Consider the following 72,089-nt stretch of genomic DNA (forward strand, 5'->3'; position numbering starts at 1 on the left):
CCCCTGCATATTATTATTAACCCCTAATCTGCCGCTCCGTAAACCGCCGCTACTTACATTATCCCTATGTACCCCTAATCTGCTGCCCCTAACACCGCCAACCCCTATATTATATTTATTAACCCCTAATCTGCCCCCCACAACGTCGCCTCCACCTGCCTACACTTATTAACCCCTAATCTGCCGAGCGGACCGCACCGCTATTATAATAAAGTTATTAACCCCTAATCCGCCTCACTAACCCTATAATAAATAGTATTAACCCCTAATCTGCCCTCCCTAACATCGCCGACACCTAACTTCAAACATTAACCCCTAATCTGCCGACTGGAGCTCACCGCTATTCTAATAAATGTATTAACCCCTAAAGCTAAGTCTAACCCTAACACTAACACCCCCCTAAGTTAAATATAATTTAAATCTAACGAAATTAATTAACTCTTATTAAATAAATTATTCCTATTTAAAGCTAAATACTTACCTGTAAAATAAATCCTAATATAGCTACAATATAAATTATAATTATATTATAGCTATTTTAGGATTTATATTTATTTTGCAGGTAACTTTGTATTTATTTTAACCAGGTACAATAGCTATTAAATAGTTAAGAACTATTTAATAGCTAAAATAGTTAAAATAATTACAAATTTACCTGTAAAATAAATCCTAACCTAAGTTACAATTAAACCTAACACTACACTATCAATAAACAAATTAAATAAAATACCTACAATTACCTACAATTAAACCTAACACTACACTATGAATAAATTAATTAAATACAATATCTACAAATAAATACAATTAAATAAACTAACTAAAGTACAAAAAATAAAAAAGAATTAAGTTACAAAAAATAAAAAAATATTTACAAACATTAGAAAAATATTACAACAATTTTAAACTAATTACACCTACTCTAAGCCCCCTAATAAAATAACAAAGCCCCCCAAAATAAAAAAATGCCCTACCCTATTCTAAATTACAAAAGTTCAAAGCTCTTTTACCTTACCAGCCCTGAACAGGGCCCTTTGCAGGGCATGCCCCAAGAAACTCAGCTCTTTTGCCTGTAAAAAAACACATACAATACCCCCCCCAACATTACAACCCACCACCCACATAACCCTAATCTAACCCAAACCCCCCTTAAATAAACCTAACACTAAGCCCCTGAAGATCTTCCTACCTTGTCTTCACCTCACCGGGTATCACACCGATCCGTCCTGGCTCCGATATCTTCATCCAACCCAAGCGGGGGCTAGACATCCATCATCCGACGGCTGAAGAAGTCCAGAAGAGGGTCCAAAGTCTACATCCTATCCGGGAAGAAGAGTAGATCCGGACCGGCAACCATCTTCTTCAAAGCGGCATCTTCTATCTTCATCCGATGAGGACCGGCTCCATCGTGAAGACCTCCAGCGCGGACCCATCTTCTTCCGACGACGTCCAACTGAAGAATGACGGTTCCTTTAAGGGACGTCATCCAAGATGGCGTCCCTCGAATTCCGATTGGCTGATAGGATTCTATCAGCCAATCGGAATTAAGGTAGGAAAATTCTGATTGGCTGATGGAATCAGCCAATCAGAATCAAGTTCAATCCGATTGGCTGATCCAATCAGCCAATCAGATTGAGCTCGCATTCTATTGGCTGTTCCGATCAACGTCCCTTAAAAGAACCGTCATTCTGCAGTTGGACATCGCCGGAAGAAGATGGGTCCGCGGTGGAGGTCTTCAGGATGGAGCCGGTCATCATCGGATGAAGATAGAAGATGCCGCTTGGATCAAGATGGTTGCCGGTCCGGATCGCCTCTTCTTCCCGGATAGGATGAAGACTTTGGAGCCTCTTCTGGACCTCTTCAGGCACCGGATGATGGATCGCCAACCCCCGCTTGGGTTGGATGAAGATTTTGGAGCCAGGACGGATCGGTGATACCTGGTGAGGTGAAGACAAGGTAGGATGATCTTCAGGGGCTTAGTGTTAGGTTTATTTAAGGGGGGTTTGGGTTAGATTAGGGGTATGTGGGTGGTGGGTTGTAATGTTGGGGGGGGTATTGTATGGGTTTTTTTTACAGGCAAAAGAGCTGAACTTCTTGGGGCATGCCCCGCAAAGGGCCCTGTTCAGGGCTGGTAAGGTAAAAGAGCTTTTAACTTTCGTAATTTAGAATAGGGTAGGGCATTTTTTATTTTGGGGGGCTTTGTTGTTTTATTAGGGGGCTTAGAGTAGGTGTAATTAGTTTAAAATTGTTGTAATATTTTTCTTATGTTTGTAGATATTTTATTTTTTATTTTTTATACTTTAGCAAGTTTATTTATTTGTATTTATTTGTTGGAATTGTATTTAATTAATTTATTGATAGTGTAGTGTTAGGTTAATTGTAGGTAATTGTAGGTATTTTATTTAATTAATTTATTGATAGTATAGTGTTAGTTTTAATTGTAACTTAGGTTAGGATTTATTTTACAGGTAAATTTGTAATTATTTTAACTATTTTAGCTATTAAATAGTTCTTAACTATTTAATAGCTATTGTACCTGGTTAAAATAAATACAAAGTTACCTGTAAAATAAATATTAATCCTAAAATAGCTATAATTTAATTATAATTTATATTGTAGCTATATTAGGATTTATTTTACAGGTAAGTATTTAGCTTTAAATAGGAATAATTTATTTAATAAGAGTTAATTTATTTTGTTAGATTTAAATTATATTTAATTTAGGGGGGTGTTAGTGTTAGGGTTAGATTTAGCTTTAGGGGTTAATCCATTTATTAGAATAGCGGTGAGCTCCGGTCGGCAGATTAGGGGTTAATAATTGAAGTTAGGTGTCGGCGATGTTAGGGAGGGCAGATTAGGGGTTAATACTATTTATGATAGGGTTAGTGAGGCGGATTAGGGGTTAATAACTTTATTATAGTAGCGCTCAGGTCCGGTCGGCAGATTAGGGGTTAATAAGTGTAGGCAGGTGGAGGCGACGTTGTGGGGGGCAGATTAGGGGTTAATAAATATAATATAGGGGTCGGCGATGTTAGGGAACCAGATTAGGGGTACATAGGGATAATGTAAGTAGCGGCGGTTTACGGAGCGGCAGATTAGGGGTTAAAAATAATATGCAGGGGTCAACGATAGCGGGGGCGGCAGATTAGGGGTTAATAAGTGTAAGGTTAGGGGTGTTTAGACTCGGGGTACATGTTAGAGTGTTAAGTGCAGACGTAGGAAGGGTTTACCGCATAGCAAACAATGGGGCTGCGTTAGGAGCTGAACACGGCTTTTTTGCAGGTGTTAGGTTTTTTTTCAGCTCAAACAGCCCCATTGTTTCCTATGGGAGAATCGTGCACGAGCACGTTTTTGAGGCTGGCCGCGTCCGTAAGCAACTCTGGTATCGAGAGTTGAAGCTGCGTTAAAAATGCTCTACGCTCCTTTTTTGGAGCCTAACGCAGCCTTTATGTGGACTCTCGATACCAGAGTTATTTTTATGGTGCGGCCAGAAAAAAGCCGGCGTTAGTTTTTCGGGTCGTTACCAACAAAACTCCAAATCTAGGCCAGAATATTTTAAGCCTGCAAATTACATAACAAATTACCTCGGTTACATAATATTATTAGCGCTTCTTATGTCTCCATAAATCTATATATAATAAGAAATCATCAGTTTGACAAATGACTTATTTGATGGATTAATCTATGGGTGCATATGGGTTTTTTGTTTTTAAGGCTTAAGTAGCTATATTATGCATAATTCACAGAGTCCGATATCGAACCAATGACAAAGCGTGCGGTATTGCTCCAATCAGATGGAGACTTTCCTATGGACGCGAATTACGCATGATAATCCACCAATGTCAAGGCGTGCGGCACTACTCCAATCGGAAGGATATTTTCCTATGGGCGTGAACCAAGCCCGCAACCGATTGGAGGATACGAAGGTGGAGTCTGGGAAAGGTCCCGGATTGGCTACTAACCGGTGTTCTGGAGAGATATTAAGCTCCGAACATCGGAGCCTCGGCTTACTATTTTAGGCATTGAATGTGAAACATTGATAAAGGCTTTCTAATAGCCGAAACGCGTTTGTACAGCACGTTCTTTACCGGCTCATCCTATCACTCCAGCCACCTGATGCCGACGCTTCCAGTTATCGTCCAGGAAACAGAGGAGTGTTAGGAGGGCCCTCTTTGCTTTTATTATTGTTAAATAGGTGGTTGTGGGTAGTATAATTTATCCACTAGGGATGTTTATCCTGGTTTTAACTTATGACTAATAAAGTATGAATGGTTTTACTTTATATTATATCTCCTATTAGAGTGAGAGTGAGTGCTATAGTAACCCCTTAATTTCCTGTCCTTTTGTTTGCATTTATTAAGTAACAGTTTAAACTAGATGACTTAACTTTTCACAAGGTCAACTTCACAAGGTGACGGCCAATGGAGTCCCTAATATAAATACCCCAGACAGGAGAGAGGGTGGGCCAAGGATGCCCTGGGAGGAGCCTAAGGAGACTCCACCCTGACCAGGGGCTACAGACCCACGAGAGGCATGTAGGCCAGCAGGCCTCCAGGGTGTGAAACCCCTAGGTCATGACCTAGGGACATCACCATACCCATTAGCTTGACCTTCAGCCCCTTAAGGACGCTGCACCCAAAAATTCAGGCCTCTACCTCCTGCTGCTTAAGGCCACCAACGAAGATGAGCCATACAGCATGCCAACCTTTGGGGAGACAAAGTTACAGGCCGGGGGCTTACGAAGACCAGTTCAACTAATCAGATAACTGCCTCAGCAAACTACCAGCTAACCTAATGGAGCCATTCACTCCAGGGAAGCCACCGTCAGCATGTGAAACAACAAAAACACAAGGGAAGGGAGAAAAATTGCCAACCACAGATAAATCAAAAAAGAGACATTGTTGCCACTACACACTTATACCCAAGCATACCTGTAGGGATCAGGCCCTTCATTCGCTCCTAAGTGCTGGGCGGACATGACGTATGCTGTCGGCATTTAACATTGTCAGCAGCATCAATTTTAACCACGTTTATTATGACACAAAAGCCACAACGTTTCGGGGGATTACCCCTTAATCATGTGGATACAGAGTAGCACTAAATCACATCCTTATATACATACACAGGTGTAATCAGGGAACAATTAGCAAACAGCTGATATATTTAACCTTTTCATTTACATTACACCCTCTACTGGTGATTCCCTATTTTTGCATCATTCTTTTTCAATTCTTTAACAAATGACACATAAAGAACAAAGTGCAAAATACCTCTTAAAAATAGTATTTAAAAATCATAGAAAGCAGCCTATAAGCCCTGTGAGTGTAAAACAAATTACAGTTTGACCTCTCATTTGAAAGGGGAGGACAACTGTAATCTAACATGATGTATGTATAGAACATTAATTACAATGCCTGTATCTCTATATAGCATTAACTAATTAGTGATGTTGACGCAATGAGCCAATCTACAAATTCCATTTAATTCTAAAGAAAAACTGTTTAGTTGCGACATCCCTGGCACAGGTTAATCTAATTATATTTGTAATTGTACATTACTTAATTCATTTCATTAACAAGAAGAATTCCTAGCGGAAACGTGCACACAGAAGAAGAACAGTTGTTTCAAATAAACAAGCAGGATCTCTTTTCAATCATTTGTATTTGCACATCGCTAAACATTGTGTACATTCACACAAATACAAAACACAGAAGTTATAAGAGAAAGAGAATACAGCATCTGGTGACAGCTGTATGATGTCAGTGACAGAGGTACATTTATAAAGGCCAGCTGTGTGAGGTCATTGGGGAAAAGCACTTTAAAGTGATAGCAGAAGATACCCACTAGTGTAACAGCAGTGAGCTGAAGGTGAAAAGATGCAAATGGGTTTTATTTTTTTAGATTTTTGAGTCATTCTTAAAAGATCATTATAGTAAAATATGACATGCTCTCAGTTATTAGTGCATGTCATTTTAAGACTATTGAACAAACACTACGCAAAGGGGTTAAACACACAGTAGAAATACTGTTCGAGATTCGCCTAGCTCTGCTGGTCCCGATCAGAAAATGCTGCTGATCCAATCAGCAGTGCTAGTTCAACATCTGAGTCTGGTTTCAGCTTATGACCAGCAGTGCTCTGTCAGTTTACTACGATTTATTTAACCCCTTTGTTAAACACGCAGAAGTCTAGGATCTATTAAAACTGCAAGCTCTAATAGAAAGGAGCATGCATTTTTGACAATAATGGCTCTTTAAATTATTTATATCATTATATAACGTCATTTGGATTTTACAAAAATATAATAGTTCTGTCCAAAATTGGCAAATTTCTAATCATATTACAAAAATGTTTTAATTGACATTAGTGTTATATCTCTAGAAATTAGTATTTGTAAGAAATTAAAGAAACCTTAGTGAGAAATATTCTGTGCATATTAAGCCATGGTTTAAACTTTTAAACAAGTTTTACATTTAAAAAAAAAAAAAACAACGACAAAAACACCTTTCGTAGGTTGAAGCAACGCTGAGATTGGCGGCAGGCAATGCAATAGTCACTGGCATTTGCGAGACTCATGGGTATACTGAGATGCTAATTGGGTGAGCACTCTTCCTATAGGAAGATCCATGATACTCTCCCCTCTTTATCATTTGACACATTAGTTGGCAACTTGGCATGCTACTCGTCTTCTTCATGAAAATCGTGCGGAATAACCTACATACTGTGTACTGTTCCTTATTACCTGCATAATATGTCTGTGCTGGCCATTATCTGTTTACTGCGTCCTGATGACCATTACCTGATTACTGTGTCCAGGATAGTTGCCAACTGTCCCAATTTCCTGAACAATCCTGTTTGTTGTCTTCTTGTCTCTACCTTTTAAGTCTGTCCTTTGTACAATTTAGTTTGTATTTAGTTTAAAGGGCCATAAAAGTTGAAAAATGACTATTGACACTACAGCACTGTGCTCTGCGAGTCCCAAACAGCACTTCTACTGTGGGCTAGATTACAAGTGGAGCGGTATTTTGTGTTTTAGAAATTCATGGCCAGATTACGAGTGGTGCACTAACAGTTACGCACAAGCAAAAAGGGTTTTATTTATTTGCACGCGTTGGGGGCGGGGGGAAATGCTTGTATTACAAGTTTAAAATAAATGCTTGAGTGCAATTGAAGTTAATGTGTGTCAGGATATTGCGTCCTCAGAGCTCTGGTTAACTGTTTTTTTTTTTTTTTTAACTTTCTCTTTTATTGAGGTTTAGTACATTAAGTGATACGTAGACAATAAGGCATTTGATGTACATTTACAAAAAAACATTAAATCAAAGACTTGGCAATTACATTCTTGGTACAAATCAATTAAGTCGGTTACATCATAGAAATAAGAAAATCAAGTTAACATACTAATTTGAATAAGCAATAACTCGTATCACCGTACTGCTTTGATTGCACTTGTTAATGCACTTGATTAATGTTAAACCTCCTTTTTTTTGTTTTCCCTTCCTTCTCCCTTTTCCCTCCCCCCCCCCTTGTTGCCCCAATCCCATGGGTTGAATTAACCAAAAATTAATAGAGAAGGAAAAAAAAAAAAGGGGGGGGGGGAATAAGATTAGATTGTATGTTTAATCGATACCTCCCCGTCTCCCCCCTCCATTCCGACCATCTACCATAGATTGAGCAGCACCAGTTCTGAGTTCCTAAATGGAAAAATTATCATTTATATTTCATTGATTGGGTAGCCTTTGATAAAGGCTGACCATTTCAGAAATAATTTTTTTATGTCACCATCATTGTCAATATTGGTGTCTCTCTGCTCAATCATGCATTGTTTCTTCAAACAGTTTTTTACCTCTGAAATTGAGGGGGTCTTTGAACCCTTCCAATACTTAAGAATCAGATATCTGGCAGCTAAAATTGTGAGGATAGTTAATTTTTCCTGAGGTTGTTGCCGTGCTCCCAGTTGAACACAAAAAATAATCTGTGTCAGGGTGAGGACCAGAGGAGCAGCCTCCAAGTTTTTATTGAGCCAAAATTCAACTCTGTACCAAAATTGGCGTATTTTTGGGCAGTTCCATAACATGTGCACCAGGTCTGCTGCAACAAGGGAGCACTTTGGACAAACAATAAATTCTGAGTTATGTATTTTATGACCTAGGGCTGGGGTAAAGTATGTTCTATGTAAAATTTTGAGATGCGCTTCCCTCCACGTAGCGGAAAGAGTGGCCCAAGAAACCCTATCAATTGACTTCTGTACACTATTTAAATCTATCGATTCTGAGGGGATTAACCTGGACCAGGTCTTTGCTAGATGTTCTAGTAGGGGAGTTCCTTTATTAGAATTAAGGAGTGCATAGCAAGGAGTAATTGACATGCGTCTGGCTTTGATCAGAATCAACCACTTCTCCAATTTACCTAAGGTCCAGGACCATTCTGTATTCCTGATAATCTTTGAACCATAATGTCTAAGCTGCAGATATGCAAAAAACTCCTTGTGTGATAGGTTAAATTCATTTTTCAAGTGTTCAAATGTTTTTATAACATCTGAATCCTTTTCAAAGAGTTGCCGGACTTTTACCAGTCCGAGGTGGGACCATGTATCAAATATGGCCATTTCCAAGCCGGGTTGAAATCCAGGATTTCCTTTTATTGGTAAGTATTGGGAGACACTGCAGTCAATTCTTAGGGCAGCCCTGATTTTCCACCAGGCTTTGATCGGGTTCAAGATGCTTTTAAGCTTCTTGATTTCAGGAGGTAATAGTTTGGGTATGCAGTGAACCAGGCCAGCTGGGAGAAATGGGTGACAAATATTGGCTTCTAATGATATATTTGTAACATAATTTTTAGAGAGAATCCAATCTGTCACAGTTCGTGCAAGAAAAGCCATGTTGTATTGCCTGATATCTGGCAGGGCTAGGCCCCCATGTTCTTTTGCCAAAGTTAGTTTTGTTAAAGAGATTCTCGCCTTCTTCCCCTGCCAAAGAAATTTCCCAACTGCCCTGTTGAGCAGCCTGATATCCTTTCCATATATTATTAGTGGGGTGTTTTGTAATATATATAAAAGTTTCAGGAGGAGAATCATTTTGTAAAGGGCTATTCTCCCAGATAGTGAGATGGGTAGACTTTGCCAGGATTTCAGTCTCTCACAAATCATTGTCAATATGGGTGTTATGTTAAATTTATAAAGATCAGTAAATCTTACTGGTATGATGATTCCCAAATATTTAAATGATTCGGAGACCTCTTTAAACGAGCTGTCTTTAATTGAATCACTGGTCTTTCTTAGCCAGAATAATTCAGACTTAGAGGTGTTAACAATATACCCAGAAAATGAACCAAATCTGGTTAACTGTTTTGCAAAACAAAAAAGTGTCACAAAACATATCAAAAATACATTATAAAGTACAGTTACACTCATAATAACACTATCTAATAAAACATTTAAAAAATAAATGCACAAAAAAAGTTATAAGGGCTCAAAGATAGGAGGTCTCAGGTGTTAGCCGATCTCTCTTAAACTCACCTTACTTTTGTACTCATGAACTTTACCTATTCCTAAACACTCTCTCTCTCCTCTGCAGCTCATCTCAAAAGCAGTCTCACTACTGCAAATCTGTATCTCATCTCATGTCACTCTCCCTCTTGCTTATACTTACTGCTGGTGACATCTCCCCTAATCCTGGTCCCCAACCACTGACAAACCGTGCACATCCATGTGTACCATCCCATAGACTCAGAAAACAAATCTCTGCACACCTTACTCACATTCCTCTTGCATCTAAAGCCACTACCCCTTTCACTTGTGCACTCTGGAACTCTCACTCTGTTTGCAACAAGCTCACTTCTATACATGACCTCTTCATCTCCCGCTCCCTCAACCTTCTGGCCCTAACAGAAACCTGGCTCTCTCCCCTAGACACAGCATCCACTGCTGCTCTGTCACATGGGGGTCTCCACTTCAGCCACACTCCTAGGTCTGGTAATAGACAAGAAGGTGGTGTAGGTATTTTACTTTCCTCTCGTTGCACCTCTCAACAAATACATCCTATCTCTTCCCTCACTTTTCCCTCATTCGAAACCCACATGATTCGCTTATTCTCCCCTCTCTCTGTACGTGTTGCAGTCATATACCGACCCCCTGGCTCCTCAACTCAATTTCTAAATCACTTGGCTGCCTGGCTACCCTATTTCCTTTCCTCAGACACCCCTGCCCTCATTCTTGGTGACTTCAACATCCCCCTTAACAATCCCACTGCCTCATCTGCTAAACAACTTCTGCAACTCACTTCCTCTGTCACAATGGAGTGATTCTCCCACTCACAAAGACGGTCACTCTCTTGGCCTGATCTTTAGCTATCGATGCACTCTCTCAAACTTCTCAAACTCTCCTTTTCCTCTTTCTGACCACCATCTCCTTACTTGCAACATATCATCCCTTCCTACAACTCTCCCACCTTCTACTCCTCACACCAAACTTCACAGAAGCATTATGTCTTTAGATCACCAACAACTTGCTAATTGCCTTAAACCGCTCCTCTCATCCTTCTCCTCCTTTTCCTGCCCTGAACAATCTATCTGCCACTATAATTCCACCCTTATATCCGTCCTTGACAATCTCGCCCCTCTTACCACTGCTCGGAAATCACACACTCATCCCCAGCCCTGGCATACTCCTCTGACACGGTACCTACACAGATGTTCCCGTACTGCTGAACGGCATTGGAGAAAATCACGGAGTTCAGCTGATTTTCTTCATTACAAATTCATCTTGAACTCCTACTACTCTGCCCTTAATCTCCACAAGCAACACTACTTCTCTACTCTTATCTCTAATCTTTCTTCAAACCCAAAACGTCTGTTCTCCACTTTCAATAGTCTCCTCCACCCTCCCCCACTTCCTAATACAACTTCTCTGTCAGCTCAAGACTTTGCCAGTCACTTCATTAACAAAATTGACTCCATCAGACATGAAATCAGCTCTCAACATAATTCCATTCTCTCCCCCCCTCAAATGCTCTCACTCAACCACAACCCTCTTAACTTTAAACTTAGTTCATTCTCCCCTGTTACTGAGGAAGAAGTTTCGGCACTTATACTGCGCTCTCACCTCACTACCTGTCCCCTTGACCCTATCCCCTCACAGCTACTCCCCTCCCTCTCTGCTACCCTTACCCCTATACTAACACACATTTTCAACCTCTCCCTCAGCACTGGTACATTTCCCTCATCGACGAAACATGCACTGGTCACACCTATCCTCAAAAAACCTTCCCTTGATCCTACCTCCCCATCCAACTACCGCCCTATTTCCCTCCTCCTTCTTGATTCAAAGCTTCTCGAAAAACTAGTATATGCACGCCTATCCCATTTCCTTACGTTAAACTCCCTTCTTGACCCGCTGCTATCTGGATTTTGTCCCTATCACTCCACAGAGACAGCTATTGTTAAGGTCACCAACGACCTACTTACAAATCAAAAGGCCACTTCTCTCTGCTTATCCTCCTTGATCTGTCCGCAGCCTTTGATACTGTCGACCACCCTCTTTTGCTCCAAACCCTCCAATCCTTCGGCATCTGTGACACAGCCCTTTCGTGGCTCTCTTCCTACCTATCAAACCGTACCTTCAGTGTAGCCTTCTCTGGGGCCTCCTCTGCCCCGTCACCACTTTGTGTCGGAGTACCGCAAGGCTCTGTCCTCGGTCCCCTTCTCTTCTCAATCTATACGTCATCACTAGGTTCCCTAATTAAGTCCCACGGTTTCCAATATCATTTGTATGCCGATGACACCCAAATCTACTTCTCTGCACCAGACCTATCTCCTTCCTTGCTAACCCGTGTCACTAACTGTCTTTCTCACATCTCTTCCTGGATGTCCTCTCACTACCTCAAGCTAAATCTCTCCAAAACTGAGCTCCTCATTTTCCCCCTTCTTCCAAAATCTTCACCCCCAATATCTCTATAACTGTCGACAACTCCATCATTACCCCTACCCCGCATGCCCGATGTCTCGGGGTCACATTTGACTCAGATCTTTCCTTCACTCCTCACATTCAGTCCTTGGCTAAAGCCTGCCGCTTCCACCTTAAAAACGTCTCTAAAATTAGACACTTCCTTACACAAGACACAACTAAGATTTTAATCCACTCTCTCATTCTTTCCCGCCTTGATTACTGCAACTCTGTCCTCTCTGGTCTCCCCACCTGCCACCTAGCTCCTTTACAATCCATAATGAATGCCTCTGCCAGACTCATCTTCCTTACACGTCGCTCTTCATCTGCTGCACCTCTCTGCCAATCCCTTCACTGGCTTCCTCTTGCCTCTAGGATAAAAACACAAAAACTCTCAGCTCTGATGAAGTGCCCAATAGGGCAGGAAACGCGTCAGCGGTAGTCAGGTCTGTGTACTGTGCCTTTGTCTTTTTATTCACGGAGTCTTAATAAAGGTGAAGTTTTAACACGTATTTCATCAGCCTTACTGTTTTTTCGATTATTGGGCTCTATTTTGTCTCACTCAGAGGTGTTGAAAATTATTTGTCTACATATATATATATATATATATATATATATATATATATATATATACAAAACACGGGTGGGGTCAGCACCTATGACCCTGTAACATGCACAGCCTTGAGTGCAAACCAGCACTCTCAGGAAGCTGCACTGTCACCAGAGTCACAGGCAGTTAACCCCAGACAGGCCTGGGTGCAAGGCCCAAACTGGGAAAATTACAAAAAAATAATACATTAATATAGCACACAAAAAAGTCCAGAACTCACTCACAAGCTCTCAACTAAGATAAAAAGCAGCAATGGAAGAGTTAGTTATCGCATCTGGCCAAATGGGAAAAGCCCAGGTACTTCGTCAAGGTCTCTTCCAAAAACCTGGGTCCCTAAACAGCCACACAATGCAGGCTCACAATCAAACAACTGTGAAAAAATGGAGGGTGCACAGGCTTATGTAATCTCCCCAAACATATACAAAACACGGGTGGGGTCAGCACTCTCTCAGGCCGGACCGGGTACACATCCTATGACCCTGTAACATGCACAGCCCTGGGTGCAAAACAGCACTCTCAGGAAGCTGCACTGTCACGAGAGTCACAGGCAGTTAACCCCAGGCAGGCCTGGGTGCAAGGCCCAAACTGGGAAAATTACAAAAAAATAATACATTAATATAGCACACAAAAAAAGTCCAGCACTCACTTACAAGCTCTCAACTAAGATAAAAAGCAGCAATGGAAGAGTTAGTTACTGCATCTGGCCAAATAGGAAAAGCCCAGGTACCTCCTCAAGGTCTCTGCCAAAAACCTGCAATGGAAGCTAATGTATGTCAGGATATTGCGTCCTCAGAGCTCTGGTTAACTGTTTTGCAAAACAAAAAAGTGTCACAAACATATCAAGAATACATTATAAAGTAGTTACACTCATAATAACACTATCTAATAAAACATTTAAAAAATAAATGCACAAAAAAGTTATAGGGACTCAAAGATAGGAGTTCTCAGGTGTTGGAAAGCAAAAGGACAGACAAAGGACTTTAACATAGAGATACATACATATACATGTCTAAATATGTTTATGTATGCATATTATATATATAATGTTTAAATGTGTGTACAGATATTTTTCATGTATTTGTATGTGTATATGTTATGGGTAAAGTCAGATATTGGGTAATCCTAGTATTACCCTGGTAAAACGGACATTACCCAAGCTGCTGTAGGTAAAGCCCGATGTAAGATCATAAATACCCTCAGAGTGCATACGTTTCGAGTTACCGCATCAAGCATATATACGATGCACTATAATTCCCCCATCTTCACTATCTTTTTTGCCTCTGCCTATGGGTGGATGACAAAGGATCGGCGGGGCACCCCCCTTCAACCCCCCCCCCAGGCGAAAGCAGTACATTGGGGCGTATTGGGTAATCCTAGGATTACCCGGGTAAAATGGACATTACCCAAGTGGCTGTAGGCAAAACACGATGTAAGATCATAAATTCCCTCAGAGTGCATGTACTTCGAGTCACTGCATCAAACATATATAGGCACAATGTACAATAATTACCCCACCTTCACTATCCCCCTTCAACCTCCCAGGTGGAGGCAGTACATCGGCATTTACCCACAGCCACTTGGGTAATGTCCGTTTTACCTGGGTAATCCTAGGATTACAAGATATCTGACTTTACCCGTAACATATATATATGTATTTACAAACATAGAGGTGTATACACATATAAACACATACATATTTAATATGTATACATATATAGACATGCACTGGAGCCCTTTACAGTCAAGTAGATGTAAATATGTAAAAGCATATTTATGCAATATTCATATTTAATAAAGTGTTATACTGTGTATTAACTGTAAATATTATACTTTGTATTTACTGTAAATATTTCACATTCCAATGTTCTGCACATAACAGAATATGCTCTAAGTATTTAGAAATAGATATTCCCATATATATCTGTATATATCTATACCTATTTATAATCATCTATATAATGTATACATTTGGTATAGATATATATTGTACAAAAATACCAGCAGATATTTGTAGAAATATGTATTTAGGAATAAATAGAACATATTCTGCTATGGGAAGAACATTGGAAGGAAATATTAATATTTTCATGTCGGGTTAGTGCACTTGAGAATATGCGATTGGGTTTGCGCGCAAGTAAAGGGTTAGTTTTCCCCCTACTTTTTTTGCTCCGTTGACTTCCATGGGAAATACATTTAATGCACAATTTCCTAACTTTGTCTTTTTGTGCGCATTGGGTTAGTGCGCAAGTGAAAACTTTTTACTTTCAACTTGTAATATGAGCGCACAAAAAGTTTACTTCTAGCGGAGTAAGCGCACGAGCGGGAGCGTTAAATATGGCTCCACTTGTAATCTGGCCCTTAGTTGGGAGTGAGACTGTTGAGTGATTTATAGGTTAGGGTTAATACTTTAAATTGTATTCTGGAGTGTATGGGGAGTCAGTGTAGACTGGCAGAGCGGAGCAGCTGATGTAGGTTGGCGAATTAGGTGGATGAATCTAGCTGAAGCGTTTATAATAGATTGGAGACGGGAGAGGCGGTGTCTGGGAAGGCCATTTAGAAGTTAAAATCAGCATCTATATGCACTAGGGTACATTGTGGTGTCCTGCTATACATATTTTGAATTTAACCCTTGCTTACTGTGCCCTGCTGACCATTACCTGCATGGTGTGCCTTGCACTGGTCATTATCTGCTTACTGTGGCCTGCTTACCATTACCTGCATAGTGTGTCTTGTACCGGCCATGATCTGCTTACTGTGCCCTGCTGACCATGACCTGCTGGCCATTACCTGCATATCTTGTTTTATACTGGTCATGATCTGGTTACTGTGTCCTGCTGACCATTACCTGCATAGTGTGTCTTGTACTGGCAACATTCTGCTTCTTATGCCCTGCTGACCATTACCTGCATAGTGTGTCTTTTACTGGTCATGATCTGCTTATTGTGCCCTGTTGACCATCACCTGCACTGTGTGTCTTGTACTGGTAATGATCTGCTTACTGTGTCCTGCTGAACATTACCTGCATAGTGTGTCTTTTACTGGTCATGATCTGCTTACTGTGCCATATTGACCATCGCCTGCATAGTATGCCTTGTGCTTACCGTGTTCTGTTTTATACTCTCTACAGTTAAAGGGACAGTTCACTGTAAAATTGTTTTCCCCTGAATGTGTTCCTTATGACCTGTTATATCAGGTGCAGTGTACAAAATGTATGAGAAAATGCTTCTTTTTGCAAACAAAATAACTGGATTTGCTCTTTGAAACCACAGCCTATCAATTGGCTTGCAGACAGATCAGATCTTGTTATCTTATCACTCAAATTCTTCCCTTTCTTATCTCTGTCTCTGTACAATAATTGAAAATTAACATTTTAGAGCTTTATCTCTTCCTCCTCCCACTGTGAGTGTAATTTCTTCTGCTGTCTGTGTTTTCATATTTTTTCAATAGCATATACCTAGGTATAGAAACTTTCAGTATAGGTGGGGACACTACATGCTAAAACGGCTATTTCAAATGCCAATATAAAGGCTAAGGAGCTATTTGTAAACAATTAATACACTCCAGCAGGTAAAATGAATCATTGGGAACAAATTAAAGGAGAGAAAGTTTTTGGGTCCCTTTAACCTTTATTTGCTTTGCTTTGCTTCTATTCTGTGTCCTGACTGCCTTTTTGCATTGTGAGTCTTGCTGGATAACCTGTAAATTATTTTTAATAACTGTCAGCCTTACTTTCCTTGACTTATTTTGGACTATGACTTTATCCACCTTTGCAGCTGCCTCATGTCTGCCCTGGCTTTGTGAAAGTCCTGCTATCCTTTGACTTATTGGCTTTTCTACACATAATGCCGGTATTACACAGATACTTGTGTATACCTCTGTTACCCTAATAAAGCATTCACTACTTTTGACCTATCAGTTCATTCTTTTGCTACCTGAAATTTTGAGTATTATTAAAAGGGCAATAAACATTTTGAGATTGGAATGTTTTATTACTGTATATGCAATACTTTTGCAGCATACTTTCATTATTTATTTTGCTCCATTTTCCTGTAATTTAATTCTGAAAATGATGGACATTCCAATTTAGACTCCAGATTTAACACTTCTATATTCCACACAGCTACTGTTTGAGCACTCAAGTGAGCCATTTAAAACTGTCCCTAACCGGCCTCAGCAGAGAAGGAAATCTAAGTTACAATATGACTGTTTAAACAGTTCTTAAATTACATCTCCATATTACTCTCGTGCTAATTTTTGCTTCTCATACATCATTCTATCTTGCCTTTATTAAGGCCTATATTTAGAGTTGGGCGGTAGCCGTAAAAACCAGCGTTAGAGGCTCCTAACGCTGGTTTTTACCGCCCTCTGGTATTTGGAGTCAGTCATTAAAGGGTCTAACGCTCACTTTCCAGCCGCGACTTTTCCATACCGCAGATCCCCTTACGTCAATTGCGTATCCTATCTTTTCAATGGGATCTTTCTAACTCCGGTATTTAGAGTCTTGGCTGAAGTGAGCATTAGAAATCTAACGACAAAACTCCAGCCGCAGAAAAAAGTCAGTAGTTAACAGTTTTATGGGCTAACGCCGGTTTATAAAGCTCTTAACTACTGTGCTCTAAAGTACACTAACACCCATAAACTACCTATATACCCCTAAACCGAGGTCCCCCCACACCGCCGCCACTCGATTACATTTTTTAACCCCTAATCTGCCGACCGCCACCTACGTTATACTTATGTACCCCTAATCTGCTGCCCCTAACACCGCTGACCCCTATATTATATTTATTAACCCCTAACCTGCCCCCACAACGTCGCCGCCAGCTACCTACAATAATTAACCCCTAATCTGCCGACCGCAAAGTGCCGCTACTTACGTTATCCTTATGTACCCCTAATCTGCTGCTCCTAACACCGCCGACCCCTATATTATATTTGTTAACCCCTAACCTGCCCCCCACAACGTCGCCTCCACCTGCCTACACTTATTAACCCCTAATCTGCCGAGCGGATCTCACCGTTACTATAATAAAGTTATTAACCCCTAATCCCCCTCACTCCCGCCTCAATAACCCTATAATAAATAGTATTAACCCCTAATCTGCCCTCCCTAACATCGCCGACACCTAACTTCAATTATTAACCCCTAATCTGCCGACCGAATCTCGCCGCTACTGTAATAAATGGATTAACCCCGAAAGCTAAGTCTAACCCTAACACCCCCCTAAATTAAATATAATTTAAATCTAACTAAATAAATTAACCCTTATTAAATAAATTATTCCTATTTAAAGCTAAATACTTACCTGTAAAATAAACCCTAATATATCTACAATATAAATTATAATTATATTATAGCTATTTTAGGATTTATATTTATTTTACAGGTAACTTTGTATTTATTTTAACCAGGTACAATAGCTATTAAATAGTTAAGAACTATTTAATAGCTAAAATAGTTAAAATAATTACAAAATTACCTGTAAAATAAATCCTAACATAAGTTACAATTAAACCTAACACTATACTATCAATAAATTAATTAAATACAATATCTACAAATAAATACAATGAAATAAACTAACTAAAGTACAAAAAATAAAAAAGAACTAAGTTACAAAAAATAAAAAAATATTTACAAACATCAGAAAAATATTACAACAATTTTAAACTAATTACACCTACTCTAAGCCCCCTAATAAAATAACAAAGACCCCCCAAAATAAAAAAATGCCCTACCCTATTCTAAATTACAAAAGTTCAAAGCTCTTTTACCTTACCAGCCCTGAAAAGGGCCCTTTGCGGGGCATGCCCCAAATAATTCAGCTCTTTTGCCTGTAAAAAAAACACATACAATACCCCCCCAACATTACAACCCACCACCCACATACCCCTAATCTAACCCAAACCCCCCTTAAATAAACCTAACACTAAGCCCCTGAAGATCTTCCTACCTTATCTTCACCATACCAGGTTCACCGATCGATCCAGAAGAGCTCCTCCGATGTCTTGATCCAAGCCCAAGCGGGGGGCTGAAGATGTCCATGATTCGGCTGAAGTCTTCATCCAAGCGGGAGCTGAAGAGATCCATGATCCGGCTGAAGTCTTCATCCAAGCGGGAGCTGAAGAGGTCCATGATCCGGCTGAAGTCTTCTATCAACGGCATCTTCAATCTTCTTTCTTCCAGATCCATGTTCATCCCGCCGACGCGGAACATCCATCTTCACTGACGACTTCCCGACGAATGACGGTTCCTTTAAGGGACGTCATCCAAGATGGCGTCCCTCGAATTCCGATTGGCTGATAGGATTCTATCAGCCAATCGGAATTAAGGTAGGAAAATTCTGATTGGCTGATGGAATCAGCCAATCAGAATCAAGTTCAATCCGATTGGCTGATCCGATCAGCCAATCAGATTGAGCTCGCATTCTATTGGCTGATCGGAACAGCCAATAGAATGCAAGCTCAATCTGATTGGCTGATTGAATCAGCCAATCGGATTGAACTTGATTCTGATTGGCTGATTCCATCAGCCAATCAGAATTTTCCTACCTTAATTCCGATTGGCTGATAGAATCCTATCAGCCAATCGGAATTCGAGGGACGCCATCTTGGATGACGTCCCTTAAAGGAACCGTCATTCATCTGGAAGTCGTCGGTGAAGATGGATGTTCCGCGTCGGCGGGATGAACATGGATCCGGAAGAAAGAAGATTGAAGATGCCGTTGATAGAAGACTTCAGCCGGATCATGGACCTCTTCAGCTCCCGCTTGGATGAAGACTTCAGCCGGATCATGGACCTCTTCAGCTCCCGCTTGGATGAAGACTTCATCCGGATCATGGACATCTTCAGCCCCCCGCTTGGGCTTGGATCAAGACATCGGAGGAGCTCTTCTGGATCGATCGGTGAACCTGGTATGGTGAAGATAAGGTAGGAAGATCTTCAGGGGCTTAGTGTTAGGTTTATTTAAGGGGGGTTTGGGTTAGATTAGGGGTATGTGGGTGGTGGGTTGTAATGTTGGGGGGGGTATTGTATGTGTTTTTTTTACAGGCAAAAGAGCTGAATTCTTTGGGGCATGCCCCGCAAAGGGCCCTGTTCAGGGCTGGTAAGGTAAAAGAGCTTTGAACTTTTTTAATTTAGAATAGGGTAGGGCATTTTTTTATTTTGGGGGGCTTTGTTATTTTATTAGGGGGCTTAGAGTAGGTGTAATTAGTTTAAAATTGTTGTAATATTTTTCTAATGTTTGTAAATATTTTTTATTTTTTATTTTTTGTGCTTTAGTTAGTTTATTTCATTGTATTTATTTGTAGGAATTGTATTTTATGTATTTATTGATAGTGTAGTGTTAGGTTTAATTGTAGATAATTGTAGGTATTTTATTTAATTAATTTATTGATAGTGTAGTCTTAGGTTTAATTGTAGATAATTGTAGATATTGTATTTAATTAATTTATTGATAGTGTAGTGTTAGGTTTAATTGTAACTTAGGTTAGGATTTATTTTACAGGTAATTTTGTAATTATTTTAACTATTTTAGCTATTAAATAGTTCTTAACTATTTAATAGCTATTGTACCTGGTTAAAATAAATACAAAGTTGCCTGTAAAATAAATATTAATCCTAAAATAGCTATAATATAATTATAATTTATATTGTAGCTATATTAGGGTTTATTTTACAGGTAAGTATTTAGATTTAAATAGGAATAATTTATTTAATAAGAGTTAATTTATTTCGTTAGAATAAAATTATATTTAACTTAGGGGGGTGTTAGGGTTAGGGTTAGACTTAGCTTTAGGGGTTAATACATTTATTAGAGTAGCGGTGAGCTCCAATCGGCAGATTAGGGGTTAATACTTGAAGTTAGGTGTCGGCGATGTTAGGGAGGGCAGATTAGGGGTTAATACTATTTATTATAGGGTTATTGAGGCGGGAGTGAGGCGGATTAGGGGTTAATAACTTTATTATAGTAGCGGTGCGGTCCGCTCGGCAGATTAGGGGTTAATAAGTGTAGGCAGGTGGAGGCGACGTTGTGAGGGGCAGATTAGGGGTTAATAAATATAATATAGGGGTCGGCGGTGTTAGGGGCAGCAGATTAGGGGTACATAGGGATAACGTAGTTGGCGGCAGTGTACGGAGCGGAAGATTAGGGGTTAAAACATTTTTATAGAGTGGCAGCGATGTGGGGGGACCTCGGTTTAGGGGTACATAGGTAGTTTATGTGTGTTAGTGTACTTTAGTTAGAGCACAGTAGTTAAGAGCTTTATAAACCGGCGTTAGCCCAGAAAGCTCTTAACTACTGACTTTTTTCTGCGGCTGGAGTTTTGTCGTTAGATTTCTAACGCTCACTTCAGCCACGACTCTAAATACCGGAGTTAGAAAGATCCCATTGAAAATATAGGATACGCAATTGACGTAAGGGGATCTGTGGTATGGAAAAGTCGCGGCTGAAAAGTGAGCGTTAGATCCTTTCCTGACTGACTTCAAATACCAGAGGGCGGTAAAAACCAGCGTTAGGAGCCTCTAACGCTGATTTTGACGGCTACCGCCCAACTCTAAATCTAGGCCTCTGTGAACTCTCAATACCAGCGGTATTTAAAAGGTGCGGCCAGAAAAAAGCCAGCGTTAGCTACACACCCCTTTGGCCGCAGAACTCTAAATCTAGGCGTTAGTGTTTAATGTCCCTTTAACTTACAAAATCCTTTTTTTGGTACCTCAGTGTAAAAACTTTCACAGCTTAAAAATGATTAAACAGCACTGTTTTTACTCTGGTTAAATTATATGTCTAATTTAATCGACCCCTGAGTTGTCAAAAGCATTAAGTGATGGAGAGTGAGACTGCATCTTTTTCATTCGCTTGGAGGGAGGAACAGATTATTACTATTGTCCTTACAAAGATAATGTGATTGTGCAAAGCTCCTGGGACGGACTGTATCTTTATTAGAGGCAAACAATTTCTCACTGGGTGCAATTTTTCTAGTTTGAGAGGATCTTAGATTGGATCATTAGCTGACGCTTCCTGACAATTTATGGCTTTTCAATTGACATGCTAGACATAAGTCAGAGCAACTGGATCCAAGTCAATATACACTTAAGTAGAAAGCTTTGTATAATGTGTAGAGGGGTTAGGACAGTATGGGGGCAGGGATCAGACACATCATGAAATGAGAGCAGTAGGTGAAATTAGGAATTATATTATAATTAAAAATGTCTATCATTAATATAAAAGAGCAGCAAAGTTATTTTAAAATTATTTTGCATGAAAAAAGTTTAAAAAAATCAATATTGAAACTAACAGAAAAGGCATGTTTGTGCCCATATTATGCCTAGGAACATCTTTACTGGCTAATATGGACAACCCTCACAGATCTATTGATAGGCAAGGACAAACCTTAATCAATGTGTAAACAAAAAGTACTTTTATTCAGAACAGGAAACATCCATTTGTAAACAACAAAATACTGCAATTATGTTAATATACCATTTTCAGATAAAACAAAGAAATGGTTATTCCATTATTATGATAGAGCATAACATTTTAAATAACTTTACTTGTATTATAATTTTTCTTAGTTTTTTTGGTATCCTTTGTTAAAAAGCAGAAAGATTAGCCCAGGAGCGTGCACTTCTCTCCAGTATTATATGGCAGCAGTTTTGCAAGAATGTTATACATTAGAAAGAGCACTAGATGGCTTTTATATTCTGCCTGAATCAGGAAAGAATTATCTTACTAGGTGCAAAAAAGTATTTCCAGACTGCATTAAAAAGCACATTGTAATTCGTTTGCACGAGCATGCAAAATTATTCAAATTCTCACATAATTCCAGCATCTAGCACTTAGCTTATTTGAAAAAACTAGATCAATATTTTTGAGGTAACTGCTCAATAGTACATACAAAATATTAGTTGTAAAAGAATAGTCTGAATTAAGTCATCTTGTCTGTAGAAAACAGTTTATACAAATAATATGCTAACTACAACAAAATAAATTTAAGCATTCAATTATAAGGTAATTTAAATATCATGCTTATTTGTGCAGTCAATACAGTAGATAGTATAACATAAAAAGGTTACTTTTTGTGCACAGTGGAAACACCATTAAAGGGATATGAAACTGTCTATTTCATTGTTAAATAATAAAAAAACTAAGCAGTGGATTATACTTAAAAGAAACCATTGCAATACAGTATGTATTGTTCATCATTTTAAAATTATTTTCCTTTTTTATATATATATATTATTATTATTATTATTTTTTGTTAACTAGTGCAGTTTCCATTAATTCCTGTCATAGTCCCACCATGGGGCTGGGGTCTCTACAGCAAGGCATATCTAGCTTTATGTAATGTCTTCTAGAGCAGTGTTTTTCAACCAGTGTGCCGTGGCACACTAGTGTGCCGTGAGAGATCCTCAGGTGTGCCACGGCAGACTGACAACAGTGTGACATATTTTTTAAACTTTGCTTGTTTTTTACTCCCAGTGCAGGGGTAGTTTGTAGGAGGCATGGCATAACAGCACAATACATACAGTATGTGTGTGTATGTGTGTATGTGTATATATATATGCTGTATTAGGCTACAATGTGTGATTTTTTTTACATTTTGGGATGGTGGTGTGCCACAGGATTTTTTAATGTAAAAAAGTGTGCCACGGCAAAAAAAAGGTTAAAAATCACTGTTCTAGAGTAACATGATCTGGTTTACTACTATTCAGTGAATACTAGATAAACAGGGGGTCAGTTCTGCCCATGCTTAGAAGAAACATCATGCAACTTGGGTTATCTCACTGAGGCTTGTGGTTACGTGCTAATTTTGTAAGAAAACAAGTAAGTTGTCTGCTGTTTTTCTAACCCTTCAGGATGGGATCAAGTGTTGAAGATTGGAACAAAGTTCCCATGTAAACATTTAATGGAAAATGGAAAACACACAATCATCGATGCAATCTCGTGACTTCAACGCCTTGATCGGATCATGGGAAATCCAGTTGGGTTATTCATTTCCTAAAAGCAGAAGGGAGCAGGATGCCAAGAAAGTTAGGACATTCCCTGCCATCTTAAAGGCGTTTAATGGCGTCTAGAGGTTAAACAATCTGTTTTCTGTTTCTGTTTTTACATTGACTTAATATATTTGTTTTCACTGAAGCAGTACTGTTTCATATGCCTTTAAGAGCCGTGATTAAGGGATTCAAACACTGCAACAGGACATTTTGACAGGAAAACGCAGTCACCTAAGTCCATTGTTTAAACAGCTCCTTTTGTTATAGGGACTTTTATGTTTCTTTAAAGCAATATAAAATGTTAGTGTCTTATGTATCCACTGTATATATATATACATATATATATATATCAGCAATAAAGCTCTGTATTTAAAAAACCATCTTGAAAAAAAAAATTAAACTATGACTTATCATGGCTTTGCTAAAGTACATCTGTCTAAAGTGAAATTTGAGGCTTGCTACAGCATTATCTCATACACGGGCAATCTTAACATAACTATGCACTCCAGGTCTAAAGACTAGGCTTACTACCCAACCAGGTAGCACTTGAACAGCTCTGTAATTAGGAGGTCCTTAGAGAGAGGGGGTAGGAATAGCCACACCACATGCCTGCTGATTAGAGAACACACTTTGACAGGCACACTGGGTGCTCATCAGGAGCAGCCTTCTTTAAATAATAAGTTCAGAGTGCAGTGGGTATAGCTACACCACATGTCAGCAGTCCTGGGGAATGAAGCATTGGTTGTAGCTGGAGAAAGAGAGAGAAAAAGTAACAAATTTAGCTACAAAGAAGGCTTTTGATTCAGAGAAAAGAAGGAGAGCAGCGTGAGCTGCTGTAATTGTGCATGTGGAGTGAGTAGGTCAAGAATGGCCATAATCTCAACCCCCCCCCCCGAAAGGTGTCTTGGAAATGCCTGGGGAAAAGATGGCCGCCCTCTCCCTTCCTATTGAAGGGAGTATGGAAAAGTATAATTTTCTATGGTATAAAAAGCAAAATTAAAATTGGATTTTTATATTTTTATTTATGTATTATATACTTATTTTAATTGGCAAGACTCTTTCACATAACTTAATACTACATTTACATTCCTCAGCTATCATTCCTGCTTTCCCTGTACTTTTTGTGGCAATTCTTAAAACTGTCTATTAATATAATTTCATCTCCTTCCTGCCCCTTCAGTTCTAGCTAATTAGTAAATCTTATTCAGCTACAGATCAACCCCAACACCAATCACAGGAGCCTGCTCACAGTCTTTTACTATGTGCACAATTTATCAAACACGGGGGAACAGGGGCATACGTATGTACGCCCCTCTCTGCTCGGCTTCTCCTCTGGTGAGCAGCAATCCGCTGCCTGTATTTGCCATTTCACGTGAGCGCACCTGTGTGTTTGCGTGCAACCACGCCCCCTGCCTGTGCACAGCCAATCAGGCGCGGGCAAGAGCTGTCAATCTCTCTGATTGAGAGACTGGGGAGTTTGAAATTCTCCACCTAAGAGGTGGAGAACAGGGCATGGAAGCAGCAGTCTGATGACCACTGCTTGATAAATCCTGACTGTAGATTAGCTTGTGCGAACCTGCAGTTAAAGAGAGAGAAGGGCTTTTTTAAATTGAGCCATATATGTTTACTTATTGTTACCAATCTCTCATAACATTCTGTACATGCTTGATTTTGGAAAGCAGAACTGTTTAGTTTAGTGTTTTGTTATTCAGATTTTCAGTTTAATTATTCAAGTTAGCCATGGTTTAAAACTTAAAATGTCGTAAGTCAATGTTTGTTTCAAAGCCATTTCTAAATGAAGTTAAGCTCACTACATCTTCTTAAGATGTTCCTAGCTTTTCTGCTTAAAGGTACATCTTTGTTGTAGTTTTCACAAAAACCAGTTCCCTAATCTAGGAGGATCAAAGCATGACAAAGAAAATATTGTCATTCGAAACCAGTAAACCAAAGTAGCTTTAACTCTTTTGATTTCTTTTCTTAACTGCATTTTTATATTTTATAATGGAAACTCTCTCTTACTTAGTCCTCACTATGATTGCGTACAGAGACGTCATGAGTGTGTGTATTTTCCACATCATATAGTATGTCTATGAAGAGACTAGTGTTTTTATAGAAAGTGGCAGACACACAGCACAGGACTCAACATGACAAATGAGCTACAACTGCTATAAATTGTATATATAGATTCTATCTTTCTTTGTTTATTCTACAATTATTGCAGGTGTTTACGTGCATATATTACAAGTTGAGAGTAAACACGTTAGTTTGAGTGTAAATTAATTTAACGTGCATCATGATAGCGCAATTACCGAGCACTGGTTAACTGCTATGCTCAAATAAAAAGTTGCACAAAACACATCAAAAATACATTTTAAAGAACAGTTACACCCATAATAACACTATCTGCTAAAAAATGTTTTTTTTAAAATTGCAATAAAAAGTTATAAGGTTTCAAAGATATGAGGTCTCAGGTGTTAGGGGGAAAAAAAGCTGCAAAGGGCTTTAAGATATATACAAACACATACATGTCTAAATATGTTTATATATACTGTATATGTACAGAGGTATGTATTTATATCTGTATATATGTATTTACAGATATATATGCACATATACACACATAAATACATATGCATACATATAAGTGCTTTGGAGCCTTTTCCAGTCAAGTAGCTGCAAACATGTAAAAACATATTTATGCAATATTCATATTTAATAAAGTGTTAGACTGTGTATTTACTGTAAATATTATACATTCCAATGTTCTATATATATATATCTGTAATCTGTATATATGTATGCCTATATATAATTATTTATATATATATATATATATATATATATATATATATATATATATATATATATATATATATATATATATACTGTATATATATATATATATATATATATATATATATGTGTGTGTGTATAAATATGTATTTATAAATAAACAGAACATATTCTGCTATGTGAAGAACATTGGAATGGGAAATATTCCTATATCATATGGTGTTAGTGTACTTGGGTAAAACACGGCCAGGTTTGCGAAACTTGTTGGGTGTTAGTTTTTTTCTCACTTTTACGCTCCAAAGAAGTCTATGGGGGAATACATTTCTGAACGAAAACTTTTTACTTTTAACCTTTAATACCTGTGTAACTTGTCACGCGCAAATAGCTTACTTCTAGTAATTATTGAAGAAAAAAAAAGAACTTGAAACAACTGGTCCAAATTTAAAAGGTTATTATTGTACAATGAAGCAGAATTACAACAGAGTGACAGAATGTCATCACTTTACAGTAACACAAGCTGGCGCGCAAAATCAGAATCTTCACACGTAGGCAACTCGTGGTCTTCTTATCGCGTCCATACAGCACTTGGGTGGTTTACTTAACACTAGAATTATATATTTTTGCAAGCACAACAGAATAGCTGAACTGACAAGAAAGTGTATTGTTCTTAAAGCTATAAGCATCAATTTAATATAAAGCAGAGGGCACAATGGCAGAGTTAAATATTTTTCTCTAACATTTTTCACCCTTTTGATAATTTTATTATCACATATATTTATCTATTACCTTGCGTTTATTATCACACCTTTATTACTTTGTGTTTCTCATTTGACTAACTAACAGCCTGCCTACCTGGAAATGACCCCTTAGACAGACCGTAAATCAGTGAGTATAGAGATAAGCTGCATAGACAGTGGGATGCCGGGCATCCATTCCAGACTGCCTACATAGTGATCATTTCCTCTAAGCATTCACACATCTTTATTGGTAATTTTACAGACAAATACAGGGGGAATTGAGGGCCCTATTCCCGTGGGAACTTACAATCTAGATGGGAACTGCATCCCGTCAGAGGCCTAGGTCCAAATCCTGTAGTAGGCCCAAAGCTGATGAGGTGCAATTGTGGGACCCCCTCGCAGAGATGAGATCTTCCACTTGTCTCCTAGAATTACTGGAGGGTCTGCAGGGGAGGCAGGTAGCTGAACTAGGTTATCAGACGGTCATCTCTGTGGCTGTTGTATCATCTCCCTAAACAAAAGGTATCTTCATCTTTATGCTGCAACAAGAAACACAAATCATTAACAATTTCCAGACAATTAGGCACATCAAAATTAATCATATCACTACCACTATGGGTTTTAAAAGATTTGAAAGCATATTGATAAACCAGGTTCCAATGGATCCCATCCAAGAGAATGGGTTCCATCCCTCCTTAGATATATCTCTAGATTTTTGTTGTAATTCTTTTAATTTGTTCATGTGTGCCTCTATGGGGTCATAGGAATCCTCCACCCAGATGCAATATTCTGAGCCAATAATAGCACATGCCCCCCCCCCCCCTCAATAGCAAGTAGGTAATCAAGAGCCACCCTATTCTGAAGAGCTACTTTCCAAACTTGGGCTAACTCTTCATTAAGGGCATGTATAGAACTTGTAGTCTCATTAATAATTCAATCCATGATATTGATTCTATTTGCTAGCTGAATTCCCCAACCTGTCCATGCAGGGAACCACATCCAGGCTTTATCTGCAGATGAGAATAATTCTTAATTATACCTTGTTTCCCCTAGGGATGTTTCAAACACTGAAATATTTGAGCGTGTACTAATGGCTGGTACAACTCTTTCTATGGTACAGTTACCCCATGTTCCCATGGGAAGCAATGAGTAGGCTTTGTTACCACAAATATAATAGAGTCCCAGCCATATTTGAAACCATACCATATTGTGATATAACTGAGTTTCACAGCTCCAGTCATCATTGTCTGTCAGTTCAGGACAAGCACATCTAGGGGTACACAAAGCTTTAAACATTGAACAAAAACATACACTGTTACAATCAGCATTTACTGTATCGCATGGCGCTTTGTTAGGTTCCATGTTAAATGTTAAGGTAGCATTTCTACAATCTGTTTCCCCACATACCTTGGGCAAACTAACTATGCAACACTTTATGTTGGCTATGTGATTGACATACATTGGCCCTAGAAACATTGTAGGTGTAGAAATTATACAAGCAAGTTCTAAGTATGTATGAGAGAGCATTATGAACAGTGTGATTTATATCTATTTGAACATCATAGCTGTAATCTGTTACATTTAAATCATTCATTGATATTGGTAAACCTATTAAAGGGATTCCTTTATGATTCCTTTATGATTGGCAGGAACATGAGAGCATATCCAGCAGTCTGTTGCATTCAGCTGCTTGGCGGTTTGTGGATGTAAAAGCCAGATGGAATTTGTCCGTTTGTCGCCCTTCACTGGTGCATAGAGGTATAAAACACAAACACCTAGATTACAAGTTTTGCGCTATAGAGGGTATTTAACAAACACAACAAAAGTTATTTCACCCTCCATAGCGCTATCATTACAAGTTTTTGAAAAGCCGGCTTGTGTGTGCGATATGGTTGCGTTGAGCTCCATACCGCACAATATACAAGCGCTCCTTTGACGTGCTCATGCACATTTTCCCCATAGACATCAATGGGGAGAGAGTGTTAGAAAAAAAACTAACACCTGCAATCGTGGAATGAAAAGCTCCGTAACGCAGGGGAATTTTTTATTACGTTTAACCCTAACACCCTAACATAAACCCCAAGTCTAAACACCCCTAATCTGCCGCCCCGACAACGCCGACACCAACATAGCGTTATTAACACCTAATTTGCCACTCCCGATATCGCCGCCACCAAAATAAATCTATTAACCCCTAATCTGCCACTCCCAATATCACTGCCACTATACTAAAGTTATTAACCCCTATTCCCCCGCACCCCAACATGCCCACACTATAATAAAGATATTAACCCCTATTCTGCTGCTCCCCAAGATCACTACCACTAAATAAACCTATTAACCCCTAAACTGCCAGCCCCCCATATCGCAACAACCTAAATTAAACTATTAACCCCTAAACCTTACCCTAAATCTAACACCCCTAACTTTAGCATAATTAAGATAGAGCTAAATTAAAGTTACAATTATTAACTAAATAATACCTATTTAAAACTAAATACATACTTACCTGTAAAATAAAACTTAAGCTAGCTACACTATAACTAATAGTTACATTGTAGCTATCTTAGGTTTTATTTCACAGGTCTTAAAGTTTGTATTTATTTTAACTAGGTAGACTAGTTAAAATAAATACAAACCTACCTGTGAAATAAAACCTAAGCTGCCTTACACTAAAACCTAACATTACAAAAATAAAAAACCTACCATTACAAAAAATAAAAAACTCTCGCCTAGATTTAGAGTTCTGCGTTAGCCGTCAAAACCAGCGTTAGGGGGTCCTAACGCTGGTTTTGGCCGCCCGCTGGTATTTAGAGTCAGTCAGGAAAGGGTCTAACGCTCACTTTCCAGCCGCGACTTTTCCATACCGCAGATCCCCCTACGCCAATTGCGTATCCTATCTTTTCAATGGGATCTTTCTAACGCCGGTATTTAGAGTCTTGGCTGAAGTGAGCGTTAGAAATCTAACGACAAGACTCCAGCCGCAGAGAAAAGCCAGGAGTTAAGAGCTTTCTGGGCTAACGCCGGTTCATAAAGCTCTTAACTATTGTGCTCTAAAGTACACTAACACCCATAAACTACCTATGTACCCCTAAACCGAGGCCCCCCCCCCACATCGCCGCCACTCTAATAAAAATTTTTAACCCCTAATCTGCCGACCGCACACCGCCGCAACCTACATTATCCCTATGTACCCCTAATCTGCTGCCCCTAACACCGCCGACACCTACATAATATTTATTAAGCCCTAATCTGCCCCCCCCAACGTCGCCGCTACCTACCTACAATTATTAACCCCTAATCTGCTGACCGGACCTCACCGCTACTATAATAAAGTTATTAACCCCTAATCCACCTCACTCCCGCCTCAAAAACCCTATAATAAATAGTATTAACCCCTAATCTGCCCTCCCTAACATCGCCGACACCTAACTTCAAGTATTAACCCCTAATCTGCCGACCGGACCTCGCCGCTACTCTAATAAATGTATTAACCCCTAAAGCTAAATCTAATCCTAACACTAACACCCCCCTAAGTTAAATATAATTTTTATCTAACTAAATAAAATAAATCTTATTAAATAAATTAATCCTATTTAAAGCTAAATACTTACCTGTAAAATAAACCCTAATATAGCTACAATATAAATAATAATTATATTGTAGCTATTTTAGGATTAATATTTATTTTACAGGCAACTTTGTATTTATTTTAACCAGGTACAATAGCTATTAAATAGTTAATAACTATTTAATAACTACCTAGTTAAAATAATTACAAAAGTACCTGTAAAATAAATCCTAACCTAAGTTACAATTAAACCTAACACTACACTATCAATAAATAAATTAAATACAAATACCTACAAATAAATACTAATAAATACACTAACTAAAGTACAACAAATAAAAAAAGAACTAAGTTACAAAAAATAAAAAAAGAACTAAGTTACAAAAAATAAAAAAATAATTTACAAACATTATAAAAATATTACAACAATTTTAAGCTAATTACACCTACTCTAAGCCCCCTAATAAAATAACAAAGCCCGCAGATCCCCCTACGCCAATTGCGTATCCTATCTTTTCAATGGGATCTTTCTAACGCCGGTATTTAGAGTCTTGGCTGAAGTGAGCGTTAGAAATCTAACGACAAGACTCCAGCCGCAGAGAAAAGCCAGGAGTTAAGAGCTTTCTGGGCTAACGCCGGTTCATAAAGCTCTTACCTATTGTGCTCTAAAGTACACTAACACCCATAAACTACCTATGTACCCCTAAACCGAGGCCCCCCCCCACATTGCCGCCACTCTAATAAAAAATTTTAACCCCTAATCTGCCGACCGCACACCGCCGCAACCTACATTATCCCTATGTACCCCTAATCTGCTGCCCCTAACACCGCCGACACCTACATAATATAGATAGAATCCTATCAGCCAATCGGAATTCGAGGGACGCCATCTTGGATGACGTCCCTTAAAGGAACCGTCATTCGTCGGGAAGTCGTCGGCCAGCATGGATGTTCCGCGTCGGCGGGATGAAGATGGAGCCGGAAGAAAGAAGATTGAAGATGCCGCTTGATTGAAGACTTCAGCCGGATGATGGACCTCTTCAGCCCCCGCTTGGATGAAGACTTCAGCCGGATGATGGACCTCTTCAGCCCCATATAGGAGGAAGACTTCAGCCGGATGATGGACCTCTTCAGCCCCGGATAGGAGGAAGACTTCCGAGCCTCTTCTGGACGGATCAGTGATACCCGGCGTGGTGAAGACAAGGTAGGAAGATCTTCAGGGGCTTAGTGTTAGGTTTATTTAAGGGTTTGGGTTAGATTAGGGGTATGTGGGTGGTGGGTTGTAACGTTGGGGGGGTATTGTATGTTTTTTTTACAGGCAAAGGAGCAGAATTCTTTGGGGCATGCCCCGCAAAAGGCCCTTTTAAGGGCTGGTAAGGTAAAAGAGCTTTTCAATTTTTATTTTAGAGTAGGGTAGGGCATTTTTTTATTTTGGGGGGCTTTGTTATTTTATTAGGGGGCTTAGAGTAGGTGTAATTAGCTTAAAATTGTTGTAATATTTTTATAATGTTTTTAAATTATTTTTTTATTTTTTTGTAACTTAGTTCTTTTTTTATTTTTTGTAACTTAGTTCTTTTTTTATTTTTTGTACTTTAGTTAGTGTATTTATTTGTATTTATTTGTAGGTATTTGTATTTAATTTATTTATTGATAGTGTAGTGTTAGGTTTAATTGTAGATAATTGTAGGTAGTTTATTTAATTAATTTATTGATAGTGTAGTGTTAGGTTTAATTGTAACTTAGGTTAGGATTTATTTTACAGGTACTTTTGTAATTATTTTAACTAGGTAGCTATTAAATAGTTCTTAACTATTTAATAGCTATTGTACCTGGTTAAAATAAATACAAAGTTGCCTGTAAAATAAATATTAATCCTAAAATAGCTACAATATAATTATTATTTATACTGTAGCTATATTAGGGTTTATTTTTTTTATTTTTTTGAGGCGGGAGTGAGGCAGATTAGGGGTTAATAACTTTATTATAGTAGCGGTGAGGTCCGGTCGGCAGATTAGGGGTTAATAATTGTAGGTAGGTGGCGGCGACGTTGGGGGCGGCAGATTAGGGGTTAATAAACATAATATAGGGGTCGGCGGTGTTGGGGCAGCAGATATGGGGTACATAGGGATAACGTAGGTTGCGGTGGTGTACGGAGCGGCAGATTAGGGGTTAAAAATAATATGCAGCGATAGCGGGGGCAGCAGATTAGGGGTTAATAAGTGTAAGGTTAGGGGTGTTTAGACTCGGGGTTCATGTTAGGGTGTTAGGTGCAGACTTAGGAAGTGTTTCCCCATAGGAAACAATGGGGCTGCGTTAGGAGCTGAACGCTGCTTTTTTGCAGGTGTTAGGTTTTTTTTCTGCTCAAACGGCCCCATTGTTTCCTATGGGGGAATCGTGCACGAGCACGTTTTTTTAAGCTGGCCGCGTCCGTAAGCACCGCTGGTATTGAGAGTTGCAGTGGCGGTAAATTATGCTCTACGCTCCCTTTTTGGAGCCTAACGCAGCCCTTCTGTGAACTCTAAATACCAGCGGTATTTAAAAGGTGCGGGGGGGAAAAACACGCGTAGCTAACGCACCCCTTTGGCCGCAGAACTCTAAATCTAGGCGTCTAAAATTACAAAAAATAAAAAAAAACTACCATTACAAAAAATAACAAATGAAATGATCCAAAATAATAAAAATTATTCCTATTCTAATACCCTGTTTAAAAAACAAAAAACAAAAAAAACACCCCAAAATAAAAGAAACCTAATCTATAATAAACTACCAATAGCCCTTAAAAGGGCCTTTTGCGGGGCATTGCCCTAAAGAAATCAGCTCTTTTTCTAAAAAAAAATTACAAAGACGCACTAACATTACAAACCACCACCCCCCCAAACCCACGAAATAACAAAACGTAATCTACCCATTGCCCTGAAAAGGGCATTGCCCTTAAAAGCGAATTCAGCTCTTTTTCCTGCCCTTAAAGGGCATTCAGCTCTTTTAAGAAATGCCCAACCCCTAATCTAAAAAAAACACCCAAAAAAACCTTTAAAAAACACTAACCCCTCTTTATGTACTCACAGTTGCTGAAGTACCGCTTGAACGATCTTCATCGTGGAACCGGCATATTCTTCATCCCTGCGGAGGGGGAGCAGTCGATGCACATAGGCAGAGGTCCAGGCGAAGGTCAAAGGCGGGGGTCCAGGCGAAGGTCCAAGGCGGAGGTCCAGGTGGAGGTCCAAGGTGGAGGTCCAGTCGGAGGTCCTTCGAATCGACATGGAGGTCCTCTTCATGCAATCGTCTGCAGCACACTGAGGATTGAAATGTAAGGTTTACTGGTGTACCATTGCATTCCTATTGGCTGAAAAAGGTTTTTTTGGGTGTGTTTTTGGGGGGCATTTCTTAAAAGAGCTGAATGCCCTTTTAAGGGAAGGAAAAAGAGCTGAATGCCCTTTTAAGGGCAATGCCCATACAAATGCCCTTTCAGGGCAATGGGTAGATTAGGTTTTTTTAGTTAGGTTTTTTATTTTGTGGGTTGGGGGGGGTGGGGGTTTGTAATATTAGTGGGTCTTTATTTATTTTTTTAGATAAAGAGCTGATTTCTTTAGGGCAATTATTATAGATTATGTTTCTTTTATTTTGGGGTGTTTTTTTTAAATGGGTATTAGAATAGGAATAATTGTTATTATTTTGGATAATTTGTTTGTTATTTTGTGTAATTTTTTTTTGTTATGGGGTGTTTTTTAATGCACTTTTCAGAGCAATGCCCATACAAATCCCCTTTTCAGGGCAATGGGTAGATTAGGTTTTACTTTATTTTTATTTTGTGGGTTTGGGGGGTTTGGGTTTATATACTGTTAGGGGGTGTTTGTTTGACTTTTTTAGGAAAAGAGCTGATTTCTTTAGGGCAATGCCCTACAAAAGGCTCTTTTAAGGGACCTTGGTAGTTTATTATAGATTAGAGTTTATATTTTGGGGATTTTTTTTATTATTTTGGATCATTTTTATTTTTTTGTAATGGTAGGTTTTAGTGTAAGGTAGCTTAAGTTTTATTTCACAGGTAAGTTTGTATTTTTTTTTAACTAGGTAGTTAGTAAATAGTTATATTGTAGCTAGCTTAGGTTTTAGTTTTATTTCACAGGTAATTTACTATTTACTAACTAGTCTACCTAGTTAAAATACATGCAAAATTACTTGTGAAATAAAAATAAAACCTAAGCTACAATATAACTATTAGTTATATTGTAGCTAGCTTAGGTTTTATTTCAGAGGTAAGTATGTATTTAGTTTAAAAGGGACAGTCTACACCAGAATTTTTATAATTTGAAAAGATAGATAATCCCTAGTTTTGCAATACCAACACAGTTATATAAATACACTTTTTACCTCTGTGATTGCCTTGTATCTAAGCCTCTGCAAACTAATACCCTTTAGTGGTGAAAAACTGTCAAAATGCCCTGAGAGAAGACGCGGCCTTCAAGGGCTTAGAAATTAGCATATGAACCTCTTGTGTTTAGCTTTTAACTAAGAATACCAAGAGAACAAAGCAAAACTGGTGATAAAAGTAAATTGGAAAATTGTTTAAAATTACATTCTCTATCTGAATCATGAAAGTTTATTTTGGACTAGACTGTCCCTTTAAATAGGTATTATTTAGTTAATAATTGTAACTTTAATTTAGCTCTATTTTAATTATGTTAAAGTTAGGGGGTGTTAGGTTTAGGGTTAGGTTTATGGTTAGGGTTAGGTTTAGGGTTAGGTTTAGGGGTTTATAATTTAATTTAGTTTTTGGCTATGTGGGGGGCTGGCGGTTTAAGGGTTAATAGGTTTATTTAGTGGTAGTGATGTGGGAGGCCAGAGATTTAGGGGTTAATAAATGTATTTAGTGGCGGCGGTGGAATAGGGATTAATATATTTATTATAGTGTGGGCAATGTTGGGGTGCAGGGGAATAGGGTTAATAACTTTAGTATATTGGCAACAATGTCGGGGAGCGGCGGAATGGGGTTAATACATTTTATTAGTGGCGGCGATGTCGGGAGCGGCAGATTAGGGGTTAATAAGTTTAATATAGTATTTGTGATGCGGGAGGGCCTTGGTTTAGGGGTTAATAGGTAGTTTATGGGTGTTTAGTGTTCTTTGTAACAGTTTAGTTATGAGTTTTATGTAACAGTTTTGTTGCGTAAAACTCATAACTACTGCTCTTAGATGGTGTAACGGATCGTGTCGGTATAGGCTGTAACACAAGCTTTTTAGCCTCACCGCAAAACTCGTAATGGCAGTGCTATCGAAGTCCCATGAAAAAACGTCATTTTTTTGAGTGTGGGACTAATGTTGCATTAAAGACTAAAAGGCTTGCGGTACAGCTATACCGACGAGACTTGTAATGGCTGCATTGCTGTTTTAACACTGAAATGACCATTTTTTCAGAGTTAAAACATGAAAGCACAACTTGTTATCCACCTGATTGAAAAGGACAAAGAGAAAAGCAGGACAGTCTATGCATTTTGGTAGTTTGTTAACCCTCTTCGTCCCCAGTGGCCTCACCCTTTTGACACAGGTTCTTATCACTGACCTGGAAGCCCACCTTCTTACAGTGGGAGGCGTGTATCCAGTTTGGTTTCCCTTCTACTTTGACTGAAGTGGGTGTGGTCAGTTACACCTGGTATGGGCCATCAAATTGGGGCTCTAGGTATCTCCTCACGTATCTTCTTATCACCATCCAGTCTCCGGGGTGCAGGTGGTGAGTTCCAGTTATTTCTTCTGGATCTGGTAATGAAGAGAAAACTTTTCCATGCAAATTAATCAGTTAGAGAAGCATACGGCAAGAAAAGGCCTGTTAGTGGTGGTCTACCAAACAAAATTTCAAATGGCGACAGGCCATGCTTTCCCCTTGGGGTGTGTCTTATTGCAAAGAGGGCTAAAGATATAATTAGGGAGAATGGGGGGATTTTGGCATTTAAGCCAAGTGTAGAATTATACACTCATTGAATAGAATAAATAATAGAAAATTAAATTAACAAATTTTTTTTAAAAAAAATTTATTTAACAAATATGCAAAAACAAACATTACCATAGGTAGATGTGATGATAGCAGGATGTGATGTCACTAGCTGGTGGGCGGGGGCTTAGGTCCGGTGTCTGTGTCGCAGTTAGTTTAGTACAATCAACCTGTCTGGATGTGTATTGCTATGCTCTGTAATAAAATAGAGTTGTACCATCATTGCTGTGTCCTGCATATGTCCTGCATCTCATGACATGGTGTCAGAAGTTCTGGACTTCGCTTCTGTTCCTGATCGATTGCAATGTCAAAGTTTACCCCACCTGAGCCTTTTGACTTTTCTCAGCCTGCAGCTTGGCCCACATGGCGTCAGCGGTTTTCAGCGCTTCAGGATTGCATCCAAACTGAACAAGGAGAGTGGTGAAGTACAAGTTAATTCTCTTTTATACTCCATGGGGAAAGATGTAGAGCCAGTGTTCAATGCTTTTACTTTTCAAGAAGGGGAAGAAGTTAACTTTGATATAGTTATGGATAAACTCAGTGCCCCACTTTGTGCCCAAAAGAAATGTGATTCATGAGAGAGCTTGTTTTCACAAACGTAATCAGCGTGTGGGAGAATCTGTGGAGTCATTTGTGCGCAGCCCTGTATGAATTAGCTGAATTCTGTGAGTTTGGTGTTGCTAAAGAAGAGCAAATCAGAGACAGAATAGTTATTGGAATTGCAGATGCTGAAGTCTCCCTGAAGCTGCAGTTAGAACCTGATTTAACGTTAGAAGGGGGCTATTAGGATGGCCCGCCAGAGTGAACTGGTGAAAAAGCAAAGTGCTGATCTGAGGTCTGAGAGTATTGTGGATGAAGTGCAACAGTCTAGAAAAATTACTAGTGAAAGGGCACAGTGTGAGCGGTAGATCAAAAGTACTGGAAAGGCCTAGAAGTGGATGGGCGCAACAAGGCCGATGCACACGGTGCTACCGGGCTCATGATCAGAGTGCTATATGCCCGGCCAGAGATAAAAGATGCAGAAAATGTAACAGAATAGGCCATTTTGAAGTGGTGTGTAAAACTGAATACATTAAGGAGATGCAGGTGGACAGTGACCAGGAGGGGTCAGGAAGTGTCTTTTGTGGGGTCTGTTGTGGAACGGACAAGCTCAGAGGAAGATTGGAAAGTTACTTTTACTGTAATGGGAGCCAAAGTTGATTTTAAGATTGATACAGGAGCTGATATCACTGTAATGTCTTTTGCTGAATTTATGAAACTGCCTAGACAGCCCCAGCTGGCGAAGGTTACTACTAATGTTCATAGTCCTGGTGGCCGCATTGATTGTGTGGGGAAGTTTCTTGCCAGCTGTGAGTACAAACAAAAAAAGTTCACCATGTGGGTGCATGTGATCCGAGGACAGTGTGTTAACAGTTTATTGAGCAGAAAAGCAGCCTGTGACTTGGGCCTCGTGGCCAGAGTGAATGAGATCTCCGAAGATATGTTTGGCGAGTTGGGCCTACTGAGCTGCAAACCTGTCCGTATAGCTCTTAAAAGTGACGCAGTCCCGTACAGTATTTCTACTCCTCGTAGAATTCCGTTCCCGCTCATGCCTCAAGTGGAGAAAGAGCTCATGCGTATGAAGTCTATGGGGGTTATTGAAGAGGTTGTTGAAGCAACTGATTGGTGTGCCCCCATTGTTCCTGTTGCAAAGAAAAACGGAAAGGTGCGCATCTGTGTGGACCTGAAAAGGTTGAATGAGGCAGTGAAGAGGGAGAGATTTGTGCTGCCGACATTGGAAGATATAGCCCCGAAGTTGGCTGGGGCGAAGTTCTTTTCCACATTAGACGCCTCTAGCGGCTTTTGGCAGATCCCCCTGGATCCAAAGTGCCGCAAACTGACTACCTTCATCACTCCGGTAGGTCGGTTCTGCTTCTGTAGACTTCCCTTTGGGATATCCTCCGCTCCTGAGATCTTTCAGAGGGGAAATGAGTTCTCTCCTGAGTGGCCACGTGGGCACAGCAGTCGTCATGGACGACATTCTAGTGTATGGGTCTACGGTGGGAAGAGCATGATCAGCGTTTGAGTTGTGTGCTGCAGGCTATCAAAGAGTCTGGGCTGAAGCTGAATAAAGAAAAATGTCATTTTAGGAAAACTGAATTATGCTACTTTGGGCATATCATCAACGGGGATGGCATCAAGCCGGACCCCGAGAAAATTCGGGCTATCGAACAGATGAAAAGCCCTTCGGATGTACATGAGCTGAGACAGATATTGGGCCTTGTAAATTATGTGGGCAAGTTTCTTCCAGATTTATCTACAGTTTTGCACCCCATCACAGAGTTGCTTAAGAAAGATGTTGCCTGGGTCTGGGGACCCTCACAAGAAAAAGCGTTCCTGCATGCTAAGTCCCTGCTGGGGTCTGCCCCAGTGCTGGGGTTCTACGACCCTTCAAAAAAGACTGTGGTTAGTGCTGATGCAAGCAGTTATGGGTTGGGGGCTGCACTCCTGCAACTGAATGACAACAAACTACAGCCCATCGCCTACTGTTCCCGCACACTGACGGCTGCGGAGTCAAAATACGCTCAAATTGAGAAAGAGTGCCTGGCTGCAGTTTGGGCCTGTGAGCGCTTTCAGCGTTATCTAGTGGGTTTTGGAGAAATTTAGCCTGGAAACTGACCACAAAACCGCTAGTCCCCTCTTATCAATTCTTATGACATCGACAAAACACCCTTGAGATGCCAGAGACTTTTAATGAGACTACTCAGGTTCAATGGTTCAGGCAGTGCATGTGCCGGGGAAGCAGCTGGTTGTGGCAGATACACTGTCCAGGCTCCCGCTGGCTGCTGCTGAAGAATCCTCCACAGAGTCGGATGTAAAAGTGTATGTTGATTCAGTTCTGGCCTCTAAGTCCATTTCTTCAAGGAAACTGGAAGAGATAAAGAAAGAGACATATTTGGACACAGATCTGCAAGAAGTTATAAAGTACATAAGAGATGGGCTGGCCCGAGAGCCGGGCAGCCTGGATGTCTTTAAATGCTTACCAGCCAGAGAGGTCACAGCTCACGGAGCTGGAGGGGTTGGGTGCTGTTCCAAGACCGTATTGTAATTCCTGTCAGCATGAGGAAGGAGATGTTAAACAGGATTCACGATGGCCACTTAGGCATTACAAAGTGCAGAGAAAGAGCAGCTACAGCTGTGTGGTGGCCTGGGATCAGCTCCGACATTGCAAATCACGTGTCTAAATGTGCCTTTTGCCGGGAACGCCGGCCTACTCAGAGAAGGGAGCCCTTAATGTCTACTCCGCTGCCTGCGGGGGGCCGTGGCAGAAAATAGCTGCTGATTTGTGGCGAACTAGCACGGGGAAAAAGTTTCTTGTTGTTATCGACTACTATTCCAGGTATTTGGAAATAGCACCCCTGAATGATATCACAAGTCAGGGCCGTTATCATTCGCCTGAAGAGCTTGTTCGCCCGCTGGGGGCATTCCAATGGAGCTGGTGAGTGATAATGGCATGCAGTTCGCTTCTACAGAGTTCAGTGCTTTCAGCAGGGAATATGATTTTGTACATTCCACGTCAAGTCCACATTATCCGCAGGCCAACGGAATGGCTGAAAGGGCAGTTCAAACAACAAAATTCATCCTAAAGCAATCTGAACCGGTACCTAGCCCTCTTGTCATACAGGGCGACGCCCATTCAAGCCACCGGGTTTAGCCCGGCACAGCTGATGCTAGGACGCCAGATTCGCACCACTTTACCCTCAGTGGGGTGTCCTTCAAGCCGCCTGGCCCTGTTCCTCGGGACGAAGTCCTTAGGAGGGATGAAGAGGCCAAAAATGGTTATCGTTTCTTCTACGACAGGAGACATTCTGTCAGGCCTTTACAGGAACTGAAAGCGGGCCAAAGTGGTCAGAATTAAACTGGATGATGAGAAGAAATGGAAGACGCCTGCTACGGTAGTGGGGCCGCTCTCCAGAACCAAGGTCTTACACAGTCCTTACAGAGGGAGGGACGGGTACTCACGCCGTAACCGAAGACATCTTCAGCCTGTACCTGATAGTCTGGGAACCGGATACCTCAGTACCCCACCGGCCGGTGGGATCTCCTGTTCTAAGAGAGGTGCCTTCTCCCTCAGCAAGATCATAGCGGGATATGTCTTTGCCTCCAGCAGACTCTTGTTCACCATCTTCTGTATCAGAGGACAGTTCATGCAAAGTTACATCAAGCGGAAGAGTGGTGAGGCTTCCGGCCCGATACAGGGAACTGACTTTAGCTAGAACAGTGACCGGAAGTATGGGCAGAATAATCCCATGGTCACTGTTGGACTAGGGTAGTCTACCCCGATGTCCAAGTCAGGATGTAATTTATTTGTTCATGTTTTCTAATCCATCTGTTCTTATAATGTTCTAAAACAAAATGTTGTTGTATACCCTGTTGGTGTAACCTTGTATTTAATATATGCGAATGTATGCTTTGCCTTTGAAAAAGGGGAAGATGTGATGATAGCAGGATGTGATGTCACTAGCTGGTGGGCGGGGCTTAGGTCCGGTGTCTGTGTCGCAGTTAGTTTAGTACAATCAACCTGTCTGGATGTGTATTGCTATGCTCTGTAATAAAATAGAGTTGTACCATCATTGCTGTGTCCTGCATATGTCCTGCATCTCATGACAGTAGATACTATAGTTTAAATAGAGGATCTGGGTGTAATTACTTCCAGTCCCCACAACTGTGGTTTTAATCGATACAGTATCTATCTACAATTAAAGAAGATACTATAAAGGCCATAAAGAAACATGGGAATTCCACTACCAGTTTCTATGACTCAGTGCCTTTAAATAGCATCTGTATTAAAATAAGGGCTACAGAGTATGTTATTGCGGTTGGTTTTAATGATCTAGTTATAGAAACAAGAGAAAGTAGGATACAGAGTGATTCACAATCAATCCATTCACAACAGTATTCACACTGTCTGTAAAGCTGTACGCTCAAAGGCGACCTCCTACCTGCGTACCGCTCTGATTTAACAGAGTCGGCCGATTTCTGACTAAATTCCCGATATATACAATGTCTATATGTCACATACATACCACAGCATACAGCTATTATTTACAATACAACAGGTCATTGCCATTATCCTCTTAGTCTATATCAGTAAAAAAGAGGTGACCCTGTGTGTAATGGATACGAATTAGAGCTATTAGTATGTGAGAGTGAAGTAGTTATAAAGCAATCGTATAGCCTTTCTAGTTACAGCAAATATTTTCTAAGTCTAGCTATCGCCCTCATAGGGGCTGCAAAATTGTCCCACAAATTAGCAACAACTGTATCCAGAGCAGATATAACTTATACAAAGCCGCTCGTGTATGCTGTATCTGTTTCTAGCAACCACACTCTAACCAAACTCCGCCCGCCGACGCGTTTCTGTCACTGTAACGTGACAAAGTAATGTGACGTAACGTGACGACGGAAACCACCGGGCAAGTATTTTGTAATTCAATTCAGACATAGTCAAAGAAGTAGAGGAATAGTGGACCAATTTGAAACACTGTTTCCAGTCATCATTGTTTAAATTGCACAGTAACTCTTCATTCCATTTCAGCAAATATGCAGGTCGTTTTTCAGGGAAAGAGCTTCTGAGTATTTTGTATGTCATAGAAAGATGTGCACTTTAGTATTAGAGACAGTGCACAACTGTTCAAAAAGCGATAGTGGTCCTCAGAATGTCTTGCTTATAGGTGCTATTGTGTAGTGCAAATATTTGCAAATATGAGTACTAATTATGAAATGGCAATCCTAATTCTTCATTTAATAAGATTCTGTCCTTAACACCGATAGAATATGAGATTAAATATATAGGGATATTCTGTAGGTTTTCAATCACATTAGTGTGAATGAAGGAGCCATGTGTATAAATAAGCGATTGTTCAACAACGGGGTCAAAGGAGATGTTGGGGGGGAGACACCCCTTTAATTCGGGGTAATTACATAATCCCAGACATCTAGAGTGGCCCCAATATATCTATTATGCTGCAGTGCTTCTGGTCTGGCTGATTTAGGTAGCCAGTTCATATCTATCATATATTTAACATGGGACAAAGAACTTTCAATCTGTACCCACAGATTAGATGGATTTGCAAGATTCCAAGATATTATTCTTGACAAATGTGCTGCTCTGTAATAGTTTGTTATGTTAGGGACATTAAGTCCTCCGCTTCTTTGCTGAGATATAAGGTATACTGAGCCACTCTGGGTTTTTTGTAAGACCAAATTTTATCATTTGTTGGTGTGTTTGAAGTTAGGTAGGGTGATCGGTAATGTTTGGAAAATGTATAAATATGTAGGCACTATCATCATTTTAACAGTGTTTATTTTGCCTGTCCAGGATAAATGACCTTTTTTATGCCAGAGCTCTAGAAGGTTCTTCATGGTACTTGGAGAGGAATAAAGTTATCATGATAGAAGATCTTGAGCATTTTTTTGGAATTATGAGACCCAAATATTTAAACTTATCTGTGATAGCAAAAGTTGATTGGTATCAGCCCATACTTCTCCATATAAATGGAGAAGTTGGAGACTTGTTTTATAATTTTCTAAAGTCTGTATCAATGCAGGCAATGATGTGGATGGTGATTGAAGAGTAAGGATCACATCGTCTGCAAATAGGAGGCATTTTTGAGTTAGATTGTACACCTTGAATATTAGGGTTATTTAGGATTGTACACCTTGAATATTAGGGTTATTTCTGATCTGTATTGGTAATATCTCTACGTTAAGGGCAAATAGAAGAGGTGAAAGCGGGCAGCCTTGTCGCGTTCCATTGGAAATGGAGAATTATTGTGATATATTATTATTGACTTTAACTTTGGCTCTAGGACCAATGATATAAGGCCTGAATTCTAGTAATAAACGTGTTTGAGAAACGGCTATTTTATTTTTTAAAACCATTTGCTTTTTTTTAAAACACAATTTGCTCTTTTTACTTTCCCAGATGATTGTATCTAGCACAGATCATGCATTTCTTGCACCATTCAGTTGCAAATTGTGAGAAATCTGGTGCAAAACCAAAATTTCTTAACACTTGCAATCATTCCCCTTTGAAACATGGGAAGGAGATGAGATAGACTTGTTAAAAACGAGATATAGCACTAGAGGTGCACATAATCTACTATCCCCATGTTTCCAAACCTCATTCTCCAGTTTGCAACCAGCGTTTTTCCACTTTCTCTGAGTTAGGAAACCTGTTTGGGTTTTGCAGGGTTTTAAAACTTCTCCACAGTTTCAGAGGACTGTTGGAGTATCATGAGAGGCTGCCTTCTTGGCTGCTTCATCTACCCTAGTTATTACCCATAGTGATAGGATCTATTTCTCGCTGATGTGCCTGGCATTTCAAAACAGCTACAGCTCTGGGTAGCTTCACCTTTGTAGCAAATCCTGTATGAGGTCTGCATGTTTTACCATTTTTCCACTAGAGGTCAGGAAACCTCTATGTGCCCACAGGAAGTCAAAATCATGGAGGACTCCATAAGCAGAACGGGGTGTCTGTTTATATTTTTACATTCTTCCCTTCTGCCAATTCACATGCCTTGGTCAGGGCAAGCAACTCAGCGCTTTGTGCTGAATGTATGCCAGGATTAAGGGGCTCAGAGTAAAGAATGGAGGTGTCATCCGCTATGGAATGGAGGTGTCATCTGCTATTAGCGCTCCCTACCCACTGCTTTTATTTCTGTTCATAATTTTTTGGATACTTTTGGAGCAGAGTTAGCCTGTAAGGGATCTTAGGAATCCAAACTTTGATATCATACTTAGTCTTATAACACAGCGGCAAACCCTCCCTCTGGTCTCTGCAGTCGAGACCCATCTACATTAGAGAGTCTTTTCAGCATTTAGATGGGTTTATCCAGGACAGGACTGGGAAGAACATAGTATAACTCAATTTTCTGCTCACAGTCATGTCCTGAGTGCTGGTTCCCAATTTTCATCATGAAGTGGCAAAAGGGTAGCTGGATTTAAAGCATTGCACCTGAGAATGACAATGTTGGATGGTACCAGCAAGGAAATTTCATATTTAGATAGTTTGGCTGCAGAGAGGTGTCTGTTGTCAGGCTGTGGAGCACTGCTTGTACAGCATGAGGGACAATAATAAACAACTGGTTCACAAGGGACAGTGTCAGTTGCCGCAACTGATTTTACACATGCAGCTCCTGCTAGTATTAAAGAATCCAGCTTGGCACTAACATACCTCATTGGTTTTCTATTTCCCTCCATACTTCTGGGTGAGCACTCCTGAATAAGGTCCACAGCCTGTGTTTCCACCCCAGACAGCTCTATGTGTCTGGTCTGAGTGGCTAGAGCATATAGGGGAGCAGCAAGTTAAGACATTATATTATTGTCTGCAGTATTATCCACTGTCTACAGTACCCAACTAGGTCCCCAAAAGGCGCTAATCTGTTGGCATTCGGTGGGTTATGGGTGCCTTCTGTATCATGGAGACTCTATCTGCAGTGATGTGTTTAGAGCCCCGTGATATACAGTGCCCCAGAAAAATGATTTTTTTTCCTGGCAGAACTGAACTTGCATCCCTCAGTGTTCAAGTGGGAGAGCAGTGAAGCAGTCACACTGGCGCACAGCTCTTTCGAGGAGGCTGTCAGCAGGATATCATTGTCATACTGGTTCTTGGGGAGTTTGTACTTTTGACAGGGATAGAGGGTTTAGGAATCAGAGGAGGGCGAGAGCAATTTCAAACACAAAGGCCTAGATTTGGAGTTTGGCGTTAGCCGTGAAAACCAGCGTTAGAGGCTCCTAACGCTGGTTTTAGGCTACCTCCGGTATTTGGTAGTCACTCAAAATAGGGTCTAACGCTCACTTTTCAGCCGCAACTTTTCCATACCGCAGATCCCCTTACCTAAATTGCGTATCCTATCTTTTCAATGGGATTTTCTAACTCCGGTATTTAGAGTCGTGTCTGAAGTGAGCGTTAGACATCTAACGACAAAACTCCAGCCGCAGGAAAAAAGTCAGTAGTTAAGAGCTTTCTGGGCTAACGCCGGTTTATAAAGCTCTTAACTACTGTGCTCTAAAGTACACTAACACTACATAAACTACCTATGTACCCCTAAAACCGAGGTCCCCCCACATCGCCGGCCACTCGATTAATTTTTTTTAACCCCTAATCTGCCGACCGCCACCTACGTTATACTTATGTACCCCTAATCTGCTGCCCCTAACACCGGCCGACCCCTATATTATTTTTATTAACCCCTAACCTGCCCCCCACAACGTCGCCGCCAGCTACCTACAATAATAACCCCTAATCTGTCGACCGCAAAGCGCCGCCACCTACGTTAGTATTATGTACCCCTAATCTGCTGCCCCTAACACCGCCGACCCCTATATTATATTTAATTAACCCCTAATCTGCCCCCCTCAACGTCGCCTCCACCTGCCTACACTTATTAACCGCTAATCTGCCGAGCGGGACCGCACCGCTATTATTATAAAGTTATTAACCCCTAATCCGCCTCACTAACCCGATAATAAATAGTATTACCCCTAATCTGCCCTCCCTAACATCGCCGACACCTAACTTCAAACATTAACCCCTAATCTGCCGACTGGAGCTCACCGCTATTCTAATAAATGTATTAACCCCTAAAGCTAAGTCTAACCCTAACACTAACACCCCCCTAAATTAAATATAATTTTAATCTAACGAAATTAATTAACTCTTATTAAATAAATTATTCCTATTTAAAGCTAAATACTTACCTGTAAATTAAATCCTAATATAGCTACAATATAAATTATAATTATATTATAGCTATTTTAGGATTAATATTTATTTACAGGTAACTTTGTATTTATTTAACCAGGTACAATAGCTATTAAATAGTTAAGAACTATTTAATAGCTAAAATAGTTAAAATAATTACAAAATTCCCTGTAAAATAAATCCTAACCTAAGTTACAATTAAACCTAACACTACACTATCAATAAATTAATTAAATAAACTACCTACAATTACCTACAATTAACCTAACACTACACTATCAATAAATTAATTAAATACAATTCCTACAAATAAATACAATTAAATAAACTAGCTAAAGTACAAAAAATAAAAAAGAACTAAGTTACAAAAAAATAAAAAAATATTTACAAACATAAGAAAAAATATTTACAACAATTTTAAACTAATTACACCTACTCTAAGCCCCCTAATAAAATAACAAAGCCCCCTAAAATAAAACAATGCCCTACCCTATTCTAAATTACTAAAGTTCAAAGCTCTTTTACCTTACCAGCCCTGAAGCAGGGCCCTTTGGCGGGGCATGCCCCAAGAATTTCAGCTCTTTGCCTGTAAAAAAAAAACATACAATACCCAAGCCCCCCAACATTACAACCCACCACCCACATACCCCTAATCTAACCCAAACCCCCTTAAATAAACCTAACACTAAGCCCCTGAAGATCATCCTACCTTGTCTTCACCTCACCGGGTATCACACCGATCCGTCCAGAAGAGCTCCTCCGATGTCCTGATCCAAGCCCAAGCGGGGGCTGAAGAGGTCCATGATCCGGCTGAAGTCTTCATCCAAGCGGGAGCTGAAGAGGTCCATGATCCGGATGAAGTCTTCTATCAACGGCATCTTCAATCTTCTTTCTTCCGGATCCATCTTGCAGACCTCCGACGCCGAACATCCTCTTCTCCCGACGCCTACTAGCCGAATGACGGTTTCCTTTAAGGGACGTCATCCAAGATGGCGTCCCTCGAATTCCGATTGGCTGATAGGATTCTATCAGCCAATCAGAATTAAGGTAGGAATATTCTGATTGGCTGATGGAATCAGCCAATCAGAATCAAGTTCAATCCGATTGGCTGATCCAATCAGCCAATCAGATTGAGCTTGCATTCTATTGGGCTGTTCCGATCAGCCAATAGAATGCGAGCATCAATCTGATTGGCTGATTGGATCAGCCAATCGGATTGAACTTGATTCTGATTGGCTGATTCATCAGCCAATCAGAATATTCCTACCTTAATTTCCGATTGGCTGATAGAATCCTATCAGCCAATCGGAATTCGAGGGACGCCATCTTGGATGACGTCCCTTAAAGGAACCGTCATTCGCTAGTAGGCGTCGGAGAAGAGGATATTCCGCGTCGGAGGTCTGCAAGATGGATCCGGAAAAAAGAAGATTGAAGATGCCGTTGATAGAAGACTTCATCCGGATCATGGACCTCTTCAGCTCCCCTTGGATGAAGACTTCATCCGGATCATGGACCTCTTCAGCTCCCCTTGGATGAAGACTTCAGCCGGATCATGGACCTCTTCAGCCCCCCGCTTGGGCTTGGATCAGGACATCGGAGGAGCTCTTCAGGACGGATCGGTGAACCTGGTATGGTGAAGATAAGGGTAGGAAGATCTTCAGGGGCTTAGTGTTAGGTTTATTTAAGGGGGTTTGGGTTAGATTAGGGGTATGTGGGTGGTGTGGGTTGTAATGTTGGGGGGGGGGTATTGTATGTTTATTTTTTTACAGGCAAAAGAGCTGAATTCTTTGGGGCATGCCCCGCAAAAGGGCCCTGTTCAGGGCTGGTAAGGTAAAAGAGCTTTGAACTGTAGAAATTTAGAATAGGGTAGGGCATTTTTTATTTTGGGGGTCCTTTGTTATTTTATTAGGGGGCTTAGAGTAGGTGTTATTAGTTTAAAATTGTTGTAATAGTTTTTCTTATGTTTGTAAATATTTTTTTATTTTTTGTAGCTTAGTTCTTTTTTATTTTTTGTACTTTAGTTAGTTTATTTCATTGTAGTTATTTGTAGGAATTGTATTTAATTTATTTATTGATAGTGTAGTGTTAGGTTTAATTGTAGGTAATTGTAGGTATTGTATTTAATTAATTTAATGATAGTATAGTGTTAGGTTTAATTGTAACTTAGGTTAGGATTTATTTTACAGGTAATTTTGTAATTATTTTAACTATGTAGCTATTAAATAGTTCTTAACTATTTAATAGCTATTGTACCTGGTTAAAATAATTACAAAGTTGCCTGTAAAATAAATATTAATCCTAAAATAGCTATAATATAATTATAATTTATATTGTAGCTATATTAGGATTTATTTTACAGGTAAGTATTTAGCTTTAAATAGGAATAATTTATTTAATAAGAGGATAATTAATTTCGTTAGATGTAAATTATATTTAACTTAGGGGGGTGTTAGTGTTAGGGTTAGACTTAGCTTTAGGGGTTAATACATTTATTAGAATAGCGGTGAGCTCCAGTCGGCAGATTAGGGGTTAATAATTGAAGTTAGGTGTCGGCGATGCTAGGGAGGGCAGATTAGGGGTTTATACTATTTATTATAAGGTTAGTGAGGCGGATTAGGGGTTAATAACTTTATTATAGTAGCGCTCAGGTCCGGTCGGCAGATTAGGGGTTAATAAGTGTAGGCAGGTGGAGGCGACGTTGTGGGGGCAGATTAGGGGTTAATAAATATAATATAGGGGTCGGTGATGTTAGGGCAGCAGATTAGGGGTACATAGGGATAATGTAAATAGCGGCGGTTTACGGAGCGGCAGATTAGGGGTTAATAATAATATGCAGGGGGTCAGCGTTATGCGGGGGCGGCAGATTAGGGGTTAATAAGTGTAAGGTTAGGGGTGTTTAGACTCGGGGTACATGTTAGGGTGTTAGGTGCAGACGTAGGAAGTGTTTCCACAGCAAACAATGGGGCTGCGTTAAGAGCTGAACGCGGCTTTTTTGCAGGGTGTTAGGGTTTTTTTTCAGCTCAAACAGCCCCATTGTTTCCTATGGGAGAATCGTGCACGAGCACGTTTTTTAGGCTGGCCGCTTGCGTAAGCAACTCTGGTATCGAGAGTTGAAGCTGCGTTAAAAATGCTCTACGCTCCTTTTTTGGAGCCTAACGCAGCCTTTATGTGGACTCTCAATACCAGAATTGTTTTTATGGTGCGGCCAGAAAAAAGCCGGCGTTAGTTTTTTCGAGGTCGTTACCGACAAAACTCCAAATCTAGCCGATAGGTTCTAATCTGTTGACACCGGTGGTCTCCTGTCCTCAGGTTCCAGGCCTGGCCTCTGTCCAGAATCGCTTTCAAACTCCCGGAGTTTCGGCACTAAAATGTTGAAGAAAAAAAAACAACTTGAAACAACTGGTCCAAATTTAAAAAGGTTATTATTGTACAATGAAGAAGCAGGATTACAACAGAGTGACAGCATGTCATCCCTTTACAGTAACACAAGCTGGCACCCAAAATCAGATAAGAACAGTGTATCTTTATAGCCTCATATTGTCCCATGTGCTGTGCTTTGAGCCAATCCAGAATCTTCACACATAGGCAACTAGTGGTCTTCTTATCTCATCCATACAGCACTTGGGTGGTTTACTTAAAGGGACACTGAACCCAAATTTTTTCTTTCGTGATTCAGATAGAGCATGCAATTTTAAGCAACTTTCTAATTTACTCCTATTATCAATTTTTCTTTGTTCTCGTGCTATCTTTATTTGAAAAAGAAGGCATTTTTTCTTGTTCAGAACTCTGGACAGCACTTTTTTATTGGTCGATGAATTTAATCCACCAATCAGCAAGGACAACCCAGGTTGTTCACCAAAAAATGGGCCGGCATCTAAACTTACATTCTTGCATTTCAAATAAAGGATACCAAGATAATAAAGACAATTTGATAATAGGAGTAAATTAGAAAGTTGCTTAAAATGCCATGCTCTATCTGTATCACAAAAGAAAAAAATTGGGTTCAGTGTCCCTTTAACACTAGAAGTTTATATTTTAATAGCTGAACTGACAAGAAAGTGTATAAGCTATAAGCATCAATTTAATATAAAGCACAGGGCAAAATGGCAGAGTTTAAATATTTTTCTCTAACATAATCTAGCCCACAATGGGGAAGTGCCCAGGCAGAAGTAGGTTTCCTCATTGCTAGTGGTGCAGATAGGAGGAAGTTTTTTATTTCAATGAAGATAATCTGTCCTTTCAAATTAGGTGTTGCATATGCATGCAAGATGCACATGATCCATGGACAGAACTACCAGTGGTGAAGCAGGTGCAGTGGCACTAGGCCCAAATTGCTGGGGGGGGTGGGGGGGGGCATAGCAGCCAGTCTATACTTTGCATGTGCAGAATGTGTACAATACTAATATGGAGGAGACATTTATTAGTGCAGGTCAATTGTATCTATCTATCTATCTATCTATCTATCTATCTATCATCAAATCATTATAGAGAGCGTCATGTACATTATAACTATTGCTTACTAAGGGGTTACCTTTGGAGGTCCACAAAAAAAATGTTTGCACCAGGGGCCCACTGTTGAGTAGGTCTGCTACTGACGTGATCATCTTAAAACTGACAATCAGCTGCAGTAAATGTTAAATTATAACATCTTTCAAATATATATATTATTATTATTATACTTTTATATGAAGCCCCAACATATTCAGCAGCGCTGTCCATGGATACAATTCATTTAAATATAATATATAGATATATATATACAGTATAAATATATATAATATGCCCCCCTAAGTAGCGGGTGATTACTACATGAATAGCAATCACCTGTAAACTAAATGTCTTATATAAGCATTAAAATAAGATGACTGATTCTTCTTTTGAAAGAGGAGGGCTCTTCTTTCAAATCAGGGATCACACTTTGATAGGAATTATGAAGCAATGCTGCTCCCAATACAGAGGGACATGCAATTCCTTATTTAAAATATTTAGGGCGCGATCCGATAAATGTCGTAGTTTGCGGCGCAAGCGAGGGAACCCGCGTCGCCCGCAGTTTCAGCTCGCAACTCGAGCTATCCCATATACGGCGCCGTCAGATGCTAAAGTGCCGTAAGTCTGACAAACCAGCGATGTCCAGAAATCTGCGCAAGTACAAATTTCTGGCGTCGCCAGTGACTTACGGCACGTTAGAAACTGCCGGCGCCTACAAAAACCTGACTAAAGTCTAAATCACCCCGCACTGTCTAACACTCCTCCCTAACATAGCCCGACACGTCTAACCCTCTATCCGCTATCCCCCCTCACTATCCTAACAATAAAATATGTATTAACCCCTAAACCGCCGCTCCCAAACCCCGCCGCAACCTAATAAAGTTATTAACCCCTAAACCGCCGCCAGCTATATTAAATCTATAAACCCCTAAAGTGAGCCCCTACCCCGCCGCTATCTATTTTAAAATTATTAACCCCTAATCTAATCCCCTACACCGCCGCCAGCTATATTAACCCTAATTATATTAGGGTTAATATAGTTAATATAGTTATTACATTATATATATTAACTATATTAACCCTAATTATATTAGGGTTAATATAGTTAATATATATAATGTAATAACTATATTAACTATAATATACTTAGGGTTAATATAGATAATATAGCTGGCGGCGGGGTAGGTAGATTAAATTAGGGGTTAATAATTTTCAGATAGATGGTGGCGGTTTTAGGGGTTCACAGTAGGGGGGTTAGTTTATGTAGATGGCGGCGGTTTAGGGGTTAAATACTTTATTAGGGGATTGCGGCGGGGGATCTCGGTTGACAGGGAGATAGACATTGCGCATGCGTTAGGTGTTAGGTTATTATTTAGCAGATCGCGGTTGACAGGGAGATAGACACTGCGCATGCGTTAGGTGTTAGGTTTTATTTAGCAGATCGCGGTTGACAGGGAGATAGACATTGCGCATAGCGTTAGGTGTTAGGTTTATTTTAGCAGCCAGTTTAGGGAGTTACGGGGCTCCAATAGTCAGCGTAAGGCTTCTTACGGCTGCTTTTTGTGGCGAGGTGAAAATGGAGTAAGATTTCTCCATTTTCGCCACGTAAGTCCTTACGCTGTATATTGGATACCAAACCAGCGCAGTTTGGTATCGCCTGCCTATGGCCCAAAAAACTACGGGCGATGGCAGAAATATATGCGCGTAACTTCTAGGGTTACGCCGTATATAAGATACCAAACCCGAGCAAATATTGGCGTCGCCAGCTTTTGCGGGCGACGATTTTATCGGATCGACCCCTTAATCTTTTTTTCCCTTCAAATTAGTGATCCTGAGTCTGGTCTATACAATAGTATTAGTTTCTGTTTGGAGGGGTCTTGACTACTCTAAAGATGCCCTTATTACCCCTCATTGTACAATATTAAAATCATGACCCATTATGAGTGGTGTTCAATATAGGAAGGAGTTTGAGTGCCCTGATAGCACGGGTTTTTTAAACATGTCCTCAGGTCCTCTCCTAACAGGCCATATTTTAAGGATATACCTTGGGTGAGAGCAAGTAAAATAACCATGGGTATACGTAATCAGCGATTATTTCACCTGTGATCTAGTTCAGATATCCTCAAAATCTGTCCTGTTAGGGGAGGCCTGAGAACAGGTTTTTGCTGATATTCTTTATAAGATGATTTTAGTTTTCGATTATTTAATTCTTACTACACTAAATGAATCTGGAAAGGGGGCAGCTGAACATAAACCTTTTCAAAATAGGGTTTATGTCACCTATATGTCAAATCAGAATTTTGAAATTCAAAGGGTAGCATCTGCACTGGGAATACAGTATAATCTTTATTAATATAGATTTACAAAGATCCATCAAACAAAGTTTTGTAGAAAGTCCCATAATCAGAATTGTGAGCATTTTAAAAATGTATCTAGTTTTTAATGGTTAAATATTTTAATTGTTCTAATTTTCAGGCATAAAATGCAGGATGGTGCAAAGTGCACAAATAATGCATGTACCCCACAGTATATGCATTAACTATTAACCACAATTATAACGCCTACTCTCCAAAGCATCTTGCCCCCAAGAACATTACTTGTCTTCCACTGGTTACGAGCCAAGCACGCCCACATAGGAATGATTAATTCCCATATGCAAGGAGATAGCTTGCCCTCAATGTAAAGCCACGCCCAAGGGGCTAGCGCCCCTCCGCAACTGTGAGAGGCGAATAAATCAGGGCAGGAGGTAGCTTTCCTGCTCGCTAAGTTTCCGCTATCCACCTACCTGAGTAAGGGTATATATGGAGATCTTACAATTAGGTGTTTGGGGAAATTTAAACTGATGTTAAATGAGTAATAATGTGTGTTGTTTAAGATATTTAGGGAATTAAACCCTATGCTATTGTTTACTGTGCATGCTCTATGAAAATGACACACAAAATATGTAACCTTTATTTGCAATTATCATGGTGACTTTGTGCCCATATTTTCATATTTTTTATAAACTTAAAGGAACATGAAACCCAATTTTTTTTCTTTCATGATTTAGAAAGAGCATGTCATTTTTAAACAACTTTCCAATTTACTTCTATTATCTAATTTGCTTCATTCCCTTGATATACTTTGTTGAAAAGCATATCTAGATAGGCTCAGTAGCTGATGATTGTGGCTGCACATAAATGGCCTCATGTGATTGGCTCACCCATGTGCATTGCTATTTCTTCAACAAGAGATATCTAAAGAATGAAGCAAATTAGATAATAGAAGTAAATTGGAAAGTTGTTTAACCCCTTAATGACCGCAGCACTTTTCCATTTTCTGTCCGTTTGGGACCAAGGCTATTTTTACATTTTTGCGGTGTTTGTGTTTAGCTGTAATTTTCCTCTTACTCATTTACTGTACCCACACATATTATATACCGTTTTTCTCGCCATTAAATGGGCTTTCTAAAGATACCATTATTTTTATCATATCTTATAATTTACTCTAATTTTTTTTATAAAATATGAGGAAAAAATGGGAAGAAAACACACTTTTTTCTAACTTTGACCCCCAAAATCTGTTACACATCTACAACCACCAAAAAAATCCCATGCTAAGTAGTTTCTAAATTTGTTCTGAGTTTTAGAAATACCCAATGTTTACATGTTCTTTGCTTTTTTGCAAGTTATAGGTCCATAAATACAAGTAGCACCTTTGCTATTTCCAAACCACTTTTTTTCAAAATGAGTGCTAGTTACATTGGGACACTGATATCTTTCAGGAATCCCTGAATATCCATTGACATGTATATATTTTTTTTTAGAAGATATCCCAAAGTATTGATCTAGGGCCCATTTTGGTATATTTCATGCCACCATTTCACCGCCAAATGCGATCAAAATAAAAAAAAATTGTTCACTTTTTCACAAATTTTTTTCACAAACTTTAGGTTTCTCACTGAAATTATTTACAAACAACTTGTGGCAATTATGGCATAAATGGTTGTAAATTCTTCTCTGGGATCCCTTTGTTCATAAATAGCAGACATATATGGCTTTGGTGTTGCTTTTTGGGTAATTAGAAGGCTGCTAAATGCCACTGCGCACCACACGTGTTTTATGCCCAGCAGTGAAGGGGTTAATTAGGGAGCATGTAAGGGAGCTTGTATGGTTAATTTTAGCTTTAGTGGAAGTGTAGTAGACAACCCCAAGTATTGGATCTAGGCCCATTTTGGTATATTTCATGCCACCATTTCACCACCATATGCGATCAAATTTAAAAAAACGTTAAATTTTTTTCAAAATCTTTAGGTTTCTCACTGAAATTATTTACAAACAGCTTATGCAATTATTGGCACAAATGGTTTGTAAATGCTTTTCTGGGATCCCCTTTGTTCAGAAATAGCAGACATATATGACTTCGGCGTTGCTTTTTGGTAATTAGAAGGCCGCTAAATGCTGCTGCGCATCACACGTATATTAAGGCTAGCAGTGAAGGGGTTAATTAGGTAGTTTGTAGGGAGCTTGCAGGGTTAATTTTAGCTTTAGTGGGTAGAGATCAGCCTCCCACCTGACACATCAGACCCCCTGATCCCTCCAAACAGCTCCCTTCCCTCCCCCACCCCACAATTGTCCCCGCCATCTTAAGTACTGGCAGAACTCTGGCCAGTACTAAAATAAAAGGTTTTTTTAATTTGTTCTTTTTTTTTTTTTAGCATATTTACATATGCTACTTTGTAGAATCCCCCTTAGCCCCCAACCTCCCTGATCCACCCCCAAAACAGCTCTCTATCTTAAATCCCTCCCCCTCTGCATTATTGGGGGGCCATCTTGGGTACTAGGCAGCTGTCTGCCAGTACCCAGTTTCAAGAAAAAAAACGTGTTTTTTAAAAACAAAAATATAAATTCTGCAGTGTAGATTCACCCCCCCCTAACAGACAAAACCCCAACACCTTAATTGATTTATAAATTAAAAAAAACTTTTATCCCTTTTGTATGCTTTTTTTTTTACTTTATTCTGTAGTGTAGCGGTTCCCACCCGCTCCCTCCCCGTGCACGCTCGCACGCCCCCCGCCCTTCCGTGCACGCGCCGCGCGCCAGTGCGCGCCCTCCGACCGCCCCAGCCCACGATCCCCCGCCCCTCCTGCAAGTCGCCAAGGCCATCGATGGCCACCACCCGCCTCCCACCAGCCTCCCACCCACCAACGCCGGTAAGGCCAACAATCTCCGGTGCAGAGAGGGCCACAGAGTGGCTCTCTCTGCACCGGATGGCTTAAAAATGTTATTGCAGGAATGCCTCGATATCGAGGCATCACTGCAATAGCCGGGAAAGCAGCTGGAAGCGAGCAGGATCGCTTCCAGCTGCTTTCCAGGACTGAGGACGTGCAGGGTACGTTCTCAGGCATTAACTGCCTTTTTTCTGAGGACGTACCCTGCACGTCCTCAGTCATTAAGGGGTTAAAATTGTATTCTCTATCTGAATCATGAAATAAAATATGTTGGGGTTTTATTTCCCTTTAAGTTCATTTTGTAAAAGTGCTTGCTCTACTGATAAAACAAGGTGTGATTTATATGATTTACTCATAGTAAAAAACACTGAAATTGAGAGGTAAGAGGAAACATCTATAAACAGCATTAGCACAAGGGTTTGAAATGGCTTAGCACTGAAGGAGTTACAAATTTTGCTCCAGAATATACAATTTTATAAAACCATGGTAAGTGCAGCAAGCACCTCTCTAAAAAAAAAAAGAAATACATTTTTCTGTATAGGCAGGTGATCGATGTGGTAACAGTAAACACCTTGCAAAAAAAAAAGTGCTTATATTTCTTCCCTGGATGATGACTAGAAGGAGAGTTTTTTTTTTACCCCAATTTAGGCTATGTAGTGGGATGGGTCCGTGAGAAGCTGCTATTTAAGGGCAGAACAGAAGTACCCCCATTTTCTGTTCTGCAACTGCAAATAGAAGGCCTTTTTTCTCTGCAATGATTGTAAATTGTGTGCATATAGTAAGAAAACAAAGTCTATAAAATCAAGGAATACCGAAGAAGGAATTTAAAATTAAAGGGGTAATCAGATTTTAAGACAAAAATGTGCGCTATCTTACACAGTGTCATGTAATTACTGATACTTGAAACCAACAAGCAAAAAGTTTAAAGATAGAAGAGGGAACTGCAAAAAATTCTAAATAATCCATTAAATATATATGTATAATTTTATAATATCTTAATAATTTGTAATAATTATTACACATTTTTAATATTTAATATTTATTATTTCAATGATGCTCTTTAAGATAACTTTTCATGTGCGCTAACCCGACACTGCATTAGACCTACATTGCTAAACCAGGGATAGGCAAGGTGTCCGTACACGGACACCGGTGTCCGTGACTAGCCCTTGCAGTGTCCGCCACAACCTTAGTATATCTTTTCTTTCTGATTAAATAATAGGGAAAAAAAACATGTAGTGTGAATAAGGTTAGTGGCTTGTGAAGAGACTGCTAGCTATATTTGGTGATGTTATGGAATAAATAAAGCCTGAGTGCAATACTGGATGTGCATCTGCATAAGAACACCCAGCTCTATACAACGATACACTAGTGACACTAGCACATGTGTATAGCCAGACAAGGTCTGATTATATGGTCAGTGGTATCTGCATCAGTATAATAACACCCTGCGCTATATAATGACACAGTAGTGACACTGGCTCATGGGTATAGCCAGAGGAGGGCTGGTTATAGGGTCAGTGGTATTTGCATCAGCATAATAACACCAAGCACTATAAAATAATGTTTTTAATTTCAAATGTACTTTGGTGTCCTTCAATACGGTCTGTACTTTGTAAAATGTCCGCCACGGCCTTTGTCTGTGCCTATCCCTGTGCTAAACACAGAGCGCGTTACCCCATATTTTTACATTCCTATGTTCTTCACCATAGAAAAAATTACATTTTTATTTTTAAATATATATCTATATATGTGGTAATGTTAATGTAAAATGTGTATCTATACCGGTATATCTATAGGAATAGATATATAGGCATAGTTATAAATACAGATATATATACAAATATGTATTTACAATAAAAATAAAAAATGTGAAGAACATTGGAATGTGAAAATTTAATAACTTCTGTCGGGTTGGTGTATGAGCGATGTGTTAGTTTTTTTTTTTCATGCAAACCTTTTACTTTTAACTCGACGTGCTGTAAATAGGCGCGCCACTTGTAATCTAGCCCAATATTGGGGAACAGAATATTGAATATATGGAGTGGGAAGATAGAGAGAGGCTACATTCCAATAGCAAAACAGATGATAATATTTAGATCATGACCTTTTAACCATGTTGTGCAGTGATGCCTGCGTTTAATCATTTGGAATAAAATTAGTACTTTTATGAATATGTGAATCAATTATTAAATTTTTTGCCTACTTATGAAAATATTTCACAATTACAATCATTTAGATTAACCATAATAACAAGACCTATAAATACATGCAAAGAAATAGATTATGATCATCTCATAACACAAAATCTATAGACTATAAAAATTGCATTAGTTATTGTTTGTTGTAATATGTTATGCATGTGCATTTGTCTTTAAAGTGACAGTAAAGTCAAAATAAAACTTTCATTATTCAGATATGGCAATCAACTTTAACAACTTTCCAATTTACTTTTATCATAAAATTTGCTTTGTTCTCTTATTGGTATTCTTTGTTAAGGGCTAAACCTAGGTAGGGCTCATATGCTGATTTCTAAGCCCTTGAAGGCTGTCTCTTATCTCAGTGCATTTTATTAGATTTTCAAAGTTAGGACAGTGTTAGTCCATGTGTGCCATATAGATAACATTGTGCTCACTCCCGTGGAGTTATGCATGAGTCAGTACTAATTGGTTGAAATGCAAGTTTGTTATGCAAAATTGGGGAATGATTAATAAAGGTATTATCTATCGTTTTAAACAATAAAAAAATTCAAGTAGACCTTTAAGATTATACAACAACTTTCTTTTCTTTCCTAAGATATGGTGAGTCCACGGCTTGAGTAATTACTGTTGGGAATATCACTCCTGGCCAGCAGGAGGAGGCAAAGAGCACCACAGTTAAACTGTTAAGTATCACTCCCTTACCCACAACCCCTACTCATTCTCTTTGCCTTCGGTGCATGGAGGAGGTGAAGTTTAGGTGTCTGAAGAATCTTTTTTATTTCATCTACAAGCAAGTTTTGGGGTATAGCCGTATTCCACGTCATTCCTTGCAGTCGTGTAGTGGTGGCTTTAAAGCAGTTAGGAACTTGTAAAGAGGTACTTACTGAGTTTTCCTAACAATTGCTGCCCTAGTTTTGAAAGCCAGAGTTGGCTACTCAGTTTTTTTATTTTTCAAAGGTCTCTGTGAAGAAGAACTGTGTCTTCTCATACCTTGTAACTGTCTACATGCCGGACAGTGGAGCAGGTAAGTGCTTTTTCTTTCAGTTGGGGAGACCATTCACTTAACAAATTAAAAGACACTGCGTTTTTATTGGGACATAGATAATGCTGTTGTATGGGTTACACTGGGGCATGAAGCAGGAAACTGTAGCATGTGTGAGACTAACATTTAAACTCTTTTAAAAGGAAAGGCAAAATGTTTTTATAAGGCTTTATTTTCTGACACATATTTACTTGATAAAACAATACAAGTTTAAACTGAAAGTAAGGCTGAATTTTCTATTTCAGCAGTTTATTCATGTCCCCCTTTACTTTAAAATAAAACAATGCAACATTTTAAACTGTCAGGTTTGAAAAACGGGATATTTCTGTTATTCAGTGTAACAGGAAGTGGTGCCTCTCTGTGTCGCAGCAGTAACTTGAGCTCAGCAGTTGCGGTCACTTGACCGGCTTTATTTCATAACGTTTCTGAGGAAAAAGTTGTTTTCTCCATTTCTGGGGAATCCCGGTCTTTATTGGTAGCGGTAAGGCACCCTCAGTAATTGAGGTGTGGGGTTGCCTGAGGGGTAATTTAGAAGTTTATTTGATGTTTATTAAATGTTTTTTTCTTAACTTTTCTCACATAATTTTAGCTAGGGATCGATCCTAATTTGGGATAAAATTTAAAGTGTATTTTTTCCTTAGTTTATTTTAATTTAATATTAAAATCTTTTTAAACTTATCTGTACAAGTTTATTTACTGTTTCACAACATGTCTGATATGGAGCAAGAGCCTGCTCTCATAAATTCCTGTTTATTATGTTTAGATGCACAAATTGCAGCTCCTATTCAATTTTGTTCTTCATGTGTCAAGGAAACCTTGCTAAATAAAGGTAAAATGTTTGAGCCTAATGTCTCTCAGGATGATGCTGGTAAAGTAATACCTCAGCTTTCTCCTGCTACGTCCCAAGCCTCAATAGCATCACATGCAGTGCCCTGTGGTTCCTCTATAACTCCTAGTGGAGTTTATTTAAAAGCAGAAATTGCTGCCCAGGTATCTTCATTAGCTGCCACTCCCAGATTAGGAAATCTAGAAATTCAGAAAGTAAGGTGCCTGCTTCCTAAGTTGCCCTTTCTTATAAGTCTGATGAGGAAGATATATCGGGACTTTCTGAGGGTAAAATCTCATATTCGGACAGTATAATTCCTTCTTCTGAGACTGAGGTGGTATCCTTCAGATTTAAGCTTGAACACCTTTGTGTTTTGTTAAAGGAGGTTTTAGCTACTTTAGATGACTCCGATACCCCTGTCATTGTCACTCCTAAGAAATCTAGTCAACTTAATAGTTTCTTTGATGAACCTTCAACTTCAGAGGTTTTTCCTGTGCCGGACCATGCTAGGGAGATTATCTCACAGGAATGAGAGGAAACCAGGGTTTTATTTTCCCCGTCTCACATTTTTAAGAAAATGTTTCCTGTACCCAAAGTTGAAGGGGCCATTTCCACTCTGGCTAAGAGAACCACTATTCCTATTGAGGATAGCTGATCTTTTAAGGATCCGATGGACAAGAAGCTGGAGGCTTATTTGAAAAAGATTTATGTTCATCAATGTCTCCAATGGCAATTTGCGGTGACTAGTGCGGCATCTTATTGGTTCGACGCCTTGTCTGATTTTCTTCAAGTAGAGACTTCCTTGGATGAAATTCAAGATAGGATTGAAGCTCTTAAATTGGCCAATTCCTTTATTGCAGTTGTTAGACAAGGAGCTAAAACTTCTAGTTTTACTGTCCTAGCCCACAGGGCGTTATGGTTGAAATCCTGGTCTGTGGACGTTTTCTCTAAAGTCAAGCTTCTGGTGATACATTACAAGGGCAAAACCTTGTTTGGACCCGGTTTGGCAGAAATTATCTCTGATATTACGGGTGGAAAGGGGTCTTTTCTACCTTAAGATAAGAAGAATAGGCCTAAAGGACATAATTTTCGTTCCTTTCGTAACTTCAGAGGAAAGCCTTCCCCTTCTTCTTCCAAGCAGGAACAATCCAAGTCTTCTTGGAAACCCAATTATTTATTTATAAAATATTTTACCAGGAAGGATACATTGAGATTTCTCTCGTTTTCAAGTATGTCTTGCAACAAGGGGAAACAATCAAAGAAACCCACAGCTGATTCCAAATCAGCTTGAAGGTTTTGCCCCCGATCTGGGATCGGATCAGGTGGGGGGCAGACTTTCTCAGTTCTCTCAAGCCTGGATATGAGATGTCCCAGATCCCTGGACTATGGACATAGTATCCCAGGGTTACAAATTGGAATTCAAGACTTTTCCTCCCAGAGGCAGATTCCCATCTCTCAAGATTATCTGAAGACCAGATAAAGAGAGAGGCGTTCTTGAAATGTATACAACATCTTTCCTCCCTTGGAGTGATAGTTCCAGATCCAGTGCAGGAACAGGGTCTCGGCTTCTACTCCAACCTATTTGTGGTTCCCAAAAAAGAGGGAACTTTCCGTCCCATTCTAGACTTGAAGTGCCTAAACAAGTTTTTCAAAGTTCCATCCTTCAAGATGGAGACTATACGCTCCATTCTTCCTTTAGTACAAGAGGGTCAGTTCATGACAACCATAGACATAAAGGATGAGTATCTTCATGTTCCTATTCACAGGGACTATCACAGATTCCTGAGATTTGCCTTTCTGGACAAACATTTCCAGTTTGTTGCCCTTCTATTTGGTCTAACCACGGGCTCCCAGAATTTTTTCAAAGGTTCTGGGGCACTTTTGGCAGTGATCCGTTCTTGTGGAATTGCTGTGGCACCCTACCTGGATGACATATTGCTTCAGGCACCATCTTTTCAACAAGCAAAATCTCACACAGAGATATTGTTGTCTTTTCTTCGTTCCCACGGATGGAATTTGAATCTGGAAAAAAGCTCCCTTCCCCGGCTACAAAAGTAGTGTTCTCTATTGATGAAGATTTCTCTGACAGAGGTCAAGAAAAGCAAAATCATTTCCTCTTACCTCTCTTTTCAGGCTACTGCTCATCCTTCAGTGGCTCAATGTATGAAGGTAATCGGTCTGATGGTGGCTTCCCATGGACATCATTCCTTTTGCTCGATTCCACTTGAGAGCTCCTCCAGTTGTGCTTGCTCAGACAATGGAATGGCTACTATGTGGATCTATCTCAGAGAATAGAGTTAGAGCAGTCATGAAGGGACTCTCTCCTGTTGTGGATTTCTCAGGAACATCTGTCTCAGGGCACATGCTTTTGGAGACCTTCCTGGGTGATCATGACCACGGACGCCAGCCTGCTGGGCTGGGGAGCAGTCTGGAACTCGTTAAAAGCTCAGGGCCTTTGAACTCGGGAGGAGTCTGCTCTTCCCATCAACATCTTTGAGTTGAGGGGGATTTACAATGCTCTATTGACTTTACCTCAGTTTAGACATGTGCATGGCGAAAAAATTCGGTTCGGTTCGGATCGATTCGGAATTTTTCAAAGTTCGGTTCGGATCGATTCGAATTCGGAAAATTATGAATCGATTCGTTTCGGATTCGTTTTGGATTCATTCGGATTCGAAGAAATTCGGCTGGATTCGGTTCGATTCGGTTCAATTCGGTTCGTAAATTCGGCATTGCGGTAAGTGTAAGGTGGGATTAGACTAGTATTATACTGTATATTAGGTGTTAACCTAACATACTGTACAATACTAGTGTAATCCCAATGGCCATCCGAATTTACGAATCGATTCGGTTCGATTCATTTAGATTCGGAAAATTCGGCAGAATTTTAATTCGGAAATTCGGTTCGATCCGAATCGCCGAATTTTCCGAATTTTCCGAATTTCCGAATCGAACCGAAACGAATCGCACATGTCTACCTCAGTTTTCCTCAGCCCAGTTTATCAGGTTCCAGTCAGACAACATAACCTCTGTGACTTACATCAATCACCAGGGAGGAACTCAGAGTTCCTTAGCCATGCAGGAGATTACTCTGACTCTTTAGTGGGCAGAGACCCACAATTGCTGTCTATCTGCCATCCACATTCCAGGAGTAGACAACTGTGAAGTGGATTTTCTGAGCAGACAGACTTTTCTCCCTGAGGAGTGGTAACTCCATCCAGAGGTGTTTTCTAGCTTAGTCCTAAAATAGCGGGGTGCCAGAGTTAGATCTGTTGGTGTGCTGTCAGAACGCCAAGCTTCCAAGGTACGGTTCAAGGTCAAGAGATCCACAGGCCGTTCTGATAGATGCTCTGGTGGGTTTTCTTGGGTATTCATGTTGGCATACCTGTTTCCCCTGTTTGCTCTCCTTCCACGAGTCATTGTTAGTATCAAACAGGAGAGGGCATCAGTGATTCTTATAGCGCCTGCGTGGCCTCACAGGATATGGTTTGCAAACCTAGTGGAGATTTCATCTCTCCCACCTTGGAGACTACCTCTGAGGAAGGACCTCCTGATTCAGGGTCCCTTCCTTCATCCAAATCTCATTTCTCTCAAGCTGACTGCTTGGAGATTGAACGCTTAATTCTGTCTAAGCGTGGTTTTTCTGAGTCAGTCATTGAGACCATGATTCAGGCTCACAAGTCTGTTACTAGAAAGATTTACCATAAGATATGGCGTAAATATCTTTATTGATGTGAATCCAAAGGCTATTCTTGGAGTAGAATTAGAATTCCTAGAATTTTATCTTTTCTTCAGGAAGGCCTGGAGAAGGGATTGTCAGTCAGTACCCAGAAGGGTCAGATTTCTGCTTTATCTGTTTTACTACATAAACGTTTGACAGATGTGCCAGATGTGCAATCTTTTTCTCAGGCTTTGGTCAATATCAGGCCTGTCTTTAAGTCTGTTGCTCCTCCTTGGAGCCTTAACCTTGTTCTTAAAGTTTTACAGCTGGCTCCATTTTAGCCGTTGCATTCCATAGACATTAAGTTGTTATCTTGGAAGGTTTTGTTTTTTGTTGCTATCTCTTCTGCTTGAAGAGTCTCGGAATGCTCAGCTCTGCAGTGTGATTCCCCTTATCTTATTTTTCATGGCGATAAGGCCGTTCTTCGTAATAAGTTAGGTTTCCTTCCTAAGGTTGTTTCTAATAGAAATATCAATCAGGAAATTGTTGTTCCCTCTCTGTGTCCTAATCCTTCTTATTACAAAGAATGTTTGTTACACAATTTGGATGTTGTACGTACTCTTAAATTCTACTTACAGGCGACTGAGGATTTTCACCAGTCCTCTGCCCTCTTTGTCTGTTTCTCTGGGAAATGTAAAGGTCAGAAAGCTACTGCTACTACTCTTTCTTTTTGGTTACAAAGTATAATTCATTTGGCTTATGAGACTGCTAGACAGCTGCCTCCTGAGAGAATTATGGCTCATTCCACAAGAGCTGTATCCTTTTCTTGGGCTTTTAAAAATAAAGCTTCTGTGGAACAAATTTGCAAGGCTGCAATTTGGTCTTCTCTACATACTTTTTCCAAATTTTCCAAATTTGATACTTTTGTCTCGGCTGAGGCTTCTTTTGGGAGGCAGGTTCTTCAAGAGGTGGTGCCTTCTGTTTAGGACTGCCTGTCTTGTCCCTCCCTATTTATCCGTGTCCTCTAGCTTGGGTATTGGTTCCCAACAGTAATTACTCAAGCCATGGACTCACCATATCTTAGAAAAGAAAAACAAAATTTATGCTTACCTGATAAATTTGTTTCTTTCGGGATATGGTGAGTCCACGGCCCCACCCTTTATTTTAAGACAGTTGTTCTTTTGACTATAACCTCAGTCACCTCTACACCTTGTGTTACTCCTTTTTCTCCATTTCCCTTCGGTCGAATGAGTGATACTTAACAGTTTAACTGTGGTGCTCTTTGCCTCCTCCTGCTGGCCAGGAGTGATATTCCCAACAGTAATTACTCAAGCCGTGGACTCACCATATCGGGAAAGAAACAAATTTACCAGGTAAGCATCATTTTTTTTTTTACCTTCCTTATAAATGTTTGCAGATGGAATCAAAAGCATATTTCTGAAGGTTATAACTGTTTCTTAGTTCATGAATTTCATGAATTGCATACTTCTCCCAACTATGGTCCTTTATGACAGGAATACCCAGCAATGAATCCGTGGGGAAAAATAAGTTTAGTCAGGCTCTATGAATACAAACATGATCCTGCCTTCATTGCAAGGCCTTTGTCAACCTCAGGAGTGTCTGTTAATCTAGTCCAGGGATGTCAAACCTGCGGCCCATTGGCCGCATGCGGCCCAGGGTGGCTTTGAATCTGACCCAACACAAATTCATAAACTTTCTTGAACCTCTCGTTATTTGTAAATTTACGGTGGTGTGCGGCTTCCAGTGTGTTATCTTCCAAGCGCAGACAGTCGAATTGACACCATCAGACGTCTTGTGACTTGGCGAGTAAAATTCAGCGATTATCAATAATATTTCAACCTACCTTTGTACCCCAAGGCAGAACATGCTGTGATCTGCGATGTCCAGAAATGCAAGTCCGGGAAAATAATCAATATTTTGGTATATTTGCAACTCCCTTTTCAACATAAATATGTTACCTGCCAACTTTCAAATGGAATGCATAGAACTGCAATCTGACATTCAACTTAAGGAAAATTTTGATCATGTCTCTTTACTGGACTTTTATAAGACCTATCTTCCCAGAGACAAATATCTCTTGCTTCACAATCACACCTTATTCATGTCATTGCTTTTTGGCAGCACCTACATTAGTGAGCAACTATTTTCAAGGATGAAGCACACGAAGAGTAAAATTAGAACCAAAATATCTGATTAGCACCTTGAGAACTCAATGAGAATTGCAACTGCTTCCATCAAACCAGATATTTATGCATTAGTTTCTCAAAAAAATATCCCTATAGTTTTATGTTGCCCTCTTTTCTTTTACTTTTATAATAAAAATTTTTTTTAAAAGCTATCGTTAGTGTTAGTGTATTTTATGTGTAGCCTAAGACTATTCTTTTTCCAATGTGGCCCTAGCGAAGCCAATAGATTGGACACCCCTGATCTAGTCCATTTATAAATTAAAGGGACATGATACCCAAATGTTGAAACACTTGAATGTGATGCAGCATAGCTATAAAAAGCTGACTAGAAAATATCACCTGAACATCTATATGTAAAAAAGGAAGATATTTTACCTGAAAATGTCTTAAGTATTCACACCACATTGTAAAAGACTTTCAGCAGCAAATCAGTATGCCTGTCCCAGGACCTGCAAGGGAGCGTGCCTCATGCACACTCATGTTATTTCCCTATTCAGTTTAAGGAAGTTTACTATGAAATCTCATGAGAGTTAAGTGAAATCTCATGAGATCATAATAAAAGAGTTCATGACCTCAGCACTGCTAATGCTGATTGGCTGCTGTTCATTTCTTTTCTTTCTTTTTTTTTACCTGCAGCTGAGCAGTAACTGAAAGATAACTTTTCCACAGCACTTACTCTGGTGAGCAGAGGTAAAATACAGGGAGTGCAGAATTATTAGGCAAGTTGTATTTTTGAGGATTAATTTTATTATTGAACAACAACCATGTTCTCAATGAACCCAAAAAACTCATTAATATCAAAGCTGAATAGTTTTGGAAGTAGTTTTCAGTTTGTTTTTAGTTATAGCTATTTTAGGGGGATATCTGTGTGTGCAGGTGACTATTACTGTGCATAATTATTAGGCAACTTAACAAAAAACAAATATATACCCATTTCAATTATTTATTTTTACCAGTGAAACCAATATAACATCTCAACATTCACAAATATACATTTCTGACATTCAAAAACAAAACAAAAACAAATCAGTGACCAATATAGCCACCTTTCTTTGCAAGGACACTCAAAAGCCTGCCATCCATGGATTCTGTCAGTGTTTTGATCTGTTCACCATCAACATTGCGTGCAGCAGCAACCACAGCCTCCCAGACACTGTTCAGAGAGGTGTACTGTTTTCCCTCCTTGTAAATCTCACATTTGATGATGGACCACAGGTTCTCAATGGGGTTCAGATCAGGTGAACAAGAAGGCCATGTCATTAGATTTTCTTCTTTTATACCCCTTTCTTGCCAGCCACGCTGTGGAGTACTTGGACGCGTGTGATGGAGCATTGTCCTGCATGAAAATCATGTTTTTCTTGAAGGATGCAGACTTCTTCCTGTACCACTGCTTGAAGAAGGTGTCTTCCAGAAACTGGCAGTAGGACTGGGAGTTGAGCTTGACTCCATCCTCAACCCGAAAAGGCCCCACAAGCTCATCTTTGATGATACCAGCCCAAACCAGTACTCCACCTCCACCTTGCTGGCGTCTGAGTCGGACTGGAGCTCTCTGCCCTTTACCAATCCAGCCACGGGCCCATCCATCTGGCCCATCAAGACTCACTCTCATTTCATCAGTCCATAAAACCTTAGAAAATCAGTCTTGAGATATTTCTTGGCCCAGTCTTGACGTTTCAGCTTGTGTGTCTTGTTCAGTGGTGGTCGTCTTTCAGCCTTTCTTACCTTTGGCCATGTCTCTGAGTATTGCACACCTTGTGCTTTTGGGCACTCCAGTGATGTTGCAGCTCTGAAATATGGCCAAACTGGTGGCAAGTGGCATCTTGGCAGCTGCACGCTTGACTTTTCTCAGTTCATGGGCAGTTATTTTGCGCCTTGGTTTTTCCACACGCTTCTTGCGACCCCTGTTGACTATTTTGAATGAAACGCTTGATTGTTCGATGATCACGCTTCAGAAGCTTTGCAATTTTAAGAGTTCTGCATCCCTCTGCAAGATATCTCACTATTTTGACTTTTCTGAGCCTGTCAAGTCCTTCTTTTGACCCATTTTGCCAAAGGAAAGGAAGTTGCCTAATAATTATGCACACCTGATATAGGATGTTGATGTCATTAGACCACACCCCTTCTCATTACAGAGATGCACATCACCTAATATGCTTAATTGGTAGTAGGCTTTCGAGCCTATACAGCTTGGAGTAAGACAACATGCATAAAGAGGATGATGTGGTCAAAATACTCATTTGCCTAATAATTCTGCACTCCCTGTATGTTCCTTTTTTACATAGAGATATTAAGGTGATATTTTCTAGTCAGCTTTTTATAGCTATGCTGTATCACATTCAAGTGTTTCAACATTTGGGTATCATGTCCCTTTAATTTATAGATGGACTAGATCGGGGGTGTCCTGTTATTTTTCTGCCAGCTTTTTACAGTTGTGCTGCATCACTTTCAAGTGATTTAGCATATGAGTATTATGTCCCTTTAAGGGTATGCATGTGTTGTTTCTTAGATTTACTTATATTTTTAAGCATCAGCTCCTACTGAGCATATGCAAGAGTTTACAGTGTAGACATATATGAGTCTATGATACGCTGATGGCTGTCACATGATACAGGATGGGGTAGGTAAATGGAATGTAATTTTGAAATTTGTCAGAAAAAATATCTACTGCTCATTTGTAATTCAGAAGAAGTGCTTTAGCATTTTCTTTTATTATGATTTGTTGATTATGCAATTCTGTCTAATATGTTTAATGGCTCTTTAAATATTTATGCTGGAGAAATATATTATACATCATACTTTTAGACCAACAGAACTGTAGATACTTAACCAATTATCAGCTAGATTACAAGTGGAGCTGTATTTAGAGCTCACACTTGAGCTCTAATACCGCTGAAAGTAAACTTGTAACACATGCGGCATAGTGTGCGTATTAAAAGTAAAAAAGTTAGTACGCGAGCGAAACCCGATGTGTACTAACTGTAGGACTTCAGATATTTCCACTGCATTAACTTCTCCACAGAGACCTCAATGGAGAGCCCAACTTAAAAAACCTTAAAGGGACAGTATATACCAATTTTCATTTAACTGCATGTAATAGACATTGCTATAAAGAAGAATATGCACAGATACTGATGTAAAAATTCAGTATAAAAACTTCTCCCAATTTAGCACTGTTGATGAGATTAGTCTGGAACACCCAGTGAAAGGGGTTGAGAGCAGAACCCCCCACCCACCCTCCTCCCCTGCATATGAATAGACCCATCATACAAACAGAAGTAATTTGAAGCCTGTATACATCAGTATACATCTAAAACTTTGGGGCTTGGTTAGGAGTCTAAAAATCAATGCAATGTTATTTAAAAATAAGCAAAACTATACATTGTTACAAAAACACCACCAGATGGGCTATATAAATGGATAATCTACAACACATGTATGCAAAGAGAAATCTAGTGTATAATGTCCCTTTAACACCTTGTGCGATAACCCGGCACCACGCCTGACCTACAGTGCTAACCCGAAGCAAGTTATAAATATTTTACATTCCTATGTTCCTCACATAGGATAAAATGTTCTTGTTATGTATACATATTTATTTTTATATATATATGATAATTTTTGTAAAATATATATCTATATATATATCTATATAAATAAATATAAATATATATATATATATATATATATATGAATATATAGGAAATTCAATACAGACCGCACTCCAGAGTCCTTGATAACGCCCAGGGTGCACCAAATTTGTAGATAGCTGCAGAAAAAAAGAGTACTCCCCGGGTCTTTGCAAATATAATCTTTACTGTTATGTAAACGTTTTCGGACAAAACTGTCCGTCCTCAGACAAAGTTTTGCAAACAAACTTACCCACCACCATATAACACCGAAGCTAAACGCCGAATACACGCTCTCCCGGGTTGGCCCGCCCCCTAGGATGACGTCACCGTCCCGGGCAACCTGACAACAGCTGTTAAAAAAAGTAAGCAAACATGACAATGAATGTAGCTAATACATTAACGAAACAAATTCGCAATATTGGGTTAGACAAAGAATACTAATCATCCATTCCTTTATGGATCTATTGGTAGTCATAGAAACATTTGAATTTAAATAAAAGCGCTACGTACTGTATACTGTTATAAGAACACTATACTACTACTATATACTCAAAAATATTACTCTTTAGGGATGGTCATGTAATTAGGTTATACAATAAGTAAAAGGATTATACTTATGGCAATACGCTAAAAAATACGCTTAAAGGGGTTGCCATGACAACCAAACAGAATCTTAAATATTGTAAGGACAACTGTTCTATGCTCTGTTTGTGGGGTAGAAATATAAGAATATATATATGCAGATATTTATAGAAATAAACATTTACAAAAAAAAAACATAATTTATATTAAAGGAATATGAAACCCAAATTTTTTATTTCATGATTAAGATAGAGAATGCAGTTTTAAGCATCTTTTTTATTTACTCCATTTTTTCTTCATTCTCATGGTAACTTTATTTGAAAAAATCAGGAATGTAAGCTTTGGAGACAGTCAATTTTTGGTTCAGTACCTAGGTAGTGCTTGCTGTTGCTGATCGGTGGCTAAATATAGCCACCAACCAGCATGAAAGAAAAAAATGCGGTTCATAACACTTTAATATTCAATAAAAATGATTTTCTTTTATGCATTTGAGTGGAAAGGGCTTTAAAGTATATATACATATGTATATATGTGTTTATATCTATATGTATGTATATGTATATGTATGTATATATATGTATACATATAAAAATACATGTTTACATACGTATATACTGTACATACATATGCTTATTTATACATGTATATGTATGTGTGTGTATATGTATGTGTGTGTGTATATATATACAGATAGATAGATAGATAGATAGATTGATAGATAGATAGATAGATAGATAGATAGATAGATAGATAGATAGATATAATAGCCCTTTCCATTCAAACACTTTGTCATATACTGTATACATTTAACCCTTATAACTTTTTTTTACTAATATTTCTATGAATAATTTTGATTAGATAGTGTATATATGAGTGTAACGCTTTATTTTAATGTATTTATGTTTTGTTTGGTTGCAACTTATTAATTAGCCCTAACCCTTTACGCGTAGTCTTCAGTCATGCTAACCCGATGAGAGCAAATTTAGTTTGTGCTTGTGCATTTGCATTTATTTGCAAGAATGTAGGATCACAGGTTTTGCTTTTTTCAAAATAAAAATATTGATGTAAAAGAAAACATCTCTTTGTATTGCATAGATTTGTATTAACATCAGACTTATTTATATCTTAATACAATGCAGTGCTTAAACCAGATAGGTTCTTCCATGAACAATGGATGAGCAATCTGGACTTCTTGACTGGAGAGGGCTCAACTAAAGAGGCTGAATGAGAAAAAATGCACGTCATCCAGAATATAATAAATATTATTTGGAGACAGTTGCTCACTATCCCCATGAAAGAAAGATTACACTATACAAAGATGCATAAAGGATAATTAATATATGATGCAAAAGCTAGCATTATTTACTTTAGAATACCCTTGGTGAAATTTTGTTTAACTTTTTCAAACAAATATCCAGCACCCACAGTACGGAAAGTTCTGCGGAACCCCTGCTGGGTTCCGCCTTCAACACACAACAGGGCTCTGACTTGCTGTATCATGCCCCTCCCATTAGGTTGACCCTAGTGCCCTGCCAGGATGACTATAAAAAGGGAATCCTTCCCCAGTAGGGATCCAGGTGGTGCCAGCTTTACCACAAAGCAACTACCAAAAATGAAAACCATTGTGACATATACATTCAAGAACTAGTAAACGCAAGCTTCTAATTACTCGCGCTGATGCTGCAGACAACCTATTAATGGCATACACCACGCTAAGGTTATCTGTCCAGAAAACTACAGACCTGTTTGCTAAGCACTCAATCCATAACACTACAGCCATCAAAATGGGAAATATCTCCAGCAGCGTCAGGTTTCTAGCGAAACCTTTGCTTACCCAATACTCCAAGAGAGAAAATAGAGAGCGCTCC

Source organism: Bombina bombina, chromosome 2 (assembly GCF_027579735.1).
Source record: "Bombina bombina isolate aBomBom1 chromosome 2, aBomBom1.pri, whole genome shotgun sequence".
Classification (NCBI taxonomy): Eukaryota; Metazoa; Chordata; class Amphibia; order Anura; family Bombinatoridae; genus Bombina; species Bombina bombina.